Source organism: Chenopodium album, chromosome 5 (genome assembly GCF_948465745.1).
Source record: "Chenopodium album chromosome 5, dcCheAlbu1.1, whole genome shotgun sequence".
NCBI classification, from domain to species: domain Eukaryota; kingdom Viridiplantae; phylum Streptophyta; class Magnoliopsida; order Caryophyllales; family Amaranthaceae; genus Chenopodium; species Chenopodium album.
Window position 1 is genome coordinate 11096830 of NC_137838.1, and position 72089 is coordinate 11168918.

Consider the following 72089-nt stretch of genomic DNA (forward strand, 5'->3'; position numbering starts at 1 on the left):
AACTATTAAACGAATATATTAGAAAATAAAAAAGTTAACCAGTCTTCAAGGTTACTGGTTAAATATCTTGTTTAAATCGGAAACCTCCTAAAGTTTGTATTATTTAGAAATAATCAAAAGTTTGACTTGTTTTTAGCTGATCGCTTAAATTTTATATTATTTTTGACAATTTTTCCTGGTTTTAATTGAATGACGTTTTTATAATTTTGGAACTTTTTTTTTAAACCATTTTGAAACTTTATAATATTATAATAGTTCAATTATTATTATGAAAATTGCTTTCATTAAAAACTATAAGAAACTAGGGTTGTCAAAAGCTGACACGACAAGATAACCCGACACAATATAAGAAATCACAAAGTGAAACAATAAACTCTAATAAAATATTTTTTTTAGCTTATTATATCGATAGACTATATTGGAAGAAAATGACAAAAATATGGATCTTTATAAAAAAAAAAAAATTTATTGATCATCTATTGATATGTCATATACTAATATATCATGAACATTTACAAAATAAAAATGAACAATCATCAAAAAAAAGAATTTTCAATACAAACTAAATTTACATTTTTATAATCTAATCCATTGGACAGTTAAACAATTTTTTTAATTTTTTTTTGTATGGATTAGGTTTATAATCTAATAACATACCACATATTAATAACACACAAAATAGAGTATATATACCAAGGTTAATCTAATATATATATATATATATATATATATATATATATATATATATATATATATATATATATATATATATATATATATATATATTAAAGGGGAGTTTTTTCCCGAGTGAGCCACGTAAGATTTAATTTTCTTAGCGTAGCCAATTAAATAAGAGATTATTAATTTATTTTACAATTATAATTTAAATGCCACGTAAGCAAAATTGACGAATGAGATACTAAAGTTTAAATTAATTAAATACAAAATATTATCTTTTGAGATTAGGAATTTTATCTAATATTTTAAAGCTAATATAATAATAAAAATCACATAAATATAAAAAATATTTTTTTAAAAAAATATTAACAAATCGTACATCGCACGGGCTTCATCTAGTTCTACTATAATTTGGAATTTCCTATAATTATAAAAATCACTTTTATATTAAAAATTATCAGAAATTACTTCCTGAAGAGATAATATCTATCTATGGATAGTAGTCATGCAGGAAAAGTAGATATTAATACCATACACTTGGATAAGATACTATTAACCAAACCTTGGGATGCACCAAACCCATAATATTTAGAGTCATCTGGGTTTGATTCACAACTATCGGGTAGGATTGAACCCAAATTTTTAAATATCAATCCCACGGACACAGGACACTAACGCATTGAGTCAACCCATGTGTTGGTCTAAAGATTGTTGTAAGGAATGGCCCAAGATACGAGCTTCTTTACAAATAAAAATTCATTACATTTTGTCAAACGTTATACTTCGTTTATTTCAAAATGAATTACATTCTATTTTTTCACAATTGACTATGTAAAATATTAAAATTTGATATCTCTAATTATTGATTTGTAAAATTTAATACACATTAACTTGAATTTATAAATATCTTACATGTCTATATTCTATAAATCACATAAAATGGCAAATTTCTTATGAAACATTTTTTAATAATTGAAATGGAGGCAACATCTATATAAATAATAATCATAAGAAGTATAAAGTATGTAGGTCAATTAGACTATATCTCCCAGCCTTGGCTTACACTCTTCCAACTAGTGCTACACTTGGGGGTGTTTGGTATGGATTTTTTAGGTGTGGAAACGGAATCAAGAAACCGTTTCCGTTAGAATATGTTTGGTTATTAAATAAAGTAACAAAAATCGTTTCTTGGTGGTAACCCATTCCATCACTTTGTTTCCAGTGAAAAAACTGGGGAAACAAATCACGTTACTCTCCTCTAACCCAAAAAAACACAACTTTACCCTTTTTCTTTCTCCTCTCATTCCATAATTCTCCAGAAAATTATCAGCTTTGATCGATCTAATCTTCAGATTTCGCTCAAGATGATCAGTTTTCCTACAACGAATTTCCAGAAATCACCCATCCTAACCATCATAGGTTTGTTATCTATCAAATTTTTGTTAAAGAAACCCTAGATTTTGAATTTGTGTTAATTTTGTGTAGAATTTTGAGTTGAATTTGTATATTTTCATGATTTTTTGTATTATGATGATTTCGATTTGATTTATGCTTTCGATCTATATGTTGATTGTTATTTTCGATATTTTTGTTGATTGCTATTTTCGCCACCATACTCAACTCCATACCAACTACCATCATCATCATCATTAGAATGTTAATTATGAGGTTTCTGATGATTATTATGAGCTTGAATTTAGACTTGGATTTAGTGTTGGCTTGAAGAATTTCTTATGTTAAGAATTTTGTTGCTGTTGATAGTTACAATGCTTCTTTTGGTAATAAGCAGACTGCTTTGCTGGTTATTTTGTGTTTTTCCTCCAATTTTTTTCCAATGATTTTGGTGAGGTGATTGTATAGTTGGGGATTGTTTTTGGATTTGAAGTGCCTTAGGAAGTTGCTGATTTAGAATTTTGATTTGGATTGGTTTGACGGGGAGGTAGATATAGATGTAGGAAGGAGGAGAGGCTGAGTAGGGTAGTGGTGTGGGGGTGGGGTGGGAGGTTGGTGGGTGCGCCGCATTTGAAGCATTATGGGGTTGGGAGGGAGGTTGCTGAGTCTGCAGTGGTTGTGGAGGTGGTGGTTCCATGGTGGTTGGAGGAGAGAAATTAAGCATGTTGTAATAGAATCTCGAACATGCTAGTGTTGGTAGTGAAATTTCTATAAGCACCTTTTGCCTAAACTGTGTGCCTTTAGTAAGTTCTGCCCACCCACATACTACTCTGAAAAAAGGATTAGTTTTATAAAATATATATTGAACTATTTGCAATCATTTAGACCCCTGATCTTGATCTATATTTCCTTGGTCTGATCTTTTGTCTTTATGTTTGAGCAAGTCATAAGATAAATTTTCTTTCTTAGAACATAAAATTTATGTATACCCCTTCAACCAAACACAATCTTGAAATTTACTTGGACATACTATAGTTTTGTTCCATCATGTCAAAAGTCAAACAAATTGATATAGCAGTGTTCCAACATGCAAAAAGTCAAGCAAATTGATATAGCAGTATTCTGCTTAATTATTTGCTTCATTAGGTGAATTCGTAACGTATTCCACTTGGTTTTAAATGTATAGTTCCAGTTTGGTGACTCATTCTTATTTAGGATAATTTTGGGTGAATTATGTTCTAGTTGTGATTTGGTAGTACAATCTGCTGCAAAATTACAAAAATCCTAAAGTATTATTGTAATAACAAACTTGTTTTAGGGAAAGTAAAGTTAAGGACATATAGATATTGTGTTAAAATTAAAGTATTTATAAATGAAAGATGAATATGATACTGTGTGTAGCAGCTCGGTAGCTTAGTGCTTGCTTATATTAAACTTACACTATTTCATTAAATTGTGCGTCCTCTCTTATATGGAAGATTCATAAGAAAGCTAATTAGTTAATTGTTCGTTAATGCTATAGAATATATGGGATCTAGAGATTGATAAGCAAACAACCGTTTACGTTTCCTTAGTGATACCAAACAACTAGTAAGGGTAACACTAAATAATACCCTTTCCCCCTCTAATTTGTTTCCATTCCGTTACCTTTATTAATTTGATACCAAACGCCCCCTAAGTTGGTTAACTAGTACTTAACAATGATAAACTGTTGCTACAAAAGACTAATTGTGGAAAAATGAAGGCAAAAATGGAGCAAAGATGCTTAGAAATTATGTTTTATTACTTGAGAGAGTTTACAACGGTTTGATGATGTACAAATGAGATGCAATATCTATTTATAGGCCTCCATACTAAGTGTCTAGAACTCTCCAGTGCATTTTTGACATTGCTAATTAAGCTAGTAGCATTGTGTAGATTATTTCAGAAGTTGTTCATCAGAGGATTCAGAGCCATGAAATCAAATTTGTGTGAAACCTTATAGGAGGCTTGTGTGAAAGTTGTCTAGCAACAGACTAAAGAAAGTCCTGTATTGTTATAATTCGTGGTTGGTGCACAGGCATGGTGCACCCGGTACAAAACGACATCCCCGAACACGTAAAACGCAAACCACTCGCAAAAAAAAAAGGCGGAAAGAACATTAAGAAGCATTGTAAAGAACATGGGTTTATAAATGAACATAAAGGCTTTGATAAAAGAACGCGAGAAATGGGATGGAGGTTTCATTTATTTTCAGAAAGTTGTAGAACATGGGTTCGTTAAACAACATTGTGGGGAGTAATCAATGGACATTATTCAAGAAACTAAGTTTGAGATTTCATGGGTTGGAAGCATTTTCAGAATTTTGATTATGAGGAATGGTTGGATTTTTTTGGGGAAGGTCTTGAGCTCTACCATATATAGTTCTGGAGGATGCATGGATTTACACAAGGAATAAGCAACAAGCAAGAGGGCATCCAAACATCAAGTTTACTTTGATCATCTTGAGGGAGTAACACATTTAACTCGAGTTTCATAAGGTTAATTAACTTAAGCAGATAACAAATTACATCTATATCCTTCAATTTTTACACAGTAGATTAATTACGTATTTACTAATTATATTTTTTTTTTGAAAGAACGTATTTACTAATTATATATGTTTATCAAATTGATTAATTGGATACAGCTCGAAAAATAACTGAATTGTTGTTTTCATTGGCACAAATTACAAGGACCCCAAATATTAGGCCAATTTCGACCTTGCTTTTCAACATGACATAGCATCTAAATACATATTCAACTTGCCTTATACTTCGTATAAAATTTTATAAATTTGGAAAATATGATATTGTGTTAGACACGCCACCCAAATCCGGGTCCATGCAACATATGTTCAACCTTAACAACTTTCCTCCTTTGTCGATTTCTCAACTTAGTAACTAAAGTTGAACACCGCATTAGCCCAAGCAATTCGCTCAGGTCCTTGAGAGTTCAACCTTGACTTCTATTTAATTAGTTCAAAAATTAAATGTGGTAGAATATAAGATGAGACATAAAAGGTGAGAGTTAAGCATAAATTCAGGTACTTAATTCTTCCTTTTTTCACCGTTTAGGTACTTATTTTTTTTTTACTTTGCTTTTGGGTACTGAGTTAAGAATTCCGGCAAAAAAAATAAATCAGCCTAAGAATTCAGTACCTTTGATTAAAGAATTTAGTACCTTGGTTAAGAGAAAGTGGGCCCCACTCGATTAAAAAAATTCGCGGGTCACCCTTAATTTTTTTTTCCCTTTCTTATTCTTTATTCCCCCTTTTGCTCCCTTTATTCTTTCCTTTTCTGGAAATTCTGCTGCGTCATTGTCGAAGAATACGAGCAAGCTTGAGCTCGATTCTGGGGAAAACGACACCAAAAACCGCCATTTTTTTGAGGTAAGCTCAATTACTCATGGATTATGTTGATATTTTGATATAAATTTTGAATTTTTTGCCCATTTCTTGATGTTATTTGCGATCTAGGGTTTTCGATTTTTTGGGGTTTTTTTTTAACAAAATGATGATGTCGATTTCTTGTGTTTTTTGTGTTAAATTTGTTACTTTGTTGTTGTTTGTTGTTGGATTAAACTAGTGTTGTTGTTGAATGTCGATTGCATGTTGTTTAAATTGCGCAAGGGTTTGATTAGTTGATATGTTTTTCGCACTAAAACAGGGGAAGAATTGAAGAAGCAGCAGCAGAGGAAGAACCTAGCAGCAGCTTCTGTTTCTGTTTTTTTTTTTTCTAAAAAATCTAGGAAAATCTTGTTGAAGAATTTGTGCCTAAATAGACATGGTGAATGAACCTGTTTTGATGATATTTGTTGTTGGTGTACTGCTACAGCTTCTGCGTTGCTGTTTTTGTTTTTTTTTTTTTTTATTGAAATTGAATCAGGGAAAATCGTTTTGGATGAATTTTGTTAAGAAAACATGGTGTGCTGCTAGTGTTTTGCAGGTGTTTTCATGGCATTTTTTGGCCAAGTTCATGCCCCTTTAAATAGAGTAATAACGGCTAGTTTATGAGTCAAAGTTCAGAAGTTTTTTTTAAAAAAATATTAATTTTTTTATTAGGTATGGTTAGTGATGAGTTAGTGGTGAGTTAGTTCACCTGAAAATCACTTTGAGTACCCAAAAGCAAAGCAAAAAAAATTGAGTACCTAAAAGGTGAAAAAAGGAAGAATTAAGTACCTAATTGTACTCTTACTATGAGATAAACCAAATAACTCTCTCTAATAAAAAATAATTTTCCATTAAACATACACCCCAAATTTCATTCACTATTACAAATTTGTATATTAAACTTCAAATAGAAAAAAAAAAATTACACACATCTATATGTTATTCTATGTACTAGTACAGTGTACCATTACAATGAAAGGACCATGTTAACTCTAATCAATAATACATCAACCGTAATAAAATTGAAAACAAGCACATAAATTAAACAAAGCAACCAATACAATTACTTGATTGGTTGCAACCACTCTATTAAAAACCCATAACCAAAATAAAATACCCCTGAACTTTTGTGTAATTTTAAGTCGTAGTCTTACCTGTAATTCACATACAACCGTTGTACAACACAAACTTCTCGTCATACCAAAGTCAATAAGTTGTTCATCAAAGTTTGATGCTTCTATCAAAAACCCAACTTATAGGAACAGAAGGAGCTTCTTTTTCCTTATCTCGAACTCTCTCTTCAATACTTCTTATTCTATGAGGCAATGTGCATACATATTCCTGCGCTCGGCGCCCTTCGGCCGAAAGCCCGGTGAGTTGATCAACCTTCCAATAGTTCACCAAATGCTCCATAACCTCGGCATAGTTTGTGACCGTGTACACTCCAAGCCGAGCAGCAACTGCCGTAAAATGACTGAACAAGTTGAAGTCGCGGCCATCGTGCATAAGGTGGCCCGGCATTGAGATTCGCTTCCTAATCATGTTAGCGAAAGCAATGACGGTTGTATCGGGGTCGACTTCGAATAGTTTTTGAGATATCTTGGTGTAGGCGGTTTCGTGGCGCTTCTCATCGGCCGCGATAAGGCCGCATACCTTAGCAAGGTTGATATCACCGTGCTCTTTTGCTAGCCTTGCGGTGTTACCGTGTGAGAAGAATGTTGCCCTTTCTTGAAATGATGTGAATATGAAACCCATGTATGGGTTGTTCTCAAATTTTGGGTCCTACATTTGTACAACAAAAATTAATGATTTTAATAAATATTTTGTATAGAAATATTAATTAATATACTTTGATGAATAATAATCATAAATGGTTGAGATTGAATGTTGAAAAAGGATAGATATTACGAGTAATACTTTTAATTCATATTATTTACAATGATGAGACATTTTTTACTCCAGATTTATGTCTGATAAAACGGAGATAATAACAATGATGTCATGCTATATTATAGTGACTTGACCCGATTAGACCAACTATAAACAAATTGAAGTAATAAAATTGGGTTTTTAAAAAATAAAATAAAAATAAAGTATTAAAATTTGAAATAAAAAGCTATGAAAGCAAAAAAGTATATTTTGTTTTTTTTTTTTTTTTACTTGACCTGTTTTATTTATCACGCTTGTCAATACAAAATTTTAATGATCAATAAATTTAATTCCTTATAAGTAAAAATTATAGAAATGATATATTATGATATTACTTATTGAGACAAATTCAGCAAAATCACACGTGAATATTTTATATTTATGTATAATTCACAAAAGATGGTCAAAGAATGGGTGGTGAATAGTGTAAAAGTAAAAACAGATCAAGTTAAAAAAAAAAGAACGGAGAAAGTAAATATATTCTTACCACTCCAGCCCCAATCATATATTGGGTAGTTTTCTCAATAGCTCTCATATCAACACGACCAGAAAGATAAAGATACTTGCTAAGAAGATCACCATGTCTATTTTCTTCAGCACTCCATGCCCTAGACCATGTAGCCCATGAAGTCGAACTCGCCCCCGTTTCATCCCTCACACCATCCATTGTATTAAGCGCCGTCTGGTAAGCCGGAAGAGATTCTTCGGTAATCATATGACCAACCAAAACAACATAGAAATCGTCTGGAACCTCTCTAGCCCTCTCTCGAAGTTCTTTGATTTGATCATAAAATCCCTCTGAAGTTGGATCAGGAAGAAAATCCTTAGGTTGCCAACATTTTTCAACAGGTTTTAAGTATTTTAAGATGTTATCTCTTGCCCATCCTTCTAATGAATCGAAAATCTCAATCTTTTCGGGTGACATTGAATGTGTAACACGGTCATTAGGCTTCTCGCGTTTAGGGTTACTTGAGGGTTTCTTCGGAGTTGGTTTTATTGTTACTGATCTACAATTATAATGAAAAATGTAGGAATATATGTGAGAAAAATTACAAGTACATAAAATTGTATACAACTTACAAATAAAGTGCATGAAAATGGCTATTTTTTTTTTTGTAAATTAAATTATAGCACTAAGGTAACATATAATACAATTATTATTGGAGTTCATGATAGATTCATTTAATATTGTACCTACTTTTTCCATTTTATCAAGATCTCAGTTTTTAGCTTAGTAATTCAATACTTAAATTAGTTAATGATCTTAAAGATGTAAAAGGTCACATTATTAGACACCATGAATAGAAAAGACAAATCTAATGAAAAGACGAAACTTTAAGGAAATTAGAGCATAATTTTAGTTGATTTGATTATTCATTAAAACACTTGTATAAAGCTATTAGTGCTACGTTTGACACGATCCATTTGTTAAAAATTAATCAAAGAACAAATATTTGTTTGGAAAAATTGGTACAACATTTGCCCATTCGCATAAATAATCCTAACTTTGAATTACTTCTAAATATTCCGAACTTTAGGGGTTATTTGCTTTAAATGGTCCCAAGTGACCGATAACCCCCAAATTTTTTATTATTTAAAATAAGCTAAACTTGGCATTACCTTGAGCAAACGGGCAAAAGTTGGGATTATTTTTGCCAATTTTTCTTATTTGTTTTTCATATCATGAAGTTGAATTAATTAAAAACCTATTTAAAAAAAAAAAAGTTACTCCGTATTTTATTATGTGAGGTAGTAATGACATGAAGGATTTGAGTCAACGTAACCAATCAATGACTAGATTGAAGTGATACAGATGTACATACGTAGAGACGTAGAGTACTAGATACATACGAATCATATAATGATAAGGTATGTAGCCAATTTAAGACATCATGCATTATTTATGATGTATAGCAAGGTTATATTTGGGGATGTATAGTCAACTAAATACAAGTACTAAATAGTGGCATGTTGTATATGGTCCTATGAAAAACAGGATATATTATTGTAAATATTATTATAAAAAATGATGCGTATATTAATACCAAGATACATATATCACATCAATATAACAACGACTTTTGTAATCTGCCAAATGTCTTTAATTAATTATAAATAGCTTAATGTATGTGACCTTTTCTTTTGGGTATCTATGACTTTCATACTTGATATAAATAGCTCAATGATATGTGACAAGAGGAGAATCTTGGTCAAAACTATTAGAGAGGCCGGGATTTGAATCTAGCTTTTATCTCTCACTAAAAAATAATCACTATGTTCTAATATTTTATATGTAAAATAAGGTTATTTAAGTTCATTAGCTAATTTATTTCAACAATTTACCGGGGGCCGGCGGGCCCCTAATGACCCCGGTGGAAGGTCCCCTCTGTATGTGACCCTTTTCTTTATAATCATTGGCTTTTGTAAAAAAACATTGATGTATATACATACCCATAACGCTTAAGTATCGTTCTCAATAATAAACTACGTCCCTTTCACTAACAAGTTGTTATCAAACGTATAATAACTAATCATTGGTTTTAATAAGAATCTATGTGCATACATACCCATAACGCTAAGTATCGTTCTCACTAATAAACTAATGTCTCTTTCACTAACAAGTTATGTCTCCTAGCTACCTAAGTACAAACATTCGATCAGGTGATACATGTTTATTACTTTGAGATTATACATCGAGATGAATTTAACGTACTAATCTATTTTTAATTTTTTTTTATTGCATGTATTTGATCAATAATATTCTCCGTATTTAATAATTTATGGTCATTAGATCGATTTGTCTTATTGTATAAATATACATTCCAAATTGTTTCAAAAAAAAAAAATTCCAAAAATGAATATTTCATTAATATAATTTTGTTATAGGAGAAAGGTACTTCGTATTTAGTAATAGGTAAACCCAACTAAAATAAATAGATCTGATCTGATTTGATTTTGTTATGAAATGAAGTACGTATTTCCTTAATAAAATAAACTGTAGTGATTCCAATGTAGTTTTATGACTTTTGACTATCACAATTTTTAAAATGGACGGTTGAGATTATTAATTTTTTGATTAAATTTTTCATTTAATTAAAAATTACTTCGTTTTTTTTTTTTTGAAAAAAATTACTTCGTATTTTTTAATTATTTTAAATATACTTTATCTTCCAAAAATTATTTTTGCAATATTTTTCAAATTTTTGAAATAAAAAAATATATGTATATATAAAATTAAAAAATAATTTTTAATTAAAATTACTAATTAGAAATAAATTTTAAAAAAACAAATAATCTCAGTCGTCCATTTTGAATAACCAAACATAACCTATGTTTCAATCTATAGCACATACAAAGGATTATAACACCGCCGGTCTTCCTTCAGAAACCGGAGATCGGAGATAAATAGAGTAGTATAGCCTACATGAAACCTTGTTAAATTAATCACAACATTATAAATAGGAGATCTAAAGAAACTCACTTAGGAGGTGCATTGTTGAGAGTTAACGCCATGCAAATCTGTGGAGCTTTAACACGGTGAGTGCTAATTTGTGGGAGAGAATATAAACTCATTGCCATTTTTGTTAAATTTTCCTTAATTCTTCTGCTCACAACTGCCGCCAAAAGCTGGAGTAACAAAACATTAAATGGATTAATACAGTGTAAATTCAATGCGGATCTTTGTCTTTAAATGCCGCAGCAATTACAAACTATACGTACAGTCTATTTTATGGATGGGAATAAATAAATAATGGTGGCACGGAATTTAATTTCTTCCTATATTTTCCCTTTTTTATACGGAGTAGTAATATTTACATCAATTGATTTTTTTTACACTATTTATGATCATATTTTACCATTAATGTATATAAATAATTTCTTTATTTACTATTTTATAATTTGTAACAATATATACTTAAAGAGATTGATTATTAATAGTTGAAGTAGTGGATTAATAATGTTTCAAAAAAAAAAGTAGTGGATTAATAAACGTGTGCAGGCAATTGATGCAAATATTAAAAACGGAGGAAGTGTTTGGTTTTGGGATATGATTTCACTACATATATAGACAGAAAAATATGACTTTTTATTATGCAATAAAATTTTATAGAATTAGATCTGAACATAGATTCACTGTGTATCCCTAACTAGAATGAGGAGAAATTTGGTCGTATAATCAAGTATAAACATGGACTTAGTAATAAACTTGGTATAGGAATACACGGAGTAATATATATGTACCTGGTGTAACCATTTATATATGCATGAATTTGACAATCAAATATAGACATGTACAAAGAAATAATCGCGGTACCGGGATATACGAATTACTATATATGTACTTGACTACTTGGTTTAGTGTAAGCAATTATTCATGAATTTGATCATAAGTGAATCTTATTTGAGCATTTGGTGTGATATGCTTTAATGTTCAAGCTAAAGAATTTGCATTGTACGATAGAAGTACGTAAAATTATGGTGTACGTTAGTAAAATGGAATTTATTCGTCATGTAAAATCTAAAATGTAAATCTTCATTTACGCATGCTTCTGTAATGTTTTGTCCTTGCGACAGTTACTACTTTATGGAATCTTATTTACATTTCCAATAGTGTAAATTCACATAAATGCTTGTTCGTCCATATTTATGTCTTTATTCATTATATGATGATTAACTCAAAAAAAATATTTACCATATCCACTACAACAATAGTAGTAGCAACAAAAACAGTGTAATAAGGTAATTAAGGGATACATATAATGTTAATGGCACGCCATTTATTTAGTTGCTGGTAATAAAAGGTGGTAATGATAAAGATTTTAAAAGTAACTATGCGAAAAAAAAAATTATATGCCTAATTATTATCATTTTTACATCTTATGACCTCTTACTAAATGTGTTGTAAGGACTAGTTACATAAAAAGGAATTATTAAGATAAATAAAAATTAATTATATTATCAATCTGTGCGTATTTTTATCATGAAGCCTCAAATTTAATCATACCATTTGAGCAGATTTGTTTAATGTGAATATTATGCACTTTTTTCTTCATCAACGACAAAAATAAAGATATTATTATTATAACGACAATATTAATTAGTAACAATAATAACGACGACAACAACATATATTTCTTAAATAAACTGAAATTAATATAACCTAACTCCCTCATAATATGAATAAAAGGAAAAAACCAAAGACGGAAACAAAAAGAAACGGGGAGAAATAGCACCTTATTTATTTAAGATCGAGGAAGCTTGAACAACCTAACTCAAGGCTTTCGTTGTTGGAACAAAAAGAAAAGGAGTGCTTGCTCGCTTATTATGATGAAGATGATTTAAGTGTACAAAGTTTGAGCTATAAATAGAGTGTTCAAACGTTTAAGTTAAAATTGATAGTTGTGATGAAATAAAGGATATGGATGAATGTCCATATCATCAATAATTGTAGCATAAATTGGTTTTGTAGAAATGGGGGACAAGCCCTAATGGAATAGACTGCAAACAAATTAAAATACACTCAAAAATAAAATTTACAAACTATAAATAAAAGAAATTAAAAATTTACTTAAGTAATTAGGTTTTGGTACCACTTCAAGTTGTGTTGGGCCAAACTATGTCATTAAATTCCTCCAACAAAATCTTACAATTGGTTAAAAAAATCCCAAATTCTTGAGTTGGCGAATCCTAATATTCCTAAGTAATCTATAGCCCGATTAGCTTTTCGATATAATATCTATGTACTTGTCAATCCACCAAACACAATAAACAACGGCATTCTTAACTTGTATTGTCTTATTAGGTCATCCTATGTTCGAGTGGTGTCTTTGTAGTGCCATAAAATAACTAAAACAAAAACATAAAATTATAAATTTATTTTAAAAATCTACTTTTTATATTGTATTAAAGTTGTATTCACCTTCCGTTTTCATCTACTCCGTATTCTTTAATTTTATAGCAAAAAGTCATAAATGATAGTGTGTTGTAGATGAAATTCTACCTAAGATTTTAAATGTACCTCCCATATTAACCAACTAAGGTACCTGGCAAGTGAAATATGTTTACTAAATATTAATTTATAGAGTAGATAAACCAATCATAGAGTTCAACCATCAGTTCAACTTTTTGGTTGAGTTGATCTTTGAATATACATGATATCAGTGCCAAGCCGCCAATGTAACATACATAGGTCACAGGTTTAAGTCTCATCCACTAATCCACGCCCACTATTGTGTATAAACCAATCTTAAATTTCAACAATCAACTTAACATTTTGATTGAGTTGGTCATTTTTTATGTACAATTACCACTATTACTCCTTTACCAAACATAAGTTACATAACTCATAAATTCCCAATTAACCTCCCTCCCTTTCCTAACTTCATTTGTCATGGTATTATCAAACTCTCTTAATACTCCCACCACCATGTTAGAGATACGAGATATCGGGAAATATAACATATTTTCCGATAGCTCATATCTCTAACACACCAAGACAACCTTGTGTTTCCACAGCCACCAGTCACCATAAACTCGTGATCGTCTCTGTTGTCGCCGCCAACGCCCTCCTAGCTAGTAACCCCATCTCGTTCATTTGTTGGTCAAGGAAGTCCCACCAACGAGGTACCGTCGCTGTATTCGTAGTCTATTAAGTATACGTACTTCCAATCGTTCATTAAAACAACCAACAAATATTTTTAGGAAACGGTTAAATGTTTAAAGCTAGTTCTAAATTATTAATCAATTGGTAATGGTTGCATTTATACGATAATCAATGCAGCTTGCATGTAAGTTATGTCAAAATTTTGTCATTAATTCATGATTTTGTAACAAGTTTTGCGGCATTGATTTCTATTTATTACTACTAACTTAAAAAATCATGAGTAGTCATGAGTAACTTTTGTAACATAACATACCAAATTGCCTGAAAATATTTTTAAAAAAACTATTTACCCAAAAGATCAGAAATACCAACAAATAAGCCAGAATCATAATTAATAATACGAATCATAATTAATTATAACAATTTAGGCTATGTTCTCTTCCTTACAAAAAATAAAATAAATAAATAAATAAAAATAAATAAATAAAATAAAATAAAAACTATTGAGTAAAAACAATTTCAATTCAGTAATAAATTCAATGATAATAATTTTTAGTCCGTAAATTTAAATAAAGCTATTGAATCAAAATATAACTATTTACCCAAAAATAACAACCAGTCAAAAATAGATATAATTTACAACCAAACACCATAACTAATAGCCTAAAAAGCAAAGCTAATACGTGGAAAACCCTATATATTAAATCTACAAATTTAAAAAAATTTAAAAAAACCATACTGATAATAACTCAAAAATCATAGCTACTATATTAGTCTTAAATTCATAACTAATTACTCAAATACATCAACTATTAAACCAGAATATGAAAATCCTAACTAATACTTTAACAACTATATATATTCAAAACTATAACTATTACCCCAAAAATTATAATCAATAAACAAAGAACCATAATTATTAGCCTAAAATAATAACTAAACTTGGTTTATATATGCAAGTTAGATACCTTTATCTCAATTAATTTAAATCAAAATCACCCCGTCAAAAAAAAATAAAATTATAACTATTTATTACTCGAATATACAACTAATTAAAATCAACTATAACTAATAGCCAAAGACCATAACTATTAGGAAAATTGTAAACTAATAACCCCACCTTTGTCACTTCAGCTCAAAACAATTAGGAAAATTGCTTTGAGCAGAAGTGACAAAGGTGGGATTATTAGTTTACAATTTTCCTAACTATTAACCTAAAAATCATAAACATGTAATTACTATATACCAACTATTAGTTAAAGGGAAAACATGACAATAATAATCCGACCTTTTTATGTTGGATATTATGAAATGGTACTTGCTCTAAATCTATAATAGGTCAAAATCCTATGTGGTATTTAGAAATTTATCAAAATTAAAAAAAATAGTAGTTATTTAAAAATAAAAGAACTCCTACATGAAAACTGGTGATATATTTTTTCTTTTATTTTATTTTCTTTCAACTCGCCTTCATAGTAATATTCACCTCATTACACTTGTTTCCATCTGATTCTCATTACTAATCCAAATCGATGCTTAAAGAGTTAAAAGTATACAAAATAAATTAATAATCCAAACCCAACACTCATTCCCTTAATCAAGAAAATGAGATTAAAAAATTAATAATAATAAATAAAAACCTTCTGCTGTCTAATTACATACATGATACATATGCTTGAATTATCCGAAAAACAAAAATTTTTATTCTTTTCGTCATTTAGCTAAGGTTTATTAATCTGAGGCTAAATCATTTTGTTATTGAAGAGTAATTGTAATTCGTGTAATAAAATTCAGGTTAATTAATTTGTAAAAAATTAAAAATTTGCGGAGATGAGAAGAAAGAGAAAGGGATATTCAAATCCTAATGGAAATTAATCAAATTGAAACTTGTCTTGATTGTAACTTGTCTACTTGCATGTCCTTTTTGTTCTAAAAAAATCTCGATATTTTTAATAAACCATAAATGATTGCATAAAAGCTAGTTGCTAATAAAATGTGCCCTTTCATACTAATAAGAGTAATAACTACTAATGAGTCCTTAATGAAGAAACAAATGAAGAACAAGAATTTGGAAATTAATAATTCAAAATTCAAACATACACAAATCTTAGGGCATTTTAATACACTGTGGATATATGAATTTCGAAATACTTTAATGGCCAGATTGAAAAGGAAATTTTTGGATTACGATGGTTTTAATTAATTACATAATTCAAACATTTATGACATAAAATTCATTTTATTTGGAAATATGACATAAACTTATAATCATAAAAGAGCCTAAGAAAGAGAAAGAGCGAAGATAAGGAGAAATGAGTTGGAGTTATTACCTACCACTTTAGATATTGACTTTTTATATTATGTCAGGTGATCTGATGTTAATTAATTCCTAATATTAGGCCTTGTTTACTTCACCTTAACTTTACTAAATTGAAATTATTTTTGTTAAACTTAATATTTTTACCGAAATTAAAATAATTTTACTCAAGTGAACTTATTTTTACGAATTCTCTATTATATTTTTTTCTTTAGATTTACTGCTTTTATTGTGTTGAAAATTATTTTATTAAAGTAGACTTATTTTTTCTAAATTGATTTTTTTTTAAGTTAACCAAACCGGCAGACCTAACTCTAGCCTCATTATTTAATTTCAATCGAATTGACTGGATTTATTAATTTGTACGTGTTATACATTATCATTGGGCTGAATTTAACTCATTTTTTTTCTCTACCATTAATTAAAATTTATTTTTCTTAATTTAATTATTACTTCTCTCCCATTAATTTAAATGTAATTTTCTTAATTTTCTCCCCGATTTTTGATGGGAAGAACAATAGGATCAGAGTAGGAGAACGGTAGTGGAAGTTGCATGTAATTAACATCTTCTATTTGAATTAACAAAAGAACAATTAACAAATGAACAAAATGAGGTTAAATTAGGGCTATTAAGTGGATGATTATGAGGATTATTAAATGTGTTAGTTGCAACATTAACGAAGGTCAGCTTTGGTAGTTTGGATATAAAAATATTTACTCACACTAGTAACAAACTGCGTTGTTTTGTAGCTGTCAAAATATATTTCCTTTTATAGAAGGACATTGTATTTATGTTTTGATTTATTGCTAGCTAATTGGCCCATTAAAAGATTCACTCGATTTATTATTGTAAAGGTGATGATTTTACATGTTTGGTAGAAAATTTTGTCATGAAATTTCAATATCTGTCAGTTCTACAGTTACAACAACTCTTTTGTTGGTCAATAGTAATAAATTAAAATTGTTAAAATTCTCATGGATTATTCCTTTTACTTGGAGAATATATATACCTTGGTAAGTTGGTAAATAATTTTTTCATAATTAAAGTACAACTTCTTATGTACATCATGTCAGTTGTAGTAAAAAACATTGATCCTGTTTTAAGAAGTTGATATTTCTCTTGTTTTTATGTGTCAACCAACAAGCACAATAACAAATTTTAACCTTTAATATAGTTGACAATAAGTTTGGAGATTTGTCCATGGAGAACATACATACATATATATATACATACATATATATATACATACATATATATATATATACATATATATATATATATATATATATATATATATATATATATATGTTCTCTTGAGCTTAATTTCAATTTAATTTAGTTCACTTCAGCTCAATTTCAATTTAATTTAGTTCACTTCAGCTCAATTCAATTTCTAATTTTCTTCTCTCATAAACAATTCAATGCAGCTCAATTTAATTCAGTTCAGTTATGTAAATCAGAACAAGCCATATTTGGATAAAGTCGTTGAAACCTGATAGAGTATATAAACCAATCTTATGTTTCAACCATAGGCTTAAGTATTTGGTTGAGTTGGTTCATTAACATGGTATATTAGAGCCGGCGTGACACAAAGGTCATGGTTAATTTCAACTTTAATCCACCCTTCACTTTTAAGTGAAATATTTTGCGCTAGGTATGAGGAAACCAATGCTACATCCACACTTCAAATTCAAAGGTCTCTCATGTGAGGGGCGCGATAGAGTATATAAATCGATCTTGAGTTTCAACCATAAGATTAAAGCTTTGGGTTGAGTTGGTTCATTATCAAAACCCCATTATAATTTACTTGTGATCTAACTTTGTGAGTTGCTTCACATTGAAGAAAACGAAGAATTGAAAAAGTATCACCTTATCAAGTAGAAATGTAGAAGGGTTACTCCTAATATCACCTTCTAACTTTCTAAGTATTAATTTTAGTATAAACTTCCTTTAATTTATACGTATGTAAGTGAACTAAAGCCGATCTCTTTATTCTTGCTTGGGTTGCCCAAACTCATTTTGTAGTATCTTAAATTTAATATGGTATCATAGTCAGTATTGTGGGTCTCTTCTAACCTATAAGTGCATGCATGCAACTTGTTAGGAAGCGGAGGAGAGAAGAACTCACACATAAGCCCAAGTGAGCTTCCATTTCAAAATCATATGGTAATAGGAGGAGTAGCTCACTTAGATTATAAAGCAGTGGTTCTTTGTTTAATTTTTCCATGTGGGACAACAGCTCACACTTGCAACCTAGCACAACTAGATAAGGATTTACATTGACAGGATGACTAATCCCTAAGAGAATTATTACCCGATTAACTTTCTTCCCTTGATTATTTCTAGAGTCATTTGAAATTTTCAGTTTGCTAAAATTTTGCGAAATATATGTTTGAAAAGTTGGCATGATAAAGAAAGAAAGTAAGAGGATAAGACTACACTAATGTTGCTCTAACACCTCCCATCTTAAAAATAACTTAGTACACAAATTGAGGGTTTGAAAATAGTATAGTGCACCCGGGTGCACCATGCGCATGGTGCACCCGGAAAGAACATTAGACATATTTTAAAGAACATGGGCAAAAAAAAAAAGAACATGTTAGTGTTTGAAAAAGAACATACTTGTGTTTGACAAAAGAACATGTTTGTATTTGACAAGAACATGACATTACAAAGAACATAAAGTCTTTACAAAAAGAACATGTTATTTTTATGGTTACTTGGGTGGTTGAACGTGTTTGAAAAAGAACATTATATTTGACAAAAAAGAACATGTTCGTGTTTGACAAAGATATAGGTGATCATTGGGTAGACCGGGCCAAGGTTAAAAAATCAGCTCACTTCTCGAGTCGGGCCAAGTTTTGGGCTGAATTTTTTGTGCCCAAACCTGCCCACACTACTAGAAATAAGCAAAGTAGCAACGGATTACTTCCGACGGACGGTTTTTCCGTCGCAAAATTCAAAAATTACGACGGATTTATTTCCCTCGCAACTTTCCGACGGATTTAAATATCTACGACGAATTTTCCGTAGTAATCTTGCGACGGAAATATTTTCCGTCGTAATTTTCTTTTTACGACGGAATATTTCGTCGAAAAGATGTTTGCGACGAAATATTCCGTCGTAAAAAGAAAATTACGACGGAAAATATTTCCGTCGCAAGATTATAAAACTTTTTTTAAAAAAATACCCAAATTGACTTAACCTAAAAAATCGAATTTCACTTGAAGGGGGAAGCTACAAACAGAAGAAAGAGAAGGAGAGAGAAAGAGAGAGGGAAAGAGAAAAAGGGGCCACATATCCGTCGTCGGCCGTCCCGATTCCGGCGTCGGTCGTCACCCATCCGCCGCCGACGAAGACCAAAACGAAAAGAGGACGAAAAGGAGAAAGAGGACGAAAAGGAGAAAGAGAAAGAGGTCGAGCCTCCGTTTTCCGGCGAGCCTCCGTTGACGCTGCTGGTTGTTGCCGGTGCCGCGTCTAGGTAAGTTGTTTTTGTTTTTTTTTTTTTTTATTCGTTTTTTTAAAAACACATTCAAATCTGGTGCAGCCTCCCTTGACACCACAACCGCAGCCTCCCTTGACCACCACAACCGCAGCCTCCCTTGACCACCGCAGCCTCCAGCCTCCTCCCTTCCCTCGCCGTGGCTGAAGCAGTTGGTAAGTTGTCCTTTCCCCAATTTTTTTTTTAATTTTTTTTTTAATAATAAACCCTTATTTATTTAATTTAATTATTTTTTTTAAAATATTTTGTATGTAGGATTTGTACAATTTGTCAAAAAGAAGTGTAGATCTAAAGGTTAGTCACATTACAAACCCTAATATAATGTGTTTTAGTTTAGTTTAGTTACTTTTTTTTTTGTAAGTATGTTAGTTTAGTTTAGTTTAGTTTACTTTTTAATGTGGTTTAATTTAGTTTAGTTTTACTAAAGTATATTAGATTAGTTTAATATTATGAAACTTTAGTTTAGTTTATTTTAATATAATGTGGTTTAATTTAGTTTAGTTTTACTAAAGTATATTAGATTAGTTTAATATTATGAAACTTTAGTTTAGTTTATTTTAATATAATGTGGTTTAATTTAGTTTAGTTTTACTAAAGTATATTAGATTAGTTTAATATTATGAAACTTTAGTTCAGTTTATTTTAATATAATGTGGTTTAATTTAGTTTAGTTTTACTAAAGTATATTAGATTAGTTTAATATTATGAAACTTTAGGTACGTTTTGTTTGTTTTGTTTAATATGATGTATGTTAGATTACTTTAGTTCATTATAATCTAGTTTGGTTTTGTTTAGTTTAATATAATGTTTCTTACTTAAGTTTAATTTTTTATAATGCATGTTACTATATTTAATATTATGATATGTTAGTTTAGTTTGGTTTTGTTTGGTTTGATTTGTTTATATTAATGTTATGGTTTTATGATATGTTTGTTTATGTTAAGTTTAATTATGATGTATTTGTATAATTTTTTGTATGTTAGTTTAGTTTTAATATCTTTAAATAAATCATTTGCATAATCATATGCCTAGATACCCGTTCAAGGCATACACATTAGGAGTATGTCTTGAATAGTCCCCGGTTGGGACTGTCCTTGTACGTTTATTCCGTCGTAAATTGTATTTTGCGACGCTTTTTCCGTCGTAAATTATATTTTGCGAGGCTTTTTTCCGTCGCAAACTTTAGGTTACGATGGAATTTAACCTTTTCCGTCGGAAGTCTGCGACGGATCTTCAATAAAGGCCAATTCCAAGTCCGACGATATTATTTCCGTCGTAAAGTTGGTTTACGACGGAAATTCCGTCGTAATATGGCCATTTTCCTACAAAGGGTTTTCCGACAACCATTTACGACGGAATTCCGTCGTAAACTTTTACGACGGAATTGACATATTTTACGACGAACTTTTTCCGTCGCAATTTTGCTGTTTTCTTGTAGTGCCAAAATGGTCCGGTCGTGCGGGCTTTTCGGGTTGAGTAAAAAAAATCAACTAAAATGCATAAAAACGCGATCCCAAACCCGCCCAAAAATTTAAATTTACGGGTCGGGTTCGACTCGATTTGGGGGCGAAAAAATTCAGCCCAAAACCCGTCCAAAATCAAGCCGGGTCGGTCTAAATTTGATCACCTCTAGCCAAAGAACATAAAGTCTTTACAAAAAGAACATGATAATACAGTAAAGAACATGTTCTTTTTTCTAAGCTAGTTACTCGGGTGATTGATTTTTTTTATTATTATTATAAATGTACATACATTAAATAACATATTGTATAATATAAAGAACATATAGTTCAAACTCAAAGAACATAATAATCAAATTTAAAGAACATATTATGCTCACGTTCTTTATAAATATCTATAATGTTCTTTTTTTCGCCCATGTTCTTTTAAATATATCTAATGTTCTTTCCGGGTGCACCATGCGCATGGTGCACCCGAGTGCACCAACCATATATTATTGAGGGTTATCTAGTTATTTAATTGATCTTTAATGGATGGCACAACTTTTTATTTATGGATTGGGAGAAGTAATAAATCTTTTATTTAATATACAATAAATTAAATAAAATTAGTCCTCTTTAGCTAGCAATCTCTAAATAAAAAAATATAATTAATTAGTACAAAGTATATGCCACATTTCTATTTAAATCCTTTTAAAAATTATTCTCCAAGTGATAATGTACACCATTATAAATATATGTCAAATTTTTAAAGTTCTACTTGATCTAAGGAGATAGGGTATCGGACTAGTAATGTACTATCATGTGTCAGTCTTCTCTCTTTATAAGTTAATATGATGGATAATTTTTTTTTTTTTTTTTTTTTGTTAGTATGCTCATGTAATAAACAATATATGTTTATTCGTAAATAAAACAATGAATAATTAAGATCAAGATTTAATGTTGAGCTCTCTCTAGATGACCTAATACAAATGAAACAAACATAATAGAAAAAAAAAATAGAGGACATTGCATAATAATAATATACGATGTAATAGCTCTCATCGCATTATTTTTTTTTTTTTTTTTTTGGGAAGGATCATCGCATTATAATTTCAAAGTTCTAGTATTTTCGACCATAAAGAATTATCTACAAAGTACTCCGTAGTATTTTATTTCAAAATAATATAATGATCGGAATTAAACGTAGCCTATTATTTATTACTCCGTAATAAAAATATAAAACCCATGCGTGGGGTACTAGTACTACTAGTAGCAGTTAACTAGTTATAGCAAGTAGCAATACAGCTAATATGAGTTCCAAAACAACTTAGAATTTATTAGTGAAAAGATCGTACAGTACCATACTAGCACATGCATAAAAATATACAGTATTAAATGATAGAAATTCCAACATATCTTGCAGCAAAACTGTGGTTACTTAGTCATTTCTCAAACTTGTATATTAAATTATTGCATGCAGTTGGAGAGGAGGCAGGCAACAAACTCATAAATCTGATTTTCCTACTCCATGTCAATTTTATTTTATTTTAAACAAATACTTCGTATCTATTTCAAACTATATATTAAATTAAATTTTTTTATTAGATAAAGGTTGAAAGAATATACATATTTTATTACTCCGTATTTGAGATGTGTTGGAAGAAATTTTTTTAATATTATTAGAGATGGTTTGTGTGATGCCAAATTAAACACGGAAAAAGTAGATCGCCAATAATTTGTAAAAGTATGGTGTATTAGGATTATATTTATATTATGGGTAATGCTATATGTAGCCCTAAGGGCTATATATAAGCATTAAATACATTCTTGTAAATTATATAAAATTAGGAATTTATGACAAAAACACGCGTTAATCTGTGTAATTAGTGTTTATATTTTGATGAATTTTTAACTTTTTACGATTTTCAAGTGTAAATTTAATGCTTATATATAGCCCTAAGGGCTACGTATAGCATTTTCCTTATATTATTATAGTATAGTATATTAATTATTTTTTTTTCATATCAATGCAAATTAGTTGACACATTTTTTTTATACACATTAATCAATATAATTTGAAATGTTGTGTATGATAGTATAAAAACTAGATAATGAGAAAAAATTTACAAGATCTTATATGATTGTGTATTTCTAAGAAAATAGATCACAAATTAAAGTCGAGGTAAATTCAATAAAAAGTGTCAAAAGTCGAAACGTGTCATCTGAAAAATAAACAATGGAAATTTTTTACTGGTATTGTATAGAGAGTAATGTCTAAGGATATCTATATGAAGGTGGTAGTGTAATGAATGTTACTGCATTTTTATTAAATGAATAGAACATGCATGCATATTTATGAAAATGTGGCTGCAAAGAAAAATAATAAATTCGATATGGCCATGTAATATGGTTGATGTTATCAAGGAACAACATTAACATAACATCAAAAGATTATTTTATGACTTTTATAATTGTCATGAAATTAAAACATCCAAAACACTGTTAAAACCTACTAGAATTTTCTTAATTATTAAAATTTAAAACAAGACAATTATTGGCTACCTTTTTGTGGTTACCAAACTATACCTGAAAATCATATTATAACTTATAAGGGTCCTTAATTCTTTATTAGTTCCACCAACAAATTAAGTGAAGAGAAAAAGACTTAAGGAGTAGTTCTAATCGTGTAATATGAAAGACAAAGAGACAATTGTTTTTAATTTGTCAACTTCAAGCAAAAAAAATATTTAAAAATGTTTTTGTGTGACATTAAACGTCTAATGACTATACTTGGCTAGGGAATAGACAACTAGATGAATGGAAGGAAATTAATAAGCAAACATTGAAATTTAAAGATTGATATATTTAGAGAAGACATAGTAATATGGAAAACTCGAGAATCATGATGAAGATCGCAGGTGATTATATGAATATTTTTTTAAAAACATTCAAAAGATTGATAGATTTAGAGAAGACATAGTAATATGGAAAACTCGAGAATCATGATGAAGATCGTAGGTGATTATATGTATATTTTTGTAAAACATTCAAAGATAAACTATAAGTTATTTAACCCTGAATCAATATTTAGATAAACTATAAGGTTATAGCTAGGGATTTATTAACAAAAAAGTCCTTAGTATTAGCTTGATCATTAGAGCAAAAATTAAAAAAAGTAATTAAAAAAAAAAAATTTGCTTGCTCGATCAATAAGCAAGCTAGTTTTCTTGAGAAAAGTTTTATTTCCAAAATATAAAATATTGATATAATAATAAATTAAAATTTTAAAAACTAATTGAAATATTATGCTTCAACTTGAGAGAAATATAGCCAATTAGCCATATAGGTTATAACTTCGAGCCCTAACACGTCTAGGAACTTCTCTCACCTCATTGTTATTTTTTCCATTAATGCTAGCTAGTTTTATTTTATTATATATATATATATATATATATATATATATATATATATATATATATATATATATATATATATATATATATATATATATATATATATATATATATATATATATATATATATATATATATAGTTAACTACTTCTTCCGGTAATTTTTTTATCACAACGTGGAAATTTACACTTACCATATATTACCAATGCATATTTTATACTCAGTAGCTTAAATATCTAAATTCGTCTATAGTACAGAGTAGTACTCCCTCCGTTTTAAAATACTTGTTTCATTTCTATTTTTTGTACTATTCATTTGTTCTACTTTGACTAATGTTTGTGATTTATATATAGGAAAAAATATAGTCTTGGGGGTACTTGCTGGAATCATCTCAATGAATAGATTATTAATTTTCAATTGTTAGAATTTATAATTATTGATAATTAAAGATATTAGTGATCAAAGATTAGCATTGACAGCGTGTCCAAGAGAAATGGAGCAAGTATTTAAAAACGGAGGGATTATAAATTATAAAATGTTGAAATTGATACAGTGTATTTCGAAATGAATCTTACATGATCTCATATGACTATAATCACGACATATAAATAAAATAATAATAATAATAATAAAAAGTGAGTGTGAATTGTGTAAAAAACCAAACGTTGTAATAAAATTTTTAGGTGTCATAAATTAACCCATTGAAAAGCATAAAAAGTTATTATTTCGTCCCTCTGATCTGTTTTTTTTTTTCCTACTTATATTTATTATGATATCCAATGCTCATGTTCGACCAATCATAACTTTAATTACATACATATATAGTTAGATAAATTATAAAAAATAAAAATAAAATAAAAAAATGATATTTGAATACTACACATCAATACGAAATTTACAATTTTACCAAGATCACATACATATAATAAGTTTTTACTTGTACATGTGTATATCATAAGCAGAGGACCAAATTAAAGGTTTTTAGTTTGACCAAATAAATAGTAATTGAGTAGGGAAAAAAAAAGAACATAGGCAAAATTGCTCTGCATGCAAGACCATTGTACAAGATTCACTACAAGAAAATAAACCAACTATTCGAATACTATTAATGAATTAGAATCAAATTAAATCATACTCGTGGTTACAACTAACAAATCGTCAAACCATCTGTCCATAAAGACAATTTTATATTTTTTATGGTTATATATATTACCAATTTTGGCTTACAACCAAATTATAAGGGCCCTCCCTTTATTAGTTCCATCCAACAATTAAGTGAAGAGAATTGAAAGAGACTAAGGATCGGAGTAGTTCTAACTTCTAATCGTGCATTATGAAAGAGACATTATCAACTTCTCCGGGAAAAAAAATTAAAGCTTTTGTCAAATTTCTTCTAATTAATGACTATACTTGGCTAGGGCATAGACAACAATGCAAGATGAATGCTAAGAAACTTAATACTTGAATTTAAAAGAATGAAACAGAGAACACAAGAAGATGGTGACATAAAATACTCTAGAATCAAGATGAAAAATTGCGGGTGAATATACATATAAGTTCACTATTTACCAGTATGTACACTAGATCCATGTTTAGTGTGTTTAGTATGTACATATAAGTTCACTATTTACCAGTGTGTGTGTGAGAGATTGATTTTTTCATAAAATTTATATTCAACGATCCTAGTTTTGATAAAGTATTCCTATATAGTTCTAATTTTTTCAGTGTAGATATCGTATAACATGTTATTATAAAATATTAAAATGTGTTTGAGGTATAAACAAATAAGAGCAGGTAAAAAAATAAGTTGCATTTATATCTTTACTTCCACGTGAATCCAGACGTGATGCCATTGTGGCCTTGTGGGACTTTTTTGGTGGAGGTGGTTGTATGAGGATTATCTGCTGGTCAATTGTGGGACGAACTGAGAAATGATAGTTATTTCTAAGTCTACTACGATACTCCATCTGTCTTTAAATTATTGTTCGATTAAATTTTGATATATAGAAGAATGAAAGAGTAATTGCATAAAGACGGTTTCAGTTCATTAAGGATGATATGACAATTCAACTATTAGAGACTAACAAAGATTTATGACAATTATTTCACAATAGTGGGTGTAAACAATCAATCCAACAAAGACGATACTATATTCACTTTACTTAAAACAATGTGTTTTGATTGAATATTGTTGTTTCAATGAATACTACAAGAAGGGGGGTTTAATAGTAGTATGACAAATTTGTCAAACTTTTTGCGGAAATAAAAACAAGTAAGCTAAAGGAACTGAAAGTGCAAGAGAGATTTTACATGGAAAACTTCTTGGCCCTAAACAATTCACTACCACAAAATACGCAAAAGAGAACGCCTGAAATAGGCAATATAGAACACTTTAGAGGCGTTCTTCAACTAGGGTGCCTTATAAAGTATACTAGACGCCTATTTGAGGCGTTCTGTATACATTACAATACAAAACGCCTATCTTGAATAGACGATTCTTATACTATGTACAAAATATATAAACAACATGGAAAATAGAACTGTCATCTTAAGAAAAGCGTTCTCTATTTGTATGGATTCAGAACGCCTATAATAGATGACAGTTTTGTTTTCGTTTTTTTATTAAAAAATAATAATAATAATAATAATAATAATAGATGACAGTTTTGTTTTTGAGATAATAATAATAATAATAATAATAATAATAATAATAATAATAATAATAATAATAATAATAATAATAATATTAATAATATTATTATTTATTAATTAATTAATAATTAGTAATAACAATAATAACTGCATTTAGTGATAAATAAAAGACTAGTACTTGTATATACGAAGTATGATACTCAAATCGCATTTGATTACATCGTTTAATAAAAAAATCATACGAAATATTAATTACATTAAAAAAAAGGAATATTGATACAATTAAGCTATAGTACACATGGAAAATTAATAAAAACACCATAATGAATTATAAACCAATTTTAATGCTAGTACAATTTTAGACGACCACCACTGCTATTATCAGTTAATTTAACACCAAAAGCCAGCAACACCTCCGAGCACCGCCCCAATCAGCGATACAACCACCTCCTTTGCACCCGCGTCTAATTTATCCAGCAACAATTCAGACAACCACCACTTTAATCAGAGCAGCCGCAACCCACACCCCTGCTCACGAATCAACCACCCAAAATCAAAACAACAACCAAGAACCAACACCGCAATTAAAAAAAACGATACATAATTATTTCTATTGTGAGCACTCCAATTTACTTAATAAAAAATAAAAATTAAACCAAATCTAAAGGTGTAAATCAGAAGTTTGAGATTTAAAATTAACAATGGATACTTAAAACGAAATGATAAAGTGAAAAACAGAAATTCAAATTAGAATAAAATCTAAAGTAAAATATCAATAGAAAATTGATAAAATCAGAGGTTATAACTTGAAAACCAAACCCATGAGAAACCGCACCAAAAACCCACAGATCTAAAACAATTGAGAAGTAAAATGAAATATTAAAATGAAAATCAGATCAGATATCTGAAAAAGAATGAAATCATGAACTTTAGATCGGAAAATAAGCCAAAAAAAAATCATATCAATCACTTTAAAACAGCCAAAAAACGAATTTGAACATTGAAATTAGAACACAAATGAGACTAATCTTGATATACCTTGTTGCATCAATACACTTCTCAATGAGTTTTATTGCAACATTGGTACATCCAAATTCGAACACAAAATTAGGGTTCTCCGACTCGATCGACGGTGTTAGTTCGTGGAAAGAATTAGATCAACCCACCGCGGACAAACCAAGGTTGAAGGGGCTGCCATGATGGTGATGAACGAGGGTTTTGATTTTCTTTAATCTACTGCGGGTTGAGCCTTGGAGGTGATGATGGCAATAGAACATGGTGTAATTGAGGGATGAAGTTAGAACTTAGAGGAGAGAGAACTCAAAGAAGGAGTAAGGGTTAGAGGAGGGAGATGTGGAATGAAATAAGAAATTAGAGAAGTGACGGCTTGATTGAGAGGAAAGAAGTTACTAAGTTAGGGTTAGTGACTTAGTGGTATACACGTTTTTTTTGTTTTTTTTTTTTTTTTTAATACTTATAGAACGGTTAACTAAGAGAGGCGCTCTATATTGTCTAGTTAAAATTTTGCATGTATCAAATAGAGCGGTTAACTTTGATAGGCGCTCTATAGATTTAATATACTAAGCGTTCATCTTACATAGGCGCTCTGTATAATTCTAGAGAATGCCTATGTAACTTGACAGTTGTGTATAGTGTGTTACTTATTCCTATTTTTGTGGTAGTGAGAAAAACCACCACTTGGGATTTTATGAAAATAATCTTTACTAAAATAGGGCAAAAGGACCTATTACAAACTAAAGACTCTAACCTTGAGTTCCTCAACGAATCCAAAGCCCAGAGGAACAAGACACTTAACTTGTTACTCATCTCTTTCTCTTCTCTTTCTTTTTTCTTTCTCACTTCTCTTTCTCACATACAGAAGTTCACTCAAACTTCCCAATTCCCCAAAATACAACTCGAAAGAATATAATCTAGTATAAGGAAATTAGAACACTTTATTTCACTAAAGTGGAATTGGACTCTTGACTCAATTTTAAAGAAAACAAAGATTGAAATCTATTTGAGCAAGGGTGAGTTTTTCCAACTGAAATCATATGACTTTTATAGACCAAAATTCGTTTAGGAAAAACTTTCTTGTGCAGCTTGTCCATGTTGCCACTATTCCAACCCACTAACAAGAACATGAACTCCTTAATGCAAGACCATGATATGGGAAAGATGGGGAGTAGGCCACAAGTTTTGAAAAACTTAAAACCAAATTTTATTAGTTTAACTGATTTTCGAAAATAAATAAATTAAAATCCTTTTTATAAAAAGATAAAACTTTAACTCGACTGTTTCCTAAAACTAAGCATGCACAATTTAATTAATATTTTTATTTAGACCAATTCTCCACACAGCTATTTCGAATGTAATTTTATCCTTATACTTACATAAATCCTAAGATATAAAAATATATTAGTCTTCATGTTTCTCTGATGAAGCTTCTACTCCGAGGCTTCTGTTCCTTGGAAAGAACTTCTCTTTTTTTATGAAACTTCCACTCTGAAGCTTTAGTTCTTTGAGGGGATGGAAAATTCTCTTCTCAAGTCTTCATTTCTGAAGCACTAGTTCCTGTGAAGGAACTCTTCTCTTTTAGGATTGCTTTATTCCTAGCTATCTTGTTCCTCATGGAATCTTTGCAAGACACTCAATTCTCCTTAGTCATTGCAACTGATCACACACTTAAACAATCAAGTTCTTATTAGTTTGTAAATAAGTTAGGTTGTGTCATCATCAAAATCATTAAGTCCAACAAATATTTTTAGACTTGATTGAATTGATTTTTAGTTTGAATTCTTATTGCCTAATCTATTAGTAACACTTTTCATCATACGAACTTTTGGTATAAGTTGTGAGTTGGTTATTATCAACTGTTTTTATAATAGAATATAGTAGGCGTGCTTGTATGCTTATGCATGTTTTCATGAAAATTTAATCGTGATATGATTTTGTGGCTCTAAGAATGTAAGAAATTATACGAGTAGATACTCTTAAGAATAATGTATTATATTCTTCTGATTTTTAACTATATAAATTTAAATAGTTACAGCTTATCTGAACTTATCTAAACTTGTGTAAAGAAATTTACTTTAGTTAAACTAATTAGATTGATTTATTCACAAAAATATAAATATAAGTGAGATAAGGTGAATATGACGGTTAAGAGTTTGAGACTATAAACATTATAAAAATAAAAATAATAAAAAAAATATTTAAAAAATTAATAAAAGTATTCAAATTAATTAAAATGAAAATGAATGTGGTCGAGCTGGATTAATAAAAATGCCGTCGCTAATTAGCAATGCCTTAGACCCTTAGTGGTATGATTAATGAGAATTTGATGTGATAAGAACTACATATCTATGCCTCATGATTGTCATGAATGACTGGCGATTCAAGTAGTTAAGTAGAAAAGCTTCTAGTAAAGTCTAGTCATACACGATACACAGTTTGTTGCATCAAACGTTTTGCTTGGGATTAGTGGGATTAGGAACTCATCTTTTGACTTTGACACTAGGCCACAAGTTCGAGTCCATCAACTAAATTTGCTTGAGTGTAAAGGGATTCTTTTACCTTTTCCCCCTTTACTCTCAAGCATTAGCCCATAGGTATGAGCTATGACAACGGTATGGTGTGTCCATGCATCACTACATCATAATTAACCAACCGTGTCCAATACTTGTATCATGTATGGCAATTGTATGGTGTGTCCAATGTCCATGCATTACTACATCATAATTAATAACTACATCTGGTTAATGCATCACATTCAAACTAAGAGAGAATTCACTTCACAAGATTAAAGGAGGTTTTATGCCAAAACCATATGGCAATAGGAGGAGTAGCCCCTTAGCCTTATAAAGTGTTTAACTCTCTCTTCTTCACCAATGTGGGACACTTACATGTGGTGATACTTGAGAGGTTATTCTTCGACGGAAATGAATGTTGTCCTTTCTTGAAACGACGTGTATATGAAACCCAAATATATGTCCTATGAAAACAACAAATTAATCATCTTGGTTTGATTGTAAAAACCCTGTGAAGTTGCATCTGGAAGAAGAAAATCTTGAGGTTGCCAACATTTTTCAATAGGTTTACTTTAAAGTACATCAAAAGAGCCTAATTGTCCAATGAATTGAAGATCTCAATCTATGTTTTCGGGTGCCATAGAATGTGCTACTTGATTAATAACCTTCTCGCGTCTAGGGCTGTAAGGCTAGCTTCTTCAGACTTTCTACTCCCCTGTGGCCTGTACCGAGGAAATGTTGCATATTTTGAAAAATTAAATCATGTTCGATGTGCCATACTTTGGTGCACCATTGGCCATGATGCCATCAATTATTACTGAAATAATTATATCATTGTTATAAAGAATTAGGGTCCAATGTCATTTATTTGGCTGCTTTCTTAAATTCAAATTTTGATTCTAAATTAAAAGGTGTAATCATTAATTGAGCATGTATATTAGTTCAATATAAAGTTAATCAATTTCTTAATTTAGAAAAGTTGAATTAATTTGAACAATTCCCAAATTTAAGATGAAGTATAAGAGAATATTGGACTAGCAACAAGTTATAATGCGAAGTACATGTTTATCATCTTAATTGATTAGAAAAACAAAAGGCAAAACTAGTTAAAATAAAAGGCAAAACTAGTTAAAATAGAGGTATAGACGTATATGGATAATCAAAAGGAAAAAAAATCCAAAGTGAACAAAAGAGAACAAATGCACCTAATACTCTTTCAATTCCTTTTACCTTGTCCCAATTAAAATCTTCAAAACAACAAATGACATGGAGTAAATAAAAGGAATAGAGGGATTAGGTAGTGACGGATCCAGAAAATAATAAATGGGGGTCCAAAATAAATTTATAAAGGGGCACTACTGGTGTCTGGTGGACGGTGCCACGGTGGCAAAGTCGGGTTGGCAGCGGCGGATCAGATGTGAGAGTAGCAAATATAGGTGTCTGTTTGTATTTGTGGGTTCCTGGAGTTGGAGAGACAAAATTAGAATATGGGCCCTAACCTCTCGTGAAAGGTGACTAGATGGCCAACAATTAAAAAAAAAAATAAAAAATAAAAAAAATAAAAAATAAAACATTATATCTAGTTGTCTTGGACTCTTAGTTAGTCGGTCTTTAAGTGATGACATTAGAAATGGGGGTCCAAATTTATGGGTTTTTCTTCTTTTAATCTATATGGGCCTAATGGGCCTGATTTACAAAATGAGATACAGCTGCTCCCCACCTGGGCTTTATAGGTCCGCCCATGGGATTAAGTGAGTACTCTATAATCTACAGAGTTAGACTATACTAATTTTGCAACACTATAAATATTAATGGTAAAAAATGATTTCGCGCACGTAATATGTGTAAAAGTGATAGTATATCACTAGAAATGTTAATACAAATTGATTAAATCCGACCTAATAGTAATAATAATGAGAAAATCCTTGTTAATATGTCATATTAACATGGAATGTTTATATGGGGGCAGAATTGTCAAATCGTATGCTTGAGTAAGGGTATGGATGTCAACAAAAAGTTTGGCAGATATCAATTTCCCCTTCCAACTTCATCTCCTCAACTTCAACTTCCCTCATCCTCCATTCGCAAACAATCAAACATCGCTATATCAATTTATCACTCCTTCATCACTTTTAAAATTGAAACCTTCAATGGTCAGTTACAATGGAGATATTGAAGATGAAGACAAATCCCTGCCCTTTAGGTTTGACCGAACCCTTTGTTTCACTCTTTATTCTCAGGGTTTGTGACACATCACCTGCAAAAAAAAAAAAAAAAAAAAAAAAAAAAAAAAAAAAAAAAAAACCTCTCATATTTACAAAAATGCCAACATATTAACATTGTAATGTTAATATGCCATATTAACCGGGCACCGCTCAATAATAATAATAATAAGAAAAGTGGATGGATCATTAAGTTTAACTTAGACGATTGACAAAGTAGACACAACAACGCCATGACATGAGTGTGGTGGCAAAACCGCAAAACCAATCTTCTTTAGCATTATTGTATGAAGACTAACATGTACACCTGCATTAAAATAACACCAAACTCAAAATTGGACTTCAAAAACATGCATAAAAATCCCTTATATCAAAAACCCATAAATCAATTTTATATGTTTTTTTATTTAAATGCAGCAATGCATGGTGCATTTAATCAAACACTTGGCAAGAAATTTGTACAGTTACATTTGACCAACATGTAAAATAACATATACTTGTAGATACTAATTGACTATGCATGTAAATTCCATAATTTTGAGGAACAAAATTTTGACATTTGAAGAAATTTAAAAACTTATTATTACAACTTACAACATTCCAATGTACAAGCTAAATTATTAACATATTTGCTCATTTGCACAAAATGAGCAAATCAACTAGATCACACCACATTTTTTTTTAAAAAAAAAGGACCATAATATAGCTTCTAAAACTCAAAGATTGACTTCTCTATCATAGACCCAACTAAATGAAACAGAAGGTGCTTGTTTTGCCTTTTCTCGAGCCCTCTCATCTATAATCCTAATCCTTTGGGGCAATCCACATACATACTCCTGAGCTTTTCGCCCTTCGGACGAAAGCCCGGTGAGCTTCTCAACCTGCCAATAACCCACCAAATGCTCCATAACATCAGCATAATCCTTGGCAGAGTAAACTCCAAGCCGAGCAGCAATAGCAGCAAAATGATCAAACAGGTTGTAATCGCGGTCATCATACATGAGATGGGCCGGCATAGAGATCTTCTTCCTCATCATATCAGCAAAAGCGAGGATGGTTGTATCAGGATCGATTTCAAACAGTTTCTGCACTATTTTGCTGTAAGCTGTTTCGTGTCGTTTTTCGTCTGCAGCAATAAGGCCACAGATTTGTGCTAGCTTCATATCACCATGTTGTTTGGCTAGTCTTGCTGCATTGCCGTGAGATATGAATGTTGCCCTTTCTTGAAATGATGTGTATATGTAACCTAAATATGGATTGTTTTCAGCTTTTGGGTCCTGCAATATCAATACAAAGCAAACATATTTAATTTAGTTACATGTAATGACTTATACAAAGTACATATTATTACATGAATTTAGTAATTTTCTCAATACAATGTAATAACATGTTATATCTCTAACATAACATATTGTACTTTATATATACTTCCTCCGTTTCATGATAATCGCAACACTTTGACAGACACACATGTCAATGCACAACTTTGACCATTAATAATTGTGTTTATAATATATTAATAAGAAATATAAAAGGTTAATACAATGAAAATATACTTAAAGACTAATTCAAAAGTATTTTACATGACAACATATGTTCTTTATTTATTGGTAAAAAAATATAGTGAAAGTAAGAATATAAATAGTGCAAAAGTCGAATTCTTGCGATTATTATAAAACAGAATATTTTGTTAGTAATCTTCATAATAAGTTGTGCAAGTATTTTGAAATCAAGAATTTATACCATCCCTGAGCCAATCAAATACTGAATCGTCTTTTCGACGGCTCTCATGTCAACACGACCGGAGAGATACAAATACTTGTTAAGAAGATCACCATGTCTATTTTCTTCTGCAGTCCAAGCTCTAGTCCAAGTTGCCCATGAAGTCGGACTAGCCCCGGTTTCGTCTCGCACTCCATCCATAGTATTAAGCATAGTTTGGTAGGTAGGAAGTGCTTCTTCAGTAACCATATGTCCTACCAAAACAACAAAATAATCATCTGGAACCTCCTTTGCTCTCTCTTGTATCTCCTTGATTTGATCGTAGAAGTCGGCTGAATTCGGTTCAGGAAGAAAATCTTGTGGTTGCCAGCATTTTTCAATAGGTTTTAGGTGCACCAAGATGTTGTCTGATGCCCAATTTTCTAAGGAGTTGAAGATCTCAATCTTTTCTAGTGGCATTGAATGTGTTACTTGATTTATAAGTGTTCCGCTAGCACGGTTGTGAGGGTTCTTCGTACTTTCGACTCCCCTACAAAGAGGAAAACATTTATGTCCCACCCTTGACACTTCAACATCTCAAGTAACAAGTGCCACTTTTCAAATTAAATTTGTTAGCAACAATAAAAAAAAATGTTTAAAAATTAATATTAATAATGCTAATATGCTTAAAAATTTGTTAGCAACAATAAAAAAAAAATGTTGTAAAGAGAGCAAGAAGTTAACTTACTTATGTGAGGAGTGGTTAAGGGTAGATGTCATGCAAAATTTTGGAGCTTTAACATTTAGAGTGCTCACTTGTGGGAGAGCATACAAACTTAGAGCCATAGTTGTTTGCTTTGCCTAGTTACTCTGTACTTCTGTTCACAATTAAGGAAATTATAAGCTAAACAAAGAGAAAATTCAAGAAATCGATGACACTAACATGGAAAAAAAAAAAAAAAAAAATTGCTTCTGATTTAACTAGTTTTATTGAGCCCTACTTCTCTGGCCTTTTTTTCCCACTCAAATGAACATTTAACAAGTAAAATTCACGCTACATCTTACAAAATTTCACAACAATTATTTTTACCAAACATGTGACATACTCGTTGGAGTTAAAAAAAAAAATGCATGGATCGTTTTTGTAGAATATAGGCTCGCATCATCTAGAAAAAAAAAGTAAAATAAATTAAACCATCCCATGACCATGTATCATAAAATTAAAAGAAAAAAAAAAGGCGTTGATAAGAACTTCACCTTAGTTTTTGCTTTGTTGTTGAAAGTTTAGAAGAGAAGAAGTGATGATAAAAAGGGTAGTGGATGAGGAGTAGTGTGTAACTGAACAAATGAGCATATATTGATACTGATATATTTAAAGTAACTGAAGGTCCAAAGTACTCTCACTACTCTGTTACAATGTATGATATCATACATATGCTACTGTTTCAAGCTGTCGCAGATGAAAACAACATACGTAGTCCCGTACTTCGTATTAGAATAAGATAAATCAAGGGTGCAAACGACAATAAAAACTTGTCTTCGTATACCGTGTTACAAGTGTCACATTGACTCACAGATGCTTTATTTTTTTGGGATTGTTTGGCAATCGTCAGTTGATTGTTGGCTCGTTTTATTAGGTGAGGTAATAGCCGTAAGGATTGACTTTAAGTTAGTTGTTTAAGCCGACTGTTTAGAAAAGTAATTGATAAAATTGTTTAAGGTCGTTAAGTGTTTATTAATGATAAAGTGGGCTAATAAGCCAGAAGTCAATAGAAAAAGCTACTCATGGTAGTTTTTGGCTTTTGGTGAAAAAGGCCGTTTAAAAGCCAACTATCAAATTTATTTTTTGACTGGTTGACCAAATTAAAAAGCCAAAAGCTAAGATAAAAGTCAATTACCAAACACCTCCTTTATCAAATTACAGTATTGCCCTGGTACCATATTCATGACCTTGAGAAACACAACTAGTAGGAATCTAATCTGTGAATTTAAAGTCATTAGGAAGTATTACTCGATACTCTCGTTGTTCAATTGATCTGTTTGTAGACTTAAAATATTCTTTATTTACTGAATTTTTTTTAAAAAAAATTCTGAATCTTTTTTTAATGCAAAAAGATGCTGCTATAAAGGATTAAACGGAGTAGTTGTGGAAGAGGACATGCATGTGATTGCAGAGACGTAGCAGCTGATCAAAATGACAATTCAAACTTAAAAACCAGGAAGCCTGTTTCCTCCACAAAGTTACATAAATGCTGCTGCATTTATGCTCAAAGTTGCATGAAAAAAGGAACATCAAGCTAACAAGGAACTAACTAACAGACAAGGACATTAAAAAATTATGAAGTACATGCAACCGATCATGATTTATAAATAAATAAAAATGTCTACAAAAAAACATATGGAATTAATTTTAATACTAACTCCGTTTCATATATTTGCAACGATTTGACATAAATTAGAGAGGAAAAATGTCTAATCGTTACAATATGAAACGAAGGTAGTACTTCATCATTAGAATTCGTTTCTTAATTTATTTTCACAAAGGCAGTAGCAAATTTCGCATCACCACCATCTTTGGCTGGTTTATAATAAAAATTGAGTCGTGGTGGTTAGGTGATAGTTGTCGGTTATGGTGATCAGTGATGGACCGGTGGCGGTGATCTGGTACTCGTATCCGATAATTTAAACGAAACCCAATTGCACTATTGATCTCATAAACCAGCCCAAAAAAAACAAAAAAAAAAACAAAAAAACCTATACTTTATACTCTGTATTTGATTATCTGACCCAAACCTGACTGAAATCAAATCAACCATTCAACCCAAAAAGAAAACAACTGTGACTAAATATGATTAATTTATCACACTATGTTCACTGAAAATGAACCTAAATATGACCATCCTGAAAAAATTTGAACCAACCTCGAAATCAATCCAAATTACTCACCCGAATAAACCCAAACCAAACTTGATCCGATGACCCGTTTCGCAGCTGCTACCACTAGATTGTCATTAAAATAAAGAGCCAAAGAGGTTCTAGTGCATCTAGATTCTCAAATTGTGCAGAATCCAGCTCACTTTCATGTCAGACAGTAAATGCCCCAACAGTGTGAGACCTCTGCTTGATTGGGGCCTCCACAATGCAGAAATTGTGATGCATTGATACCTGACAACTTGACATGCCTATACACATTAACTCTCATTCCATCGCATATTGCAAGGCTAACATTCACAACAAATGCACCTTATAGCTTTCCGTAATACACTTGATAATTGAATCACGAGCCGATAATCACAATGGTTTAGGGACTAGAGTAAGTTTACGAAAAAGTTTCAAGTTAACAGCATCTGAAATGCAGCACATGTCATACCCTAAATCCATCACATTCAAAATTGCTATATCAGGATTATTCAGTAACAAAAGACTAGAAAACGAATACAATACGGCCTATGAATCCATTTTAAGTTCAATATAACCCCCCAATCATACGAAAGATTTGAGGTAAAGAAAGAAATAAACGTATCTACACGCAGCCAGACTCCCTCTAAACAAAATCACTTTGGGGCACATGAGCACACCTACCAGATCAGCATGAAAACAATTGTACCTCTAACAAACACGCCTCAGTTGACAAGGACCTGCCACTAGGAGAGTGCTAATCTTCAATCAATAAGAGTTCAGACATCAGGAGCTCAAAGCTTGACCTGTCTATCACAGATCCAACTGAAGGGCATAGTAGGTGCTTGCTTAGCTCTCCCCCGAGCCCTCTCTTCCAGCTTTCTGATTCTTGGGGGTAAATTGCATACATAGTCCTGAGCCTTTTGTCCCTCTGATGAGAGGCCAGTAAGCTTCTCAACCTCCCAACGGCCGACCAAAAATTCCAATATGTCAGCATAGTCCCTCGCAGTGTAGACTCCAAGCCGCTGAGCAACAGCAGAAAAATGGTCAAATAGATTGTCATCACGGCCATCATACATGAGGTGGGCCGGCATAGAGATCTTCTTCTTCATCATGTCAGCAAAGGCAAGAACTGTATCATTAGGATCAATTTCAAAGAGTTTCTCCACTATCTTGGTGTAAGCGGTTTCATGCCGTTTCTCATCTGAAGCAATTATGCCACATATCTGTGCCATCTTGAGATCCCCGTGCTCTTTGGCAAGCCTTGCACTGTTTCCATGGGATACAAAGGTCGCCCTTTCTTGAAATGATGTGTACACAAAACCAAGATAAGGATTGTTTTCAGTCCTAGGATCCTGCAGACAATATTATGATTATAGAAGGTGACAAAGAAGAATGAAATATCTCCAAATAAACTAACAAATAACAACGAGAAACAATGTCTTCGTGTATCAAACGGCATAGACAGGCTAGTGTGTAATCAATTTCTATAACCCCAGCAGAAATGTAAAGCTAACAGCAATTGGGTTTCACTTAAGAATATATAGCTCACAATATATAGATTGTGGTATAATCATTTAAGAAATCATCCCTTTTCCAAAGATGAGGGTCTGTATTCTTATCCACCCCTTCCTCCAAAGAGAGAGAGGGAGAGAAGATCCCTAATACATAAGTCATAAGAAAAAAAACCCAAAAAACATTAAAAGAAAACGAATTGTACCAGAAAAGAATTTGCTTTTACCTAAAAAATAATAACATTTGATGACTTCTCTAAACTGCCAAAAAGTCTTTCAATTATCTTACAAATGGTTAACCCCGCTTACAGAAGTGCAAATTGAGAATACCTTTGGAAGATATGTATTTTTCAAGAAGTAGCAAGACTTCAATGACTTCCCCCACGCAGTCCCTACTTGATAATGCAATTTGCAAAAATTGAAATAAAAAAAAGGTTTTAGGTGAACATAAACTCACCATTCCTGACCCAATCAGATATTGGATTGTTTTCTCGATTGATCTCATGTCCACTCGACCAGTAAGATAGAGGTATTTGTTGAGAAGATCACCATGCCTATTTTCTTCAGCCGTCCATGCTCTTGTCCAGAGAGCCCATGAAGTAGGACTGGCACCAGTTTCATCCTTGACTCCATCCAAGGTATTCAGCATAGTCTGGTAAGTTGGAAGAGCTTCTTCTGTAATCATGTCCCCAACCAAAACCACCCAGAGATCGTCTGGGATCTCCTTTGCCCTCTCTCGGAGCTCCTTGACCTGATCATGAAAACCTTCTGAAGCTGGATCAGGAAGATAATCTTGAGGCTGCCAACATTTCTCAACAGGTTTCAGATGAACCAGGAGATTCTCTTCGGCCCAATCTTCCAGAGATTTGAATATCTCTATCTTTTCTGGTGGCATGGAATGTGTTACTTGTACATGCACCTCACGTGGAGGGGTAAAAGCCTTTTTCAAGCTTTCCGCTTCCCTACAATGAGGACAAGCAACTTATTAAACGAAATTCTAACTAAAATTTGCCTCATTAAGACTTTACAATTGCAAACAGCCATAAATAACAACAGACAAATATATTTTGTATTAGATTCAACATGCTAGCATCCCTTTCAAAATAAGTTACAAGAGATTTTGTATATCAGTATTGAAGCATGTTTGTCATTAAGTTTCTGACTTCAGACTACCCAATAGCAAGGATCAGAATATTCAGACAGGCTTTAGAAGGAAGAAACAATACCAGAGTATCAACTATCCAATAATGGTATACAATCATATTGGCAAACAGTTTTAACTTTTAAGCCCAGAAAGATGAGCTTCGCAATGTGCTTACTGTTCAATCAGTAACAATCAGGCAAAGAAAACAAAGAGATTTGGACCTGAGCTCACTTTGTGAACCATCTGATCACCCCAAATTCAATTAATCATAGGATGTGCAAATTATAAGAAGAAGTTGGTCAACAATGCCTTCATGCAGTTTAAAATTAACTTGTCCTTATTTAACCCTGCAATTTCTTTTCACCCTCTTCTAGTCTTAGCTCGGTACCTCCTGCTTCTCCTTTTCTGGCAACAAGCAGAAGGAGAGTGGAAAGTGGAAACTTCCCCCAAAAAGACTATGAAAAAATTTGATCTTCTAAGAAGTCTTTCCTACTGGGAAGTGGAAACTAGTCTATAATCTATATACTTAATATCAATGTGCTTGCAGATTTAACACCAGCACAAACCCATGTTTATTTTACTACCTATCTCTGTTTTTCTTCATTTCTTTCTAACATAGTTTTCATATTCCACATAAACTCTTCCCATCTCAACATAGATACCGTGACTTCATCGATCACCTGAACTACTTAATGGCATAAAAGACTTAGCAAGTGAATTATTAGTGTGATATGGGCCTCTAATCTAAAGCAGAAAGTTGACTCAAATTCCCTTGTTCTCTTTTATTGGACTTCCAATTCGACTTAAATTTCAAATTTATGTGTAATCATTACTTCAATTACTCTTTGTTCTGTACACTGATAGTCAGCCACTTTGTCCTCACTTTCAATTATTTAAGCACTTGTTTTTATCAGTGTAAACATAATGCCCACTGTCCAGTGCCAAGAATATAATGAATATGTATATGTTTATCAAATACTTGTATTTTTAGTCATGCAGTTCATTTTAATTAATTTTTTTTCATGCTCTCGACTGAATCAACACAAGGAAAGACAGAGAGATCTCTGTGTCAACACAAGAGACTGCCAATTTCAACTTCCAACTCCCTGAACTCTAAATTCTTTCAAGAATAGGTGTGGGAAAAGCTCAAACAATTCTATAATGTAAAGGGACCTTAACATAAATCAGTCTTTCAGCCTCACATGGTAGGGTGTTACAGGATATCAGCCACATAGAGTCATTGGCTGATTATTTTCACTATTTTCAACTCCAGGTGTTCCAACACAAATAAGACGCTATGTGCATTTCTCCTGTCATTTTAAGCAAAGACTGAAGAAAACCCGTAAAACAAAGGGGAATGTTCTATTCTGATCCAAGAAGATAGTGTTAATTACTCCCCAATAAGAGGACAGAGACATATGGATTGTGGATGCTGCTTTATTATTATCTAATTTCCCTGACCATATACACAAACATCAACATCTTGCTAATCCCAGCCAATTAAATATGTCGGGAATACAGAACCATATGATGAAAAACAATCACTCTCTGCTTAATATGCAGGTCTAAATGACCTATCTCATTACTTAGGAGCTTTTCGGATTAGCATAAAGACATAATAAATACGCGATTCCTATCAAAACTCAAAGGCTAACATCCATACTCCTTGAACAATGAAGAGAAGAATAAATGCATCAACCACCACAACACTTTTGGTGGAATCATCAAACCAAAGCCTCAAATGAAAACATGAAATCTTCCAACCTATTCTCCATCCCCAACTACCAGAAATTGACCACAAAAAAAAAAAAAAAAAAAAAAAATTGAAATAAACTAAATCTAGTACCCAATACCATGGGAGAAAAATCAGAGCAACCCACCCCAACCACTAATAATTTCATATCTAGTATACATCATAATTAATTAAACAATCAAAAACTTAGAAAACATATTAATAAATCATGAATATACAAATAAATTTATTATTTTAAAAAAATGATATAATATATTAATAACATTAAAATCCAACAAGCTACTGTTGCTGTATCAGTTGCAGTGAATCTCAGAGATACCCACTTGAGAAAATCGCAATATAAACAAACAACAGGTGACATGGCATGAAAACGATGGGTTTCATAAAATCACAAAATAATTAAAAAATTAATATTATCAGAAGCATCAAATTAGGGCAAAGTGGAAGAACAGCCCACAAAAATGGGGAAAAAAGAGAGAGACCCAAATCAAGAAAATGCCATTACAATGGTTCATCATCAAAAATCACAAAAACCCAGAATAACACAATCATGATATTGACATATAAACATAAAAAAGAATGAAGAAAAAAGCAATTAAAAAGCCATAACAAGAAAATTAAGAATACCCAAATAAAAAATTAGTGCAAAATCATCAAAAATTCCTAAACCCCAGGAAAATTAGAATCATATTATCAATAAATAAGCAAGAAAATGCAGAAAAAAGAATGAAAAAAAGATTGATGAGGAGAGAGAAAACTGACTTAGGAGAAGAGCTGCTGAGAGTGGAAGCCATGACAAATTTGGGAGATCTGAGATTGGAAAATCGACGAGTAGAGAAAGAAGGTAATCGACGACATTGGAATGGAGAAGAAACAGGATTGAGATTGAGAGCCATTGTTGGATTTTTTGGGTTTTTTGGTTACGAAATGCTGTTGGGTTTGCTTTTCTGGTGTTCACAGCCACAAAATACAAGTAGAAGAGAGAGAAAATGGAAATTACTCGAATTAGGAAAAAAAAGTTGCTTAAGTTTTTTTTAAAATTGTTTCGATGGTAATAATGCTTTTGCTACTAGGGTATGAAATTGGGGTATACTTGTAGTTTACAAACAAACAAAATCCATGTATAAAAATTGTCTCGAATCTCTTGATCCATATTTTACGAGTCCGCTTAGGTTGATTTTCGAGATTAACATTTTTATTTATCTCATCTTACCATTTGATACATTTATTTTTGTACAACTTAAAAAAGATACGAGTAAACTTTAATATTCTCATCTATTTTCGAGTCTACCGTATTTTGCAGGCTTATTTCAAAGATAAACTTGAATAGTCTCGTTTTATATGCACTCAAAGGTAAGGAGAAATTGGTCTTTTAAAACAACTTTGTAGTAGGTCCAAGAGGCACCCTAATGAAGTTTTCGGCTTGGAGAAGAAAATCTCTTGTCCTTAGGGCCTGTTCACTTCAGCTTAATTTCAGTTCTAGTTCATTTCATTTCAGCTCCTAATTTCCTCCTGTCATGAAATATTCATTTCAGAATTATTTAGTTCAGTTCAGCTCTAATCAATTCAGTTCAGCTTGTTTCAGTAAATGTGAATAGGCCTTAATCCTTGCATGTGAATGATTTAATAAGATGGTAAAAATGTTTGTACAATTATTTAAAGTAATTAAGGGTTTGTTCTATTCAGCTTAATTTCAGTTCAATTCAGCTCCAATCAGTTCAATTCAGTTATGTTCAGTTCAGTTTAGTTCCAAAATTTCTTCTCTCATAAACAATTCATTTCATTTCAATTCAGTTCGGCTGCAATCAATTCAGTTCAGCTCCAATCAATTCAGTTCAGTTGAGTTTAGTAAATCAGAATATGCCCTAAATATGTGGAGAAAAACCGATTTGATAGTAATAAAGGTATAACTGTTTACGGATATTTAAAATAATTGGAAAATAAGCAGTAGTGCGCTTAAATTACTCCTTGAATTAGACTCTCTTTAAATATGTTGTATAACATACTTCATTATATAGATAGGTTGGTGTGATAAAGTAAATGGTGTAGTTGCATAAATTAAAGGAAAAATTGCTCCCATTAATCTGAACTTTGGCTCGCCCGCCGAAAATAATCCCAACTTTCGTTTATTATCTATTGCACCGAACTTTGGGGGGAATTAATTTTCGTTGCACCCGACTTACCTGCAACCGGTTAATCTGGTCAACATTTGTGTGTTACATTTTTTTTGGACACGTGTCACTACATGAATGGTCAAATAAAAAAATGTAAAAAAAAAAAACAAAATTTAAAAATAAAAACAAAATTTAAAAATAAAAATAAAAATTAAAATTAAAAAAAAAAAAAAAACCCAGCTACCCCTTAACGACAGCCACCGTTAATGGCAGTGGGGGAGGATATAGGAAGGGAGGCCGGATTAAGGTCGGAAACGAAGGGGAGGGGGAAACGGCGAAAACGAAGGGGAAGGGGAAGGGGATTCGGGTCGGAAAACGGTGGGGGAGAGGGGAGTGACGGAGGAAATAGGGGTGGGGGAGGGGTTTTCGGGGGTGGGGAAAGGGAAATAGGGAGTTTTGAGGGAAGGGGGATGGTTGTGCGGCGGTTTTTGGGAGTGAGGGAGGGGTTTTCGGGGGTGGGGGAATGGTTTTCGGGGGTGGGGGAAGGGAAAGGGTGGGTTTCGAGGTAGGGGGAAGGCTGGGCGGCGGTTTCTGGCAGCAGGGGAGGGGTTTTTCGAGGGTGGGGGTGATTTTCCGGCGTGGTTGGGGTGGGGGTGTGGTGGCAGCCGCTGGGCGTGGGTGGTTTGTGGGTTTTTTTTTGTTTTTGTTTTTGTTTTTTTTTTTTAAAAAAAAAAAAATTAAGCCAATCATAAGCTGACACATGTCTAGGTAACTTGCTACATCAGGTTAGATGACCTGTTGGGTGCAACGAAAATTAATACCCCCCAAAGTTCGGTGCAATAGATAATAAACGAAAGTTGAGATTATTTTCGGCGGACCAGGTAAAGTTCAGATTAATGGGAGCAATTTTTCCTAAACTAAATGGTAATTCATTTGCTTTGCTTATCAAGTAGATAGGTTGCTTTGCATAAAGTAAATGGTAATATACTAATATCCATCAAAGATCTTTAAAGATTAACCATATTTTTTAATCTCATATATAAGGGTGTGATCAATTCACCGGATTCTCACTTATATAAATTTATCTTATCTCATTTGAACTTATCTTATTAAAAAAAATAGTTAAAATTTATACTTGGATAACCCTTTATGAGAAATTATTTACTAAAATGCACTTATTACACTTGAAATAAATGAAAATAAACCGATCTTGAAAACGTTTTGTGTGAGACCAGGCTCAACAATAAAAGGCCAACAAAAAGGCGTGGGCTGACAAAACCCGATCGTGAGGCCCGCGACACCAACTCCGCACTAGTACTGCTTCTTCCTCCATTTTCATGGCTTGTTTTTCGTTGTTGTTGATATATACTCCGAAGAAGGAGGTTGAGCTTCGAAGATCAGCTTCCGAGTCTAGATCGAGAGACAACTGATTCTTTGATACTTCGACCTTTCTCTCTCCTACAACCAAAAATGAAGTTATAGGAAAGAGAAAATCGGATCAAAAATCTGGTGTCACTAGAAACCATAACAACAATGGCGGAAAATTTAACACTACCAAATGCTGGTCGTAATTTAGCTGAAGGAGTCCTTAGTTTGATTGGTATTATGCTTGCTAAATGGAAAAGGCTCACTATCCTTAAAGATATTTCAGGCATTGTTATACCTAACCAATTATACCTATTACCAAACATTATAAGTCTAATACATGACCAATTATACCTATTATCAAACAAGATAAATCTAATACCTAACTAATTATACCTATTATCAAACAAAATAAATCTAATACCTGACCAATATAATCTATTACCAAACAAAATAAATCTAATGCCTGACCAATATAATTTATTACCAAACAAAATAAATCTAATACGTGACCAATATATCCTATTACCAAACAAAATAAATCTAATACATGACCATTATATCCTATTACCAAACAAAATAAATCTAATATCTGACCAATATATCATATTACCAAATAAAATAAATCTAATACCTGACCATTATATACTATTACGAAACAAAATAAATCTAATACCTGACCGATATATCCTATTACCAAACAAAATGAATCTAATACCTGACCAATATATCCTATTACCAAACAAAACAAAACAAATCTCATACCTAACAAATATAATCTATTATCAAACAAAATAAATATAATACCTAACTAATATAACTTATTATCAAACAAAATAAATCTTTTTTTTTTACGGGCAAAGCAAACATTTTATTAATGGCTAATATCAAAGAGTACATAGGCCTGAATTAAATCAGGAAAATCTTCTAACCAAACACGATAATCATCATAACTATTACTCAAAGGAGCAAGATGGTGAGCCACTTGGTTTCCTGTTCTTCTCACCCAAGAGTAGGAGCATTCAGAGCAGCTAGCAGCCATAAGGAAGATGTCCTTTATGATTAAGCCCATTGTTGAAGAGTCCACTTTCCCCTTCTCCAAAGCAATAACAAGTCTCTGGCTATCCGTCTCAAGTATCACATTTCTATACCCTGCATCCATAGAGACCCGTAAAGCATGCCTCAAAGCTAAAGCCTCAGCAACATCTACATCCTTTTCCCCCCTCACCTTGCTGCACGTAGCCAACACTACATCACCCTCCATATCCCTTACCACTCCACCTAGACCAATCACACCCATTTCTAGGAAAGTAGCATCAGATTTAACTTTGTAAGTACCAGAACACGGCTTTTTCCATCTTGAGCACTCCACCCTATCTCCCTTAGCACTCCCTTCTCCTTCCATTGCCTTCTCACATTCACTCACAATTTGCATTGCTTTGTGAATTATCCCTCCGCGTTCCCATTTCTTCTTATCAAAGACCCACATATTTCTGCTATGCCAGATTTCCTAGAGAATGCACCAAAAAATACTCCACCACCTCTTCCCATTTCGAGTCTTGGCAATGTTAGAGCACCATTGCGCAAAATTACCCCCACTTATATTAGACACATCAATTCTAAGAGGAGATTGCATCCACGTAATACTCGCCCAAGGGCAGTTCACAAGCAAGTGGAGAACCGTTTCTTCATCAGCACCACACATTGGACAAATAGGGTCTATAGACATACCTTTTTTAATCAAAGCTGCTCGCACAGGTAGTCCACCCTTTAAAGCCTTCCAAGAAAAGATTTTAATTTTTGGAGGAATATCATTAATCCACACATTATTCCACTTAAAATCTGTAGGAGGGTTGGAAGTTGAGGCACTGTTCTGTTTCAACTCACTTAGTAGATAATTATAGGCGCTTCGAACAGAAAAATCACCACTCTTTGCAAGCATCCAGATCCAGCAGTCATCAGTGTTATACATCGAAGTCGAGATTTTCCTTATAGCATCAATCTCCACTCTTGAAAACAGGCTCTCAAGAACCCCAATATCCCAACTTCCCTCGATCAGCAACTCATCCACCATATAAGGGCCCTGATCACTCGTTCTATTAACACCATCTGTTGTGGGTAAAAATACCCCGTATACGTGGACCAATCCCATAGTGACACGTGGCCCAGTTATAGGGTGACACGTGTCACCACGGGAAGATGCCACCTAATTCAGAGCCCTTAAGGCCGCAGGCCAGTCTCGTCGCGACACGTGGCCCAGTCAGAGGGTGACACGTGTCGTCATGAGAAGATGTCATATGTTAAGGGCATTTGTTCCCTTAATAATCAACATGCCAGAAAACCCTAACAACGTCAGGGCCCAAATCTCGAGAGATATCAATGAAAGCCGCAAAACGGCGCCCCCAGAGTAGCACGTGGCATTCACTGATTGCGCAGCCAATCACGTCACGCAAATCTAGGGTATAAACCCTAGAGAGGGGCACGAGTCCCACCCCTATAAATACCCCAATCATTTATGATGGGAGGGGGATTAAGACATTTACAAACAACAGAGCATTAAATAGCTCCACCTTCTCTCTACTTTCTCTCTCTAGCCTTTTCTGTTCTGATCACTGACTTGATCGTCGGAGGCGAATATTCCGTTGATCGGAATATTCGTTGTTTTGCAGGTTGGACCGTCTCGTTGCCTGAAGAGCGTGACCAGTATCCCAGGAAATCCAAAAAACACTCGAAACATTTGGCGCCGTCTGTGGGGATACTCGTACATTATGGCGATAGACGGTCAGACACCTAATCCAGGTGAGAATGGGCATGTAGAGGATATAATCCCTACGATCCGTACTAGCGATCCTCTGATAGCCACATTTGAAGAAGTTGATGACCCTCCTGTTACCGCTGCCTCTCTTAAGGTCGCGCTTAACAAACTCAGAAAAGAAATTGAAAACAATGGAGCCTCTACCTCTAGGCAGCCGCCCAGGAGAGAGGAACAGAGGGCTCCAAAGAAGACACACAACAAAGCAGTCCATGCAACGGACGCTGGAAACACTCCCTTTCGAAGGCCGACTGGAAGGTCCCCGAGAGTACCGCGGACTAATTTCTCTGACTTGCTGGCGAAAACGCAGTCGGCTGGGGGAGGGGTAGGCAGCCTCGAAGAGAGGAGCCTGAGCCGTCCAGACGATGGAAGGACGCAAGAGATTACCTTCGGCATAAGCAGCGGGAGCGCGCCGCCTACTCGGACACGGCCTCAACCCCAACTATGCCGGATGATTTTTCACATCAATCTCTTTCCCAACATACCAACACGGCCATCTCCAGTGGAAGTCAGGCAGTCCGCACCCCAACTCCTATTCCAGTCTTCCATGCTCCAACTCCTATTCCAGCCCAATCACTGCAATATCAACCTCCTCAGGGGTTCAATGGCTTGATGCAGCCGAACCCTCAGGCATACGGACAATATGGGCCATACGGGCAGGTGTACGGACAGGCTCCCTACCTGGCTGGACCGTCCGTGCAACCACAGCCCATCGACTGGCAGATGCGCCTACTTACTCTGGGAGATAAGCCGCCCCCGTTTTCGCAGGATATGTTAAATGCCCCTCAGCCACCAAAGGTGAAGAGTGTACTTGTGGGAGCCTATGATGGCACGGGCAACCCAGAAGAGCACATCACCTCGTACAGGAACCTGATGTACTTGCAAAGCGTAGATGACGCTACTTGGTGCAAATGTTTCCCGGCCACTCTGAAAGGTGTGGCGCAGGATTGGTTCAACAGTTTGCCGGCCGGTTGTATCAATTGTTTTACTACTCTTAGTTTGCTGTTCGTGGGAAATTTTTCATACAACATACCGCCTCGAAAGACTAGCCTTAACTTGGCGACAATCGTCCAAGAAAAAAATGAGGGCTTACGCTCGTACGTCCAGCGATTTAACCAAGAAAAAGCCCAAATTCATAATCTGCCGGACGAAATGGCTTACTCTGAATTTCTCCGGGGATTAAGGCACACAATGGTTTTAAATTTGACCTGGTAAGGAAAAAGATTCGGACATACGCAGGTGTTCTGCGGGAAGCCGAAGCTTATATTGAGGCGACGGACTTTTGTTCGCTCACAAAAACAGAAGCGCCGGCCAAGGGGGCTGAGAAAAAACCTTCTCAGCAAGACTCGGCCGGCCAAAAGAAGGAAGGAAAAAAGAGAAAGGAAGTCTGGGTGGCTGATGCCCAGCCACAGAAGTCCAAGAAGGTCAAGGCGTACGAGCCTCAGTTTGAATTCAACAAGGATTGTTATTCTATCTTGATGGAAATCAAGGATAAGTTTGAGTTTGAGAAGCCACAACCGCTGAGAGGCCCGGCTCAGTATAGGAACAAGAACAAGTATTGTCATTACCACAAGGACGTGGGACATGACACAAACGATTGTATCAACTTGAAGAGACTGCTGGACAAGTTAGCCGAGAAGGGCATGCTGAATTCGTATGTGATGAAGTCCAAATTCACTTACACACGGACAAACAACACATCCGAGCAAAGGCAGAAGAATGATAAGAACAAAGATAAAGAAGATGATGGCAACAACACTGATTCAGGCTTTGTGGCCGTGATATCAGGAGGATTTGCCTCAGGCGGTCCCACTATGAAAGGGATCAAGCAGGACGCCCGGAACTTGGGAAAAGTGATGCAGACGGACTCAGTGAAGGCTGAACCCTTCCCCGAAATAATCATCAGTGAAGCCGATCGGGGGGAGGTTAAAGCCTTGCACAATGACCCCATCGTATTCATTATGAAGATAGCCAATTTGAAGGTCGGACGGATATTGATAGACACGGGTAGCGCGGCTGATATCATCAGCCTGGCCGCCTTGAAAAATCTAAGCTTCCCAGAGGATGCTCTCCAGGACATCACTCACCCGCTGGTTGGATTTGGGGGGAATGTCATCCACCCGGTAGGCCGGATAGACTTACCAGTCCGATTTGGGCAAAAAGGGGAAGGAAGGGATATGGTTGTCCGCTTCTTGGTTGTCAAAGAACTGACTGGATATAATGTCATACTCGACCGTCCTACACTGAATGCATCAAAAGCAGTCATTGTGCCTCACCTAATGCTGCTAAAGTTTGAGAGGACGGACGGAAAAATAGGTACAATCCAAGGAAGTCAGAAGATGGCAAAGGAATGTAATCAGTTGGTGGTTAAGCCCACAGCGCGCGGACCAAAGTCGTCCGAGCCAAAAGAAGAAGGAACCTCACTCCCAACACACCAGGTCGGCCAGAAGCGTAAGGCGGCCAAGATAGAGCAAGCATAGCAGCTAATGACTGTCGGTCGTCCAGAAGAGTTACGACCCCAGCCGACCGGCAGTCACCAGGATATAGTGCTTGACCCCGATCAACCAGGTCGGACGGTTAGTGTAGGCACTGTAGCTGTGGGTGTGCTTGGGGATGAGTTAATTCAACTATTGAGAGAGTTCAAAGATGTATTTGCATTTGATGTTGGCGAGATGCCAGTTATAAGCCCTAACCTGGCCGTGCATAAATTGGTTGTAAACCCGGCCGTTAAACCTGTCCGCCAGAAGAAAAGGAATCATGGAGAAGAGAGGAATCAGGCGGCCGCAACAGAAGTCAAGAAGCTTCTGGACGCCGGTTTCATTCGGCAATGTTATTACCCAGAATGGGTGGCCAATGTGGTCCTTGTGAAGAAGCCGAATGGAACTTGGAGAATGTGTGTGGATTACACCGATCTAAACAAGGCATGCCCTATGGATATCTTTCCCCTGCCCAAAATCGACCGCCTGGTTGATTCGACGGCCGGGCATGCCCTGATGAGTTTTATGGACGCATACTCCGGATTCCATCAAATTCCTTTATGGGAAGAAGACCAGGAGAAAACAGCGTTCGTGACTGAGCAGGGGTTGTATTGTTACAAAGTTATGTCATTCGGCCTTAAGAATGCCCCAGCTACCTTTCAACGACTTGTTAATACAGTCTTCAGAGATCAGCTCGGCCGGAATATGGAGGCGTACATTGATGACATGATTGTCAAGTCAAAAGAGTCGGCCGACCATTTGAAGGATCCACGAGAAACTTTCACCAAACTCAGGCGGCATAAGATGATGTTAAAACCAAAGAAATGTGTCTTTGGTGTTGATTCCGGTAAATTTCTCGGATTTTTAATTGATCAGCGTGGAATTGAGGCCAACCCTGAAAAAATCCAAGTTGTCATGGACATGAAGTCACCAAGGACAATTAAAGAAGTCCAAAGATTGACCAGCTGTTTGGCCGCACTTGGTAGATTTCTGTCAAGATCAGGGGATAAGTGCCGCTATTTCTTTCAAACCATAAAGAAGAAAGCCATGTTTGAGTGGACAGAAGAGGCCGAGGAAGCATTCGTACAGTTAAAAGGCCATCTGTATACATTACCTCGGCTTGCCAGTCCACTTAAGAGCGAGAAGCTATTTATCTATCTTGCCATCTGTAGGGAATAATTTCAAGCCTTTAAAAATCCCACTATCTTGAACCCCACTGTGATCACACACTAAAGTACGGTGGCGTCCAAAAGGGAAGAAGATAGAGAAAAAGAGTCGCCAACAAGTTTTTAAGGAACTTGTAAACCGTTCACGAGGTGAAGGTTACACCCCTTAACGATCCAAGAGATCGTCAACTCCATAAGGTCATGAACCAAATAAGGGTTCGGGGATGATGGTACAAATCCAACCTAAAAGAGATTGAACCTGCCCTAATAATAGGCCTCTACTTTATTCTGCTCGTATTCATGTGCGCTTTCCGACTAACATACAATCAATAGGATTTACCCTAAACCTGTTTAATCTATGTTGGTTGAACATTAATGCACAAATAAATCTATTATTGGCGATCACTTGAATTTATAACCACAATTAACCCTAACAAGATTATTAATATCTTATCAAGCGTGATTGCAAATATCAAATTCCCTTTAACATGCAATAAAAGGTGATCAAGCAATAATAATAAGCATCAAGCAACATAATAAATAATCAATAAATATCATGAATAATAATTATAATAATAATAATATCAATCATAATTAATAATAATCATGTTCAAGCATAGCAAGATCCTAGGCATGATACTAACAAGAATTAAATATTAGGAAGAGAATAAGAAGCATCGTACTTTTAATCATACTTAATATTAAAGTTACCCTAGACATGATACTAGGAATCAAAATAACAATCTAAGCATGATATCTACATCATAATATCAATTAATCAATTAAAGTACTTACTTGGATGCCTCGTACCTCTTTCTAATTACAAAATACACATGTTAGTAACTTCAAGGAAAATAATAATCAAACAAAGCAATTAAATAATTGAAATAGAGATTTGGGACCAAACCCTAAGAAATTAAAACCTTTCACGTCTAGGGCAAAGGCAACTTCGAATATGGCTAGGTGTTTCAAGATCTTGTGAATGCGGAATTTTGTATTAAAAAGCAAAGAAAGAAAGAATGCTAAAGAATTTATGTTAATTGATGAATAACGTAGATGAATGAAGAGAAAATTAATGAATGGTAATTGATGAAGATAGTTGATAAATGTTGATGAAAAGAATTGAAAACTTAAGAATAAAGAGAATTGGTGACTCTCGATGAATGAAAACGGAGTTTTTGATACGATATTTATAGAGAAAATCATCCAAAAAAGATAATTTATCAAAACATAGTCTGAAGACCACAAAACTAACTTGGCGCCAGCCCTGGCTCATTGGCGCCAGGACCAGTGGCTAGCGCCAGGCGCCAATGGCTGGCGTCTGGCGCCAATCCTGATTCCAGGCGCCAAGGCCTGGGGTTGGACGCCAAATCGAATTTCAACGTGTTTTCGAAATTCTGATAAATTTCCCGTACTGGAAGATAAAATAATATAATTTCAGTCGAAAATGCTATTTGATCTAATTAAAACTCTGAAGAGTCCTAATTAAATTAAGAATGATAAAACCTTCTAGAATTTTCTAGAAGACCAAAACCATTCCTAATTGCATTAGGAATGATAAATCATATTAGGCCCTCCCCTAGATCATTGGGCCGTACTTAAAACTCAAACCGGGCCCAGTTTAGTAAATTGGCCATAATTTCCTCAATATTCATCGGAATTGGGCTTATAATATATCGTTGGAAAGGTCTTTGCAAACCCCATCCAACTACACCACTATTGGACCCATATAATGGACCAACCAAACTGGATTGGCTGTTTTCTCAAAATAAAGTTTTCAAAAACAGAGAGGAGAGAAAAGAAAAGAAATAAAACTTTCCGCAACACTAGACCTTTCCACACTTTCGTTTCATTCGATTATGATTCGACGTGAAAGGTACTCATCACTGGGTTTGGTTTTGGGGAGACACAAATGGGTGTCTACACCATCTCAGAACACTCCTTAAGTGTCGTCCTACTTGCTGAACGGGACGGCCGCCAGATCCCTGTCTACTTTATTAGCCACGTACTTCATAACGCCGAGCTAAGGTATCCCCCTATTGAAAAATTTGTCTTGGCATTATACATGGCATCGAAAAAGCTGCGGCCATACTTCTTGGCACATTCAATTGTGGTCTACACAGATCAACCCCTGAAGAAGACATTTACAACTTTAGAGGCAAGCGGCCGTATGCTTAAATGGGCCTTGGAAATGAGAGGTTTTGACATTGCATTTGAGCCAAGGAAAGCAATTAAGGGGCAAGCCTTTGCTGATTTTTTAGCAAAAATGACTCGGCCGGATCTTCAGACGGCCGGAGACCAGATCTGGAAAGTGTTCGTGGATGGTAGTGCGACAACTTCTGGCTGTGGAGCAGGTGTTATATGTCAGTCTCCTGAGGGAGATAAGTTTGAGTATGCTCTAAGATTCCAGTTTCAAGCCTCTAATAATGAGGCCGAGTACGAAGCCCTCTTGGCCGGCCTTAGAATGTGTAAGGCGGCAGGAGCGACAAAAATTGATGTATGCTCGGACTCCCTACTTGTAGTCGGCCAGGTGAATGGAGACTTCGAGGCGAGAGAGCCGGCCATGATAAAGTACTTGAAGATCGTAAAAGAGGAGGCTAAGAGCCTAGATCATTTTACTCTACAGCAGGTCCCTCGTTCGTCCAATCATCAGGCGGACGCCCTCTCTAAGTTAGCATCCTCAGCATCATGTGATACTCCTAGGTCAGTGTTTTGGGAAGTAAAAGAAAAGAGGAGTATTGACGCTGAACCAGTACACGCCATTGATAGAAGCTCCACTTGGATGGACGGGATCATATCTTACCTAAAGGACGGATTACTCCCGGCCGATCCTAAAGAGAGCTGGCTGATGAAAAAGAGAGCGGCTTGGTTTGAAATTAAGCAAGGAGAGTTGTTCAAAAAGGCATTTGTAAAGCCGTACCTGAAATGCATCACTCCTGAGAGAGGGCATGATGTCTTGGATGATGTTCACCAGGGGCAGTGCGGTTCTCACATTGGAGGACGAGCTTTGGCTGAAAAGGCTGCCCGCCTGGGTTACTACTGGCCGAGCTTAAAGTCGGATGCAATGGAAATGGTAAAGAAGTGTGACAAGTGCCAGAGGTTCGCAACATTAATTCACCGACCCGCCAACAGTCTTTCGGCCATCAGTAGTCCGCTCCCCTTTGCCAAATGGGGGATGGACATTTTAGGACCGTACACACCAGCGTCCGGCCAAAGGCGGTTTGTGTTTGTAGTAGTAGACTACTTCACAAAATGGGTAGAGGCCGAGGCCGTCCAGGGCATCAAATGGACGGATGTTTCTGCTTTCATATGGAAGAGTATCATTACACGCTTTGGCGTTCCTCAGTCTATGGTGTTTGACAACGGACCCCAGTTCGAAACGCCTCAACTCAAAGAATGGTTAGAAGACCAAGGCATAGCTCATTTCTTTGCTTCAGTCGGCCGTCCACAAGCAAATGGTCAGGTAGAGGCATACAACAACTTGATCTACAATGGAATTAAGCGCAAGCTTGAAAGAGCAGGCAGCTTATGGGCTGATGAGTTAGTCAATGTGTTGTGGTCCATGCGAACCACGGCCAAGAGTTCCACAGGAGAAACTCCATTCTTCTTAGTCTATGGTGCCGAGGCGGTCCTTCCAATTGAAATGTATGAGCCCACCCTTAGGGTGATGCTATATGATGAAGCGGCTAATTGGGAAGCCATGAAGACCGCCCTAGACTTCCTTCCTGAAGCTAGGGGCAACGCGGCGCTTAGACACGAAGTCTATCGTCTACGGATGACAAGGGCATACAATCGCCGAGTGTCAAAGCGGCCGATAAAATTGGGAGATCTGGTCCTAAGGAAGATGGAAGCTGTGGGACAAGCAAATGAGGATGGCAAGCTGACCCCAAATTGGGAAGGGCCGTATCGAGTCAGGGAAGAAGTCCGAGATGGGACTTACCGTCTTGTGGCCATGAACGGCCGACCCATCCCGCGTACATGGAACACTGAAATTCTGAAGAGATATTATGTTTAAGTACTTAGCCAAAAGTCGTGTATACAGCTAGGTCTGTTGACCGAGCAATGTAAGCCGTACGGCCACAACAATGTAATTTTGACAAATTAATGAAAAAGTCAAACATTGTTATAATTATTTTTCCATTTAATTTATGCTTATTTGCACAGTCATAACTTATACGGATAGGCCGCGTGAAATTTGCAAGTAGGTTGCTTGCAACACAGCAACTCGGTCGCAGAACAAAAGTAAATTAAATAAAATAAGAATGGGCAAATTGATCCCAAGTCATAAGAATGCGTCCACCCTTAATTAAGGCGGACGGAAAATGTAAGGTACCCTGTGAAACCCATATAATGGGGGCAAGGGCATACCTAAGCATTCCAGCCCAGCCGAACATGAAAATTTTAAGTTGAGATCATACTTGGAATTTTCTGACTGCGTCCGAGCGATAGTTTCAACGGACAAACTCACATAAAGCCAATTGAACGGCCAATTAATGTGTTGATTCGGCGTACCACCTAGTCCAAGGGCAATCATTATTATGATTTGATTAACCTGGTAGAAGTCATACCACCTAAGGTATAAATTCTACCAAGTCAATCAAACCACCCAAAGTATGGACTAGGCGAACGCCGAATAAAAAGGCATACCCCCCAATTGTACGAAGATACAAAAATACGCGTACATAAAATCGCTCAAACGTGAAAAAATATGCGTACGAAAATGCAAAAACTTAAGTGTAAAATTTGCAAAGTGTGAAGCAAAACCTGAAAGCTGAATTAATAAAAGGACCGCTCAAAAGGCGGTAAAATATCTTACATAAAATCGCTCGAAAAGGCGGTTGAAAAAGTCAAGAAAAATATACATAAATAATTGAAAAAGGCAGAAAAAGGTTGAAATTACGGGGCGGCTGAAGTAGAAGCTGGACTCTGACCCGGGCCGAGCTCTTGAACGGCGGCAGGAGACGCGTCATCAGCAGGCGTCCCCTTGCTCTCAGCCTCACCATCTTTGCTGGCCGCCACTTCTTCGATTTCCTCCTCTTCTGAGGTAGTTGGCGTGACGTCCAGCTCAGGTGAAGGTTGCCCGGCCTTCTTAGCCTCTTCTCTGAGGCAGACAAAGTTAAGACGCTTGGTGAAGCGTTCCTGATAAAAGGTCGCCTCTCCCTCGTCCACCATAAGCTCAAAAGCCTCAAAGAAGTGGCTCTTCAGCCTATCCTCAGCATTCTGCTCAATGGGGACCACCTTGTCCGCACTGGGAGCCCGAGGTGTTTGCAATTGGAGCTTTAAGTCCTCAACGGACTTCTTTAAACTTTCCACCTCGGCTCTCAGGGCGTCCGCCTCGTCCAAGGCCTCCTTCAAGTGCTTTCGGGCCAAGTCTACATAACTTTGAAGCTTCTCGGAGGCCTCGAACCCTTCCCTCCAGCGCTGGCCGTCCAGCAGGGCCTGATCCCTCTCCTGTCTCATGGAATCTCTGGCCACGGACTCTTGCTGAAGGGCCTCGCCCAGCTTCACCAAATCTTCAGCCTGCCGCGTCTCCTTGTCGGACAGCGCGTTGATTTGGATTTCGAAATACCGGCGCTGGACGACCGCTTCCCCAGTAATGGCATCCTGGGTCTTCTGAATCTAGGCCCAGGCATGCTTCAGCCGCTCATTCTCCTTGTCCTTCCATTCCAGGAAGGCATTCAGCCGCAGGAAGAGCTGCGTACAGGGTAAATGTGTTAGCAAAGTAAGAGTGAAAAATTGACTAAGTGCATTTGTGGGTGTAGACACCCATTTGTGTCTCCCCAAAACCAAACCCAGTGATGAGTACCTTTCACGTTGAATCATAATCGAATGAAACGAAAGTGTGGAAAGGTCTAGTGTTGCGGAAAGTTTTATTTCTTTTCTTTTCTCTCCTCTCTGTTTTTGAAAACTTTATTTTAAGAAAACAGCCAATCCAGTTTGGTTGGTCCATGATATGGGTCCAATAGTGGTGTAGTTGGATGGGGCTTGCAAAGACCTTTCTAACGATATATTATAAGCCCAATTCCGATGAATATTGAGGAAGTTATGGCCAATTTACTAAACTGGGCCTGGTTTGAGCTTTATGTACGGCCCAATGATCTAGGGGAGGGCCTAATATGATTTATCATTCCTAATGCAATTAGGAATGGTTTTAGTCTTCTAGAACATTCTAGAAGGTTCTTATCATTCTTAATTCAATTAGGATTCTTCAGAGTTTTAATTAGATCAAATAGCATTTTCGACTGAAATTATATTATTTTATCTTCTAGTACGGGAAATTTATCAGATTTTCGAAAACGCGTTGAAATCCGAATTGGCGTCCAACCCCAGGCCTTGGCGCCTGGAACCAGGATTGGCGCCAGACGCCAGCATTGGCGCCTGGCGCTAGCTACTGGTCCTGGCGCCAATGTGTTTTTGTGGTCTTCAGACTCTGTTTTGATAAATTATCTTTTTTGGATGATTTTCTCTATAAATATCGTATCAAAAACTCCGTTTTCATTCATCAACAAGCATCAATTATCATCTACACCGATCGTTCACCAATTCTTTTCATTCTCAAGCTTTCATTAATTCTTTAGTAGTCTTTTCTAAACTTTGTTTTCAACATACAAAATTCCGCATTCGCAAGATCTAGAAGCACCTAGCCATATTCGAAGTTGCCTTCGCCCTAGACGTGAAAGGTTTTAATTTCTGAGGGTTTGGTCCCAAATCCCTATTTTAATTATTTAATTTAATTGTTTTTTATTATTATTTTCCTTGAAGTTACTGACGTGTGTATTTTGTTATTAGAATGAGGTACGAGGCATCCAAGTAAGTGCTTTAATTGATTTATTGATTTATGATGTAGATATCATGTTTATATTGTTGTTATGATTCCTAGTATCATGTCTAGGGTATTTTTAATATTAAATATGATTGCTACGATGCCTTTTGTTCTCTTCCTAATATTTATGATTGTTAGTATCATGTTAGGGTTAAAGATTTGATTTTTATTGCTTAGTGACATGCTAGGGTTTGTTATTAATCTTGTTAGTATCATGCCTAGGATCTTGCTATGTTTTAACATGATTATTTATTATGTTGCTTGATATGCATATTATTTATTCTTTGTTGCTTGATCACCTTTATTGCATGTTAAAGGGAATTGGTACTTGCAACCACGCTTAATAAGATAATTAATAATCTTGTTAGGTTAATTATGATTATAATTCAAGTGATCGCCAATAATAGTTTATCTGTGCATTAATATTCAACCAACATAGATTAAACAGGTTTAGGGTTAATCCTATTGATTGTATGTTAGTCAGAAAGCGCACATGAATACGAGCAGAATAAAGTAGAGGCCTATTATTAGGGCAGGTTCAATCTCTTTTAGGTTGGATTTGTACCATCATCCCCGAACCCTTATTTGGTTCATGACCTTATCGAGTTGACGATCTCTTGGATCGTTAAGGGGTGTAACCTTCACCTCGTGAACGGTTTACAAGTTCCTTAAAAACTTGTTGGCGACTCTTTTGCTCTATCTTCTTCCCTTTTGGACGCCACCGTACTTTAGTGTATGATCACAGTGGGGTTCAAGCTAGTGGGATTTTAAAGGCTTGAAACTATTCCCTACAGAGGGGAAAATTTACCTCAGCGCTGCAATTGATCATGGGGCCGAGGAAACCCTCATGTATCCCACGCAGCTTATCTCGCTGCTCAGCAGGGACGGTCCGGGTCATGGCTTCCCGCATAGCCTTTCTGTCCGCCCCAGTAAGGGACTGGCCGGACGTCTTCATGTGTAGCTCCTCTGCAATATCTGTATGCGGACGCAAAGAGTTTAATGTAAGCTCAGAAACAAAAAAAATAAAAAATAAAAAAAAATAATAAAAAAATAAAAAAAATAAAAAAAATAAAAAAATAAAAAAAATCCAAAGTTACTTGGACTGACCGTCAGAGAAGCTTGGAGGGGTAGGAAGGTTGAAAGTGAAGGGCGGAGGTGGCGCAGGCTCGTCACCCTCTTCTCCCGTCTGGCCAGGCTGGTCACCGGCCGACTGAGTGACCTCCAGCCAATTAGCTTCCTTGACTCTTTGAACGGGCGGAGTCAATTCAGGCCCGGTCGGTTTTGCCAGGGTCGACTTACCCCTATCGTCCGATTTCTCGGACCTAACATGACTCGGCATGGCGGCCGGATCTATGAACTTGGAGGCCCCGCTATCGCTCAGCCGGGGTTGTTCTCCTTTGGACTGCTTAGAGGCAGTCCGCGACGTCGTCTTAGCCGCAGAAGTGGAAGTGGTTTTGGACGCGACCGTCTTCCTTTGTTTGGACGTCTTGCCGTCCTGATCCGTCTTGGACGCAGGGGACGACTGCTTCCGTTTGGACCGAGGGGTTGGAGTGGCCAGCTGTAGAGGCAAAAGTTAGTAAAAAGAGAGCAAGATAATATAATTGGTAGGCCGTGCCAAGTTAGGAAGAAGATCTCTTCCGTAATGCATACACGGACGAAGAGAAGAAATTAAGATGAGTTTACTTACTCCTTTAGATTGCTCGTACAGCTTCTGGCGAGCCTTGTACCGAGCCAAGTCAATCTCGGTCATGTTGACCTCCCCTTTCCGCCCTGGGTCAAGCATCTTGTACGCCTCAGCTGAAAGAGAAGGAAAAAGTGTTAGAAAATTCTTCAAGTTCAAATAATCTGTGTATGTGTAAGAATATGTGTCCATGCGTCCACCTTGGGGCAGGTTCTTGTACAGGCCATAGGCGGACATAAATGTGGGATCCCGCAGCCAGCTGGAAAAAAGGGACCCAGTTACTTGGAACGCGCTCAGTTTTGCCGTTCCTTTTCACCCGCTTGACTTTGAAATATTCAAGCTGGTACTCCTGGCTGGGGTGGACGGGTGGCTTATCAGGCTTGAGGTCCCCGCGTCCAAGTTGAATTGGCTCAGCATTGAACCGATTCATCCGCAAGTTAAATTCAACATCCTTGGTTTTGATGCGGTAGAATCGGTGCTTCCAGTCACGCCACTTAGAGACGCGGTCCACCACCATCATGTAGTCTCTAGTGGTGCTCAAGATGAACCAACCGTCCGTATCCGCGTCCAGCTTAGTCAGTGAGTGCATCTCACAGAAAACTGCGAAGTCCGGCTAAAAGCCTTTGCAGATGCACGTCACTAAGTACCCAAAAATATTCAACCAGTTGTTTGGCATCAGCTGGAAGAGGGCTATGTCATACTCGTCCAAGATTGTGCGGACGAAAGGATGGAGGGGGAAGCGCAGTCCAACGTCTAAGGCCGCCCTGTAGACGCTAAAGGATCTTTGGCGCGGCCTCTCTTCTTCCCAAGCGGCCAAAGCGCGAGACTTCCTTGGAGGCTGGATCTCAAATCCCTCCCCAAGGTGGACGAATGCCTTGTATTCCTCAAATTTGTAGTTCAAGTAGCCCAAGGCTGTGCTACCCACCGTACAGGCGAACGGATCCTTGAAGTTGTCAATGTTGGCAACATCCTCCTCGTTCACCTCTTCACCCTCAGCGGCCTCCGCGTTGCCCTCGGCCGCATTCTCAATCTCATCCTCATCTCGCTGAGGAACGCTCCCAAACTCGGAAGACAGCACTCTGTCCAGATCGGCTGCCTCCGCTGAGCTGCGGCTCCTAGAACTATGGCCGCCTCAGGGAGAGACAATATCTTCAAGCGGCCTTTTGCCTTTATCTTTGGCACCGGCCGCCTGACTTCCCGTAGGAGGTGTTCTGCGAGGAGGCAGGTCGGACGGTTCGTTAATTGAAACCCCCGTTCTTGGTCTGTCCGACCTGCCATATCGGAGATAGAGTTCTGAGGGAGTTGGGACGAACGTATCAGCGTCCGCCCGAGAAGAAGAAGGAGGCCCTTCATAGAGTAGCAACTCGACCCCATCCATGACCGAGATGGAATATTGGGGGAACCTCTACCTCGGAGTTCGCCCGGACGTTCCCCCCGCAGTAGAAGTGTCTTGAGTTCTTTGGCGCTCCTCGAACGAGGAAGTTACTTCCACGGCCAAGAAGTAAGTGCCCGTGGAAGCGGTCGTAGGAGTGGTAGAAGGGGTCTCTAAGTCAACATTATTGGGGTCATAGGGAGGCCTAGGATTTACCAGACTTCCGTCTGGAATTCTGGCCGCATGACGATCGTGCGTCTGCATCGTCCGTGCCATGTTCGACTACAGGGACAGAGAAGAATGGGTGGATATGAGTTGGTACGCACTAGAAATGGACCCACTCCATGAAGGAGACAACTCGTCTCCGTCCACTCTAGACTCCTCAGTCCTAGGCGAACGACCGGCCTCATGAGGAGAAACGGACGAAGCCGAGTGTTGAGCCAGCTTTTAAATAAACAAAGAAATAAAAATGCAAGGAAAAGAAAACAGGCGGCCTACCTCTGTACGTGTTGAAAACTTGGAAGCCTTGAAGATTGATCGGAAAACTCAACAAATGTTCTCGGAAAACTCAAACGCACGGCGGAGCTCTTGAAGATTCAAAGGAAAACACACTTTCTCTCTCTAGAAGCTCTGACTTCTCTCTAGAAAATGTAAAGTTCCAAAGTGCCAAAGTGAAGTCAAACCCCTTGTATATATAGGGAAAATTTGTGAGGGTAAGATAGTAAATTCATCTTTCCCGCCTAACACAGCTGAACGGTTACAATTTGAAAATGTGACCTAGAATTTGGAGGGACAAGGAGCAGCTCTGTTAAATTAGGCGGAAAAGAAGATGACCTAATAAACGGCGCGTCCAAAAGGAAGTTGGCAGAGCTAAGCTCTCTCCGCAATGGCAAGACGGCCGCATCTCCCAAAAGCAAGACGGCCTACCTTCGTCCGCGCCATATGTATAGACAGACGTTCGCTCTAAAATTGTCAGGCGGACAGAAAACTGCCAAAACCATAATACACTTGTACGCACCAAGACTATTTGAGGTCAGAGGAGTCGGCCTGTAAGCGTACGAGCCACCCCCTCTGTGGGGCAAATGTTGTGGGTAAAAATACCCCGTATACGTGGACCAATCCCATAGTGACACGTGGCCCAGTTATAGGGTGACACGTGTCACCACGTGAAGATGCCACCTAATTCAGAGCCCTTAAGGCCGCAGGCCAGTCTCGTCGCGACACGTGGCCCGGTCAGAGGGTGACATGTGTCGTCATGAGAAGATGTCATATGTTAAGGGCATTTGTTCCCTTAATAATCAACATGCCAGAAAACCCTAACAACATCAGGGCCCAAATCTCGAGAGATATCAATGAAAGCCGCAAAACGGCGCCCCCAGAGTAGCACGTGGCATTCACTGATTGCGCAGCCAATCACGTCACGCAAATCTAGGGTATAAACCCTAGAGAGGGGCACGAGTCCCACCCCTATAAATACCCCAAACATTTATGATGGGAGGGGGATTAAGACATTTACAAACAACAGAGCATTAAATAGCTCCACCTTCTCTCTACTTTCTCTCTCTAGCCTTTTCCGTTCTGATCACTGACTTGATCGTCGGAGGCGAATATTCCGTTGATCGGAATATTCGTTGTTTTGCAGGTTGGACCGTCTCGTTGCCTGAAGAGCATGACCAGTATCCCAGGAAATCCAAAAAACACCCGAAACACCATCCACTCGAAACTCTGGCAGAGAAGGAACCCAGAGATCCTTCCAGATATCAACAGAGGCACCCCTTCCAATAATCTTCCTTACTCCTTTTCTGAGCACCCACCTAGCATTGCAAATGGATTTCCAAGTATAGCTCGCAGCAGGACTGACCACTGCATCCAAAAAGGACAAATTTGGGAAATATTTCCCTTTTAAAATCTTCGCCATCAGGGAGTTTTCATTAGTAAGAATTCGCCAGCCTTGCTTTGCCAGTAGAGCATTATTGAACAATCTCATATTCCTGAAACCCATTCCTCCCTCTTTCTTTGGGTGGTACATCTTTTCCCATGCCACCCACATAAGCTTCCTCTCCTCCCCTTTTTGCCCCCAAAAAAATTGCCTACATAATTTCTCCACTACCTCAAGAATACTCTTCAGAAGAGCAAAGAATTGCATCGCATAAGATGGTATAGCTTGAGCGACAGCTTTAATCAGCACCTCCCTTCCCGCTTGAGAAAGAAATCTCTCTTTCCACCCTTTTAGCTTTTTCCAAACCCGATCTTGAATTGATTGGAAAATCTTCTTTTTTGACGCTCCCACATAAGTAGGGAGGCCAAGGTATTTTTCATGGTCATCAACAGCCTTAAAGGTTAACTTCGTCTGAAGCAAATTTCTCTTTGCAAGCTCCACATTTCGGCTAAACGACACCTCAGATTTATCCATATTCAATTTTTGTCCGGAAGCAGCCTCATAGATAGAAAGAATGTCAAGGACTTCCTCCACCTCCTCCTCACATGCTCTAATGAAAAGCAAACTATCATCGGCGAAAAAAAGATGGCTAATGGATTCCACCTTTCTTCCGACTTTTATACCATGGATACTTTTCTTCATCTCTAAATCTCTCAATAGAGCCGACAACCCCTCCGCACATATGATAAAGAGGAAAGGTGATAGGGGATCACCTTGACGGAGCCCACGGCTAGGATAGAACCATCTCGAAGGTTTCCCGTTAACCAACACCGAGAAAGATGTCGACGACACACACCTCATGATAAGCTTGGTGAAATGAGACGGGAAACCCATTTTAATCATCATTCTCTCCAGAAAACTCCACTCGACTCTATCATAAGCCTTGCTCATATCTAATTTAAGCCCCATGTATCCTTTTTTACCAGTCTTCTTCTTCCTCAAATAGTGAAAACACTCATAATCCACTTAAATATTATCTGTGATTAGCCTCCCAGGAACAAATCCACTTTGAGTTTCATTGATAATATGAGGGAGAACTCTCTTTAGGCGGTTTGCAAGGACTTTCGAGACCAATTTATACAACACATTACAGAGACTAATTGGTCTAAAATCAACAGGGGACTCACAAATCTTCTTTTTTGGTATCAACACCACGTGAGTCTGATTAAAAGATCCAATATCATCACCATTGTTCAACACCCCCAAAACCATATCACAAACATCTTCTCCAACAATGCTCCAATATTTTTGGTAGAAAATTGCAGACATTCCATCCGGCCCCGGCGCTTTAGTAGGATGCATTTGATCTAATGCCTCCTTCACCTCTTTTCTATCAAAAGTCCCTTCAAGCATGCTCATTAAATCGGTCATCGTGACCTTGTCAATAACAGGATCGCACTCCACATGGTTGCCCGAGGTGAACAAATTCTCATAAAAACTAGCAAAAACCTCTGTGATTTGCTCTTCATTGTTGTATACAATGCCACCCTCATCTTTGATTTCAGCTATGTGATTTCTGGCCACGCGTTGTTTAGCTTTTTGGTGAAAGAAAGCCGTGTTTTTATCACCACTAGTAATCCACTCCTGCCTGCTACGTTGATGCCAATAGACCTCTTCACGTTTCTCCAATTCATCCATTAGAGCATCGATAGCTCTCATATTCACAATCACCCTGTCCGTTGGCTCTTTCCTCATCAGAACCTCCATTCTACCTTTACAGTCACGCATTTCCTTTGCAAAATCCCCAAAATACTTCCTGCTCCAGGTTTGCAGATGTGAGGCAGTAGCACATAATTTTTCAGCCACTTCCCCACCCCCAGACCAAGCTTTCGCTATCAAATCAACACATTGTGGGTCTCAAGTCCACATCTCCTCAAACCTGTACAATTTTTTTTTCTTCTTTTTTTCTTTGATTTCTATCTTCTTCTTCAAACACAGCAAAATAGGAAGGTGATCGAAGCGTCTCTTTGTGAGATGTGACACGAACGAGCCAGGAAATAAATCTTTCCATTTTTCGGTTGCAAAAAAACGATCAAATCTTTCCTGTAGATTTGCTTCACCACCCCTGTTATTATTCCAGGTGAAATCATAACCCACATAGCCAAGGTCTTCAAAATTACACATATTAGCAGCATGTCTTAATATCTCAGCCTCCGAGACATTAAAACTATTTCCTTCTTGCTTTTCACACGCCATCAACATCAGATTAAAATCACCTCCGCAGACCCAAGGTTTGTCATCCATACCCGCAAGTTTCTCCAGCAGGGCTCCAGTCTTGGGTTTATTTTCTTCTTCTGGATACCCGTAAATCCCCGTAAATCTCCATTCTTCATCCACTTCACTTATGACACCAATATCAATATGATTCAGAGAAAATGACTGTATAGTAATGTCAAAAACAGCTCTCCATAATATGGCAAGCCCACCTCTTCTTTTCCTTCCCTCACCTTCACAACTCACAGCAAAAACATTCTCGAAACCCAGCTTCACTTTAACCCTTTCCATCTCAAACGATTTCAGCCTAGTCTCCGAAAGAAATATCAGTTGGGGATGTTCCGTAATGACAATGCGTTTAAACGCATTCACTGCATAGGCACTCCCCAAGCCTCTACAGTTCCAGGAAAGTATGTAATTCATGAGTCACCAAGAGCTCAGGTTGTGGGGCCCGCCACATCTACATTACTTGCCTCAATTTCTATTCTCTTTATAGCAACACCCGCTTCACGTTCAATGAGTGTGCCTTCAATAATTCCCTCCTCTCTCACTCCCCTTTTAACTCCAATGTTCACCTTATCTGCCCCATTCCCCTTACTCCCTCCCTTCTCTATTTTCCTCCAGGATCTTTTTATCTTTTTTCCTTCATTCCCCTCCCCCCAATTATCCACATACATCATGTTAGTGTCATATTCACCCTCCCTATTAACATCATCATCTTTTGCAATCAAACTGGCATTCACAATATACTCTACTTCTAAATTGTTATCTGGAGGTGCTTCAGTAAGAGGCGCTGCATCTAAAGAAGCATTTTCAAGGGTTAAAGGACTCAAAACTTCAACCTCACTTAACTTCTTTGTCACCACCTTCACATTCTGCTCTGATTGTTTTGGCTCACTTAATTTTGGCTTTGTAACAAACAGCCTCTTTGCACAACTCTTCTCCGAGCCTTGTCCTTCTTTACCATCCCCCCTACTCACTCTCCACGGAGATGCTTTCAGCCACATGCCAAACCCCAGCACCGCCGTTTCTGAGTCTTTACAATCGTCACAATCTTTAACTCCATGTCCAATTATGCCACAATAGAAACAAAATACAGGGGGTTTTTCATATTTCACTTCAAAAGTCTCCTCCTCTCCACCCCTCATCTTTACTCTCACATTCTTCCACAAAGGTTTTTGAACATCCACTAGAACTCTAATCCGAATGGATTTGTCAATTCCAACTGAGGCAGCGTTGTCCAGTCTAACGAAGGTGCCAATCTTGTTGCCCAGCTTTTCCACATTTGCCACATTTAATCTGCCTTTGAAAGGTAAGTTATACACTCTTACCCACATTGGCAGATTAAATAGTTCTATGTCAGAAGGTTTTTCATTGCATCCAACTTCTCCCAAAATTAGAGCATGACGGTCAAAATGCCATGGTTGCTCCTCAAGAACCCTTCCCTTATCCCTTTAGTGGTAGAACTGGAACATATATAGGTTTTTACCAATATTGCTAATGTCTACGCCATATTTAGGGTTCCAAGCGCCTTTAATGGTACTAATGAATGCATTAACATTAATAGATCGATCAGTCCAGATCTTACCAACGAGGCTCAGTTCGACTCTAGCATCCTCATCTTCCTCTTCTCCTATATCCCATTCCAATGCATCCTCATCGCCCTCTTTCTTATCGATCTTTTCATTCTTCTCCGCAACGGTTTTGTTAGGTTGACTGCTATTATCTGTCTCTAAATCTTCTAGGCCTTTATTGTTAGCCTTAACAATTTATTTTGATGAATTCTCCATAGAAAAGCAATAATTCTACTCGAAAAATCGAGAAGAAACCTTCAAGCAAAGGAGAGCCTAGAAACCCTAGAAAAACCCTCCCAAGAGACGTGCTCTAGAGGGAACTTAGTTGCGTATCAAACAAAACAAATCTAATACTTGTCAAAGAGGGTCCATGGTTAATTGTCCGGATGCACCGCGCGGAAGCCTAACCGTGAAGGGTTGGCGCGAGTGGATGGGACACTGCGAGCTTTAGAAAAAACTCGCTTCCATGGTTTGGTGAATTCAACATCTCGGATGTACCCTTTGTTGCACGGAGCGTTCAATTGGGTAGATGGAGCATGAATTCCCAGAGGGTTATGTCCATATGTAGAACACATATGGGTTTCAGAAAAGTGAGAAAAAATTCAATCAGGAAGTAGGATCGAGCAAACAATACGAAAAACCGGTCGAAATTAGAACGCATATTTCTGGCTCGGTATTGGGGGAAATTGGCGCCAGCAAACAGAGATTGGCGCCAACTTTTAACTGTAGCGCCTGGCGCCAATACTGGCATCTGGCGCTACGGCTAAAAGTGTGGCGCCAAGCTCTGGCCCCTGACGCTACTTCCCACATGCCTCAGCAGCTTTCTGTGCTCGATAAAATCTTCCAGTTTCACGCGGTGTTATTTCAGTCCTAGTTGTGAAAGACATTCTTCAAATTTCCTACGTGTAAAATCCTATGTTTTTGACTCATTACGGATGGTCTTTCCGATGAGATCCTTTTTATGCATATGACAATAATATTAATCAAAATTACGCACATGAAATACTTAGAACTTTTCGAGTCTCATCCACTCATTCTAAATCATTGCCGAAACAAATTCAGGAATTAAAATAGAAATCCTCCCCAGTGGAGTCGCCAAAAACTGTAGGAAATAAATTTCAATCTTTAATCCCACTAGCTTGAACCCCACTGTGATCATACACTAAAGTACGGTGGCGTCCAAAAGGGAAGAAGATAGAGCAAAAGAGTCGCCAACAAGTTTTTTAGGAACTTGTAAACCGTTCACGAGGTGAAGGTTACACCCCTTAACGATCCAAGAGATCGTCAACTCCATAAGGTCTAGAACCAAATAAGGGTTCGGGGATGAAGGTACAAATCCAACCTAAAAGAGATTGAACCCGCCCTAATAATAGGCCTCTACTTTATTCTGATCGTATTCATGTGCGCTTTCTGACTAACATGCAATCAATAGGATTAACCCTAAACCTGATTATCTATGTTGGTTGAATATTAATGCACAAATAAACTATTATTGGTGATCACTTGAATTATAATCAAATTAACCCTAACAAGATTATTAATTATCTTATTAAGCGTGGTTACAAGTACCAATTCCCTTTAAACATGCATAAAAGGTGTGATCAAGCAATAAAAATAAATATATCAAGCAACATAATCAATAATAAATCATCATGAATAATATCATCATAATAAAAATCATATTAACCATAATAATAATCATGTTAATATTAAAGCATAATAAAATAGCAAGATCCTAGGCATGATACTAACAAGATTAATAACAAACCCTAGCATGTCACTAAGCAATAAAAATCAAATATTTAACCCTAACATGATACTAACAATCATAAATATTAGAAAGAGAATAAAAGGCATCTCAGAAATCATATTTAATATTAAAATTACCCTAGACATGATACTAGGAATATCATAATAACAATGTAAACATGATTTCTACATCATAATATCAATAAAATCAATTAAAGTACTTACTTTGATGCCTCGTACCTCTTTCTAATAACAAAATACACACGTTAGTAACTTCAAGGAAAATAATAAATCAAAACAATTAAATTAAATAATTGAAATAGAGATTTGGGACCAAACCCTCAGAAATTAAACCTTTCACGTCTAGAGCGAAGGCAACTTCGAATATGGCTAGGTGTTTCTAGATCTTGTGAATGCGGAATTTTGTATGAAAACAAAGTAAGAAAGAATTGAATGTATTAAAGAATGCTAATTAAACTTGTGAATGAGGAGAATTGGTGAATGATAGATGTAGATGATGAATGATTGTAGGTGATGAATGATGATGATTGGTATCTTAAAATGGAGTTTTTAATACGATATTTATAGAGAAAATCAGCCAAAAAGGATAATTTAACAAAACAGAGTCTGACGCACGCAAACCAAGGTTGGCGCCAACCCTGGCTAGCTAGCGCCAGGCGCCAATGGCTAGCGTCTGGCGCCAAGCCTGATTCCAGGCGCCAAGGCCTGGGGTTGGACACCAAGCTTGATTTCAACGCGTTTTCGAAAATCTGATAAATTTCCCGTACTGGAGGATAAAATAATATAATTTCTTCGAAAATGCTATTTGATTTTGATTAAAACTCTGAAAAGTCAACAAAGTCAACTTATCAATGCTAATTGAATTAGGAATGAAAAGAACCTTCTAGAAGAATCTAGAAGACTAAAACCATTTCTAATTGCATTAGGAATGATAAATCATATTAGGCCCTCCCCTAGATCATTGGGCCGTACATAAAGCTCAAACCGGACCCAATTTAGTAAATTGGCCATAACTTCCTCAATATTCATCGGAATTGGGCCTATAATATATCGTTGGAAAGGTCTTTGCAAGCCCCATCCAACTACACTACTATTGGACCCATATCATGGACCAACCAAACTGGATTGTCTGTTTTCTTAAAATAAAGTTTTCAAAAACAGAAAGAAGAGAAAAGAAACAAAAACTTTCCGCAACACTAGACCTTTCCACACTTTCGTTTCATTCGATTATGATTCGACGCGAAAGGTACTCATCACTGGGTTTGGTTTTGGGGAGACACAAATGGGTGTCTACAATACTACTTTAACAAGCTTGATCTGATAATGAAGTTTTACTGCACATAATGCAATTCAAGTTGTATGAATGCTTTTTAATGGACTATTCTTGTAAAAAGCCGCTATGTGTATGGGATGACTCAGAGTATATTCCGCTTCATATTACCAATAAAGCAGCCGAGCTTCTGTTTGGGAACATCAGTGCAGAAAATTAGTACAATTCATATAAGTTCTTGACGAAAAATAGAAATTTGAGAAGGTTGCGGCCATCCTTTCATGGTTGAAGGTTTGCATAAGAAAGCAATACAGATAAAAAAGAAGAATAAGAATTGAAGAAGAATATAAAATCGGGCCGCGTAAGGGCCTATTAATAGAGCGGAATCACGTGAGTTTGTTCTAGACAATATTTTTCCTAAAAATTTACCAAAGAAAGAACTTGTAATACACTATAAGTAAATAACTTAACTTGAATAAACCCCACAAACTAAACTCTACTTGAAATCATTTGATCTAATTATAACCTAATGCAAACAAATCTAAGTGGATGTGAAATCTCTGCGTGCTTCACTGTTTTGTTATCTTGATACACATGTTGTCACATGGACTTACCAGAAAAATAAAAGACCAACGACAAAGGACTTCTTGTTCCATTGTCATCACCAAAATGTCCAACTAAATTTCAATGTTGGGTCCACTACAACCTTGGATCGGATTCACAAGCGTAGGAGCGGGTCTACGATGTTGGACCCTTATTAAATATGGGCCCGTAGATCATAGTTTGAGAATATTTAGAAATGATCGGATTTGGATTTTCGGGTCGGATGCGGCTAAATCCAAATTCGATCCGTTCAATAAACGAACCCTGAACTCAGATCCAAATCCAATCCGACTCATAATTTTCAAATCCGAATCTGATCCATTTATTTGGACCTCTGAAATGATCCGATTTTTTTTTTTTTTTTTTTTTTTTGTGTAATGTGTGATATATCTATAATTGTTTGTATTGTCATACGATCATACCAAGTCCGGAGTAAAGTATAAACATAACAATTTTAAATTTCTAAACTAAATTGCATAACAAAATTTTGCTATAAAATTAGCTTAACAAGTAATTGTCCCAAGTTATAAAGCATATGCTCATACTCTCCGACTCGGGTCGGATTATGCGTAGGGTCCAAGTCCGATCTGCCTCCTATTCGGATCTATTTTATCGGATTCGGACTAATTTAAAACGGATTCGGATTGGTTTTTTTTTTTTTTTTTTTTTTTTTCTTTGGATTGGATCGGATTCATATCGAACTCGGATTAAATTGTCATCCTTAAGACTCATTACTATGCGTGGCTAGTTTTTACGTCTGGCAATGCTTCGGCTCAATATTTTCAGTTAGTAATTATCCCGTTCTGTT

The 72089-nt window shown here is 35.7% G+C and overlaps 4 protein-coding genes and 1 long non-coding RNA gene across 5 annotated transcripts; all 5 read right to left on the minus strand.

Moving 5' to 3' along the window:
• Positions 1-6458: 6458 nt before the first annotated feature.
• LOC145631880 (stearoyl-[acyl-carrier-protein] 9-desaturase, chloroplastic-like) lies at positions 6459-12761 on the minus strand. The gene is made up of 4 exons (XM_081684102.1): positions 12643-12761; positions 10890-11035; positions 7896-8415; positions 6459-7261 (listed from the first exon to the last, which is right to left on the minus strand). The coding sequence occupies exons 2-4, from the start codon at positions 10985-10987 to the stop codon at positions 6701-6703; spliced, it is 1179 nt and encodes a 392-aa protein (XP_081540228.1). The 5' UTR covers positions 10988-11035; positions 12643-12761; the 3' UTR covers positions 6459-6700.
• Positions 12762-27533: 14772 nt separating this feature from the next.
• LOC145630429 (uncharacterized) lies at positions 27534-28881 on the minus strand. Its single transcript, XR_014112050.1, has 2 exons — positions 28378-28881; positions 27534-27867 (listed from the first exon to the last, which is right to left on the minus strand). It is a non-coding gene; the product is annotated as an uncharacterized LOC145630429 (long non-coding RNA).
• A 4885-nt stretch (positions 28882-33766) lies between these two features.
• Positions 33767-35638, minus strand: LOC145630430 (stearoyl-[acyl-carrier-protein] 9-desaturase, chloroplastic-like). Its single transcript, XM_081682687.1, has 3 exons — positions 35541-35638; positions 34835-35342; positions 33767-34368 (listed from the first exon to the last, which is right to left on the minus strand). The coding sequence occupies exons 1-3, from the start codon at positions 35636-35638 to the stop codon at positions 33808-33810; spliced, it is 1167 nt and encodes a 388-aa protein (XP_081538813.1). The 3' UTR covers positions 33767-33807.
• Positions 35639-38156: 2518 nt separating this feature from the next.
• On the minus strand, positions 38157-43155 carry LOC145631881 (stearoyl-[acyl-carrier-protein] 9-desaturase, chloroplastic-like). Its single transcript, XM_081684103.1, has 3 exons — positions 42864-43155; positions 39662-40166; positions 38157-39045 (listed from the first exon to the last, which is right to left on the minus strand). The coding sequence occupies exons 1-3, from the start codon at positions 42995-42997 to the stop codon at positions 38485-38487; spliced, it is 1200 nt and encodes a 399-aa protein (XP_081540229.1). The 5' UTR covers positions 42998-43155; the 3' UTR covers positions 38157-38484.
• Positions 43156-64816: 21661 nt separating this feature from the next.
• Positions 64817-66487, minus strand: LOC145632580 (uncharacterized). Its single transcript, XM_081684943.1, has 2 exons — positions 65838-66487; positions 64817-65606 (listed from the first exon to the last, which is right to left on the minus strand). The coding sequence occupies exons 1-2, from the start codon at positions 66485-66487 to the stop codon at positions 64817-64819; spliced, it is 1440 nt and encodes a 479-aa protein (XP_081541069.1).
• Between the last annotated feature and the right edge of the window lie 5602 nt (positions 66488-72089).

Bases quoted from the DNA above. Each gene is read 5' to 3' on its own strand.
- LOC145632580 (XM_081684943.1), bottom strand. From the start codon at position 66,487: ATGAATTACATACTTTCCTGGAACTGTAGAGGCTTGGGGAGTGCCTAT. The intron at 65,607-65,837 runs GTTCGTGTCACA...AACCTGGAGCAG, and splicing joins AAAGATTTATTTCCTGGCTC to GAAGTATTTTGGGGATTTTG.
- LOC145631880 (XM_081684102.1), bottom strand. From the start codon at position 10,987: ATGGCAATGAGTTTATATTCTCTCCCACAAATTAGCACTCACCGTGTT. The intron at 8,416-10,889 runs GTGAGTTTCTTT...TTATAATTGTAG, and splicing joins CTCAACAATGCACCTCCTAA to ATCAGTAACAATAAAACCAA. The intron at 7,262-7,895 runs GTAAGAATATAT...GTACAAATGTAG, and splicing joins ATATGATTGGGGCTGGAGTG to GACCCAAAATTTGAGAACAA.
- LOC145630430 (XM_081682687.1), bottom strand. From the start codon at position 35,638: ATGGCTCTAAGTTTGTATGCTCTCCCACAAGTGAGCACTCTAAATGTT. The intron at 35,343-35,540 runs GTAAGTTAACTT...TCCTCTTTGTAG, and splicing joins CTTAACCACTCCTCACATAA to GGGAGTCGAAAGTACGAAGA. The intron at 34,369-34,834 runs GTATAAATTCTT...TTGATATTGCAG, and splicing joins ATTTGATTGGCTCAGGGATG to GACCCAAAAGCTGAAAACAA.
- LOC145631881 (XM_081684103.1), bottom strand. From the start codon at position 42,997: ATGGCTCTCAATCTCAATCCTGTTTCTTCTCCATTCCAATGTCGTCGA. The intron at 40,167-42,863 runs GTCAGTTTTCTC...TCCTCATTGTAG, and splicing joins CTCAGCAGCTCTTCTCCTAA to GGAAGCGGAAAGCTTGAAAA. The intron at 39,046-39,661 runs GTGAGTTTATGT...TATTGTCTGCAG, and splicing joins ATCTGATTGGGTCAGGAATG to GATCCTAGGACTGAAAACAA.